This window comes from Oncorhynchus mykiss, chromosome 3 (genome assembly GCF_013265735.2).
Source record: "Oncorhynchus mykiss isolate Arlee chromosome 3, USDA_OmykA_1.1, whole genome shotgun sequence".
Classification (NCBI taxonomy): Eukaryota; Metazoa; Chordata; class Actinopteri; order Salmoniformes; family Salmonidae; genus Oncorhynchus; species Oncorhynchus mykiss.
Window position 1 is genome coordinate 26,389,285 of NC_048567.1, and position 50,592 is coordinate 26,439,876.

Sequence of the window (50,592 nt, forward strand, 5' to 3'; positions counted from 1 at the left end):
TTGAGTGTATGTAAACTTCTGACCCACTGGGAATGTGATGAAAGATATAAAAGCTGGAATAAATAATTCTCTCAACTATTATTCTGACATTTCATTCTTAAAATAAAGTGGTGATAATAACTCATCTAAGACAGGACATTTTTACTGGGATTAAATGTCAGGAATTGTGAAAAAATGAGTTTAAATGTATTTGGCTAAGGTGTATGTAAACATCCGACTTCAATGCTTCAACATTGAAATGCCATCTAGTGTTCCATAGAACAATTTGGGGTAGGCCTACATATTTGTAGGTGGTCGACATGCGCTGCCACCCAAGTTATGATTAAAACTAAATTACTATGTGTAAGTAGCCTGCCACAGGACATGGATTTACATCAATGAAACAAGAACTTGAAAATGGCCCCAGGACATAAAATAATTGCAGGGGAACATCAATAAAGTATGCAAAAAAAGAATACTGGGTAATAGTCCATTTTAAAAGTGGTAAATTAGGTCTCTAAAGTAAGAATCAACATACAATAATGGGAAATTTGGGTTAACATGTTTTATTAAAATGAAAGCATGAGCAATGACAGATTTTTGCAAAATATGTGATGCATATTAAAAGGTTTATCAAATGAATAGCAATACAACATATATTACATCATATACATCTTATCGAAAACGTTTATACATATGTTATCATACTTCAGAGGACATGTGATATCATATTATATATGTACACATATTTACATTGTGTTGTGTATTTGTGGTGCTTTTGTGTTGGGAATCCCTTTTCATGCAGAGCTTATTTTATTACATTATATTGGCTGTAAAACTGTTTGTATAATGGAGTTATGAGCAGGTTTACATTGTCATACAAGAACTTAAATGATGCGAGTTATCTTAAAGTTCCAGACAGTTCTATTGGTCATGATGACCCCATTTAGGTTAATTTCATCTTATTAGCTAATGACTCAATGGTGCCCATTGGTCCTCAGATGTAGCAAGCAACCAATGCCATTTGCTTTTACAAAGTCACTTTCAGTGGTCCTCCTCACAACAAGCCAGTCCCAATAAAGAGATAATCCAAGACCACAGTCACAGAGGCATTCTGCAGTCCTGCCTTAGGGCTCTGCTTCATGCCAATTCTCATTTAGCTTGATCTTCCCTAGCCTCCTTTTGGCTTTGGCTTTGTGTTTGTGGAGAAGCTGGGGCCGAGACAAGGCAGGCTCCTCAAACTTCATATGGCTCGACTCGTTGTGTTGCCGGGAGTACCTCTTACACTTGCACGAGGTGACCACGGTGATTTTGTACGTTCTTGTGCTGCCGTCCTGGCACTGCAGCTGGATGCGTTGGGTGCGCGTCTTGTCGTTGACGCAGCGCCAGTCCTGACTGTTCCTCCGGCTCCAAAACTTTCTGCCGTAGCCGCCGCCAATCCAGTTGGGAAGCATCTGAGCGGGGAGGCACTCGCCAGCACATACTAGCTCCTTTATGGGGTTGATGCTTGTGCATTGGCCATCAGAGATGTACTTGGTGGACCTCAGCTCTCTACAGCCAACTTGGCTTCTCTGGTCTGTGAAAGAGAGAAACAGAAAAACGATGAGAATCAAACCACTTTGAAGATTAAAAATGTCCTTTTGTGGCCACAAACAATTTGGTTTCACTTTGAATCCTACTGCAGATAACATAAAGGGTTTTCTATCAGAAAACCTTCCAAACACAGCCATCTATTTGGTTCATTTGGAGGTTTTTGGCACAGACTGTAAGCCTATACTGGTTACTGGCTTGTAGGGAGGAAATGGTGCATTGCACTTGCATGAGAGGAAGGGCTTTAGTGTTCTGAGCTATGTCAATGGAGCTGGCTTTCTTGTAGGATTATCAGCGGGCAACTGGTAGGACTATCAGCACTGTTCTGCTCCAGGCTACAGTTCCTCACTCTCCCTGTAATCCAAGCCAGGGCCCCATTCACAGACTGCCATACACCTCTGTGACAATGTGCCCCCTTCTCTATGACAGAGTTTGATGAATGAAGAGAGGAGAGGCTCCCTTTCTCTCCTTCATGCTCGGGGTCCTGAGAGAGCTCAAGTCAAACAGCGCCACAATCACAGACTTCCTGTGTATAGGAACACACCTCCATTCAGTGGCGCTGACACACGATCACTCCCCAAACGCTAGCCTGGCTGCCCTGGGTGACTCATCTCTGCTGCCCTGCTTGGACGCCTGCCAGGAGTGTGTGTGTATTGAAGATCATTGTGCCAAGCTTTGCCTGGTCTCACTCAGTGGGGGCATCTGATACTGTCTCCGGAGAGTGTCACTACTTAGCTACTGACCAGAGCTTATCATATGTCATTTTAGCAGTTACATTAAGAATGTAGTATATTCATTTCAAATATAATTTAGAGAACACCATCTCAACAACCTAATTGTAGAACCCTCTATAAACCTGCTTGCGCTGGAAAAAATATGTCTATGCACTTGTCTTGAGAAAAAAAAAAAGAAAGTCAATCAGTTAAAAACAAAGCACAATTTCTCAATGTTTTGAGAAAGAATACTGAACAATACTCACCAACTCTATCGTTCCCAGCAGTATTTCCCGCGCCTCTCCCGCCGTTTCTTGCCCGATTTAAAGAGACATTGCTCCGGGCATCCTGCACAGGAGTATCCACGTGCGAGTATAGGATCTCCGTAGCATCATTATTGAACGCCTGGCAACTCCTCACAAGAATAGAAAACAAGAATACAAGGTGGCACGACTTGCATGCGCTCAAGTGCATATTTGCTTCTGGGGATTTAGGGAATAAGCAGATCCCGTGTCAGGTAAATTGATTCTGTGCCTCTGATGTCTGCGGCAGAGATACTACGTTCTGAGCTTGTTTTATATAGGCCTGCCCGAGTCTAGTTTTGGCAACCGCTCAGGTGCACATCATGGGATCTCTTGACTGAAGGCTGGGCGTAACTGGATAACCACGCCCATGTGTCTGTGCGCTAGAGAGCCAGTGCGTCTAAAACATCTGGAGTGATCCTGTCCCTGTCTCTCCAATTGATGGGATTTGGTGCTATTGCGTAATTTATGCTTCTTAAGATCGCAATCTATTCATCACATTTTTAATCTATTCAAAATAATAGAAGAACCCTCCACTTTTGGTCTCTGCAGTAATGTGTTCTTCTTCTGTTAAATGTTTTTTATATATATTTATATATATATTCCCTCATTTAATCATCTTCCATGTTCTGACATGCAATCTCACCTATTCTTCTTAATTCAAAAATGAAAGCTGATACGGTCTGTGTAATTTGCTTTCGGTCTCTGTCATTCTCTTCCTCTCGACCTCTCAATCCCTTGTCATTTTTATACCTAATGATTGGAGTGCCTAGACTAACTGGAGTCTTTGTGTGTGCGCAACTCATGGCAAGGAGAGATATAATTACTTCTGTGGGAGCATTCACTTCAGCCTTGTCTTCCAGATTTGAAAAGAAGTGTCACACATAGACACTAATTGTTGCTTATGTGAATGAAATCTGATACACTTTTGTTCAGTGTCATTATCATATGAACCTTAAATATAGGGCCCTCCTTCCTCCTGTGCAGAATACCACAAAGCATTGAAAACAAAGCAGATGACTGTATCTTGTGATATAATATCTGCCTGAATACATGTAAAGGTGAAGCCATAATAAATTGTTTGTACTATTGTTGATTTTGTAACTAACGACCTTGTCTCTTTTTTACTTTAATGCAAGGCATATTTCACTAAAAAGTTATTTCACCTACCTCACTTCCGCCACAAAATAAAGACAATCAAACCATTTTATCCCAGGAGACTAGTAATACATGGATGGCTTTCCCGTCTACAGTCCTTTAGGTGATGGGGTGAATGGTGCAGAAGTTCATACGATATACCACTGTCATGTTTCTCCTATCTAAAGGAGCAGAAAGCTGAGACAGCACCGTCTGTAGGTGTCCAGACCATGGAGACGTTGACATATAGGAGCAGATCAGGTGACAGAATCCTGTGGGAAGTAAAAGGACAGGTACACAATCCCACACACATTCCTGCACGCACAAATATGCACACACACACAGTGAGTTATTAACATATCGACAAGCAACATGACAGGAGTGTGTATTGGCAGGAAGGGACCCTCATGTGGTAATATGAGGGGGGGGGGGGGGGGGGGACTAGAGAGGGACAACATGGGAACAAAGCCAAGAGAAAAAGTTCATGGGTGTGTAGAATTCACTATGAATCCCCAAGGAAGCCCACTGTATAAATGCAGACAATGGATTTGTGTCTTATCCTAGAGAGAGCTGTTCCCTGTTTGCCTTTAGCCACCAGATTCAAGGTACTGATTTCATTTTACCAATTGTATACTATAATTGATATGAATTATTATGTCAAAATTGTGAAATGTCCCAGTTTACTGTGAAGTATAGAATTGTGAACTTGGGCTACAATTCAGTAATAGGCCCACGATAATGTAATGAAATAAGTGCATGCAATTCAGGGAAACCTTTGTCACCCTGCAGTCAATACACTAGGTAGAGATAGTATGCCATCTACTGACCAGTCGTTGCCATTGTTGAAGGAACTCAATTGCAGCACGAGTAATAATGTCATATCATGAACGTTAAAATAATAATAATAATAAATAAAACAATATCATGATTGTTATCATTTAGCCTCACATTACACCCCCACCCCCCCCAAAAAAAAAACATTTCAGAAACCTGTGCAATCTGAAGATGAGGCAAGAGAACAGAATTCTTTATTATGATAAAGAATATAAAACAGGGGTTTCCTGGCTCCAGGTAGATCTAGTAGGGTGGTTGGTATGGTTTGTCTTTCATGGGTGATAGACATGTCTGAATCACTATACTTCATTTATTTTACCTAAAAGATTGATCAAGTATTTTGAAGCTGTAATGATATTTAGAATTTCACTGCATTCCTACAGGGGCTTCATGATGCTCTCCAGAAGTATGGAATCATGAGGGACATTGATGTCTGTCAACTTTACCTTGCCAAAAAGTAGTCTTGTCATAACTTCTATGGAATCTATAACTTAAGTATTTCAAATGAGGCCCTATTCCTTGCAAGGCTGTGGACGTGATGTGACCTGTAAAAAATAATTTGTTGGAAAATACCAATCATATCAGTATATGCCAGTATTATGTTATATAAAATGCACAGAATGCAAATGAACAAACTTTTATTATAGAGGACTTGTCAATATTCCAGACTTTTCAAGATTCTCCATGCTGAGATACTTAACAAGGTACTGTAGCCAACATCACAAACAGATAATGATACTGCATACAGTTATTTTAAATGTGGGAATGTGTGACAATCAAACACTAGGCATGTCATATCAGAATAGCCAAGAAAGGAAAAATATAATTTTCCCATTTCCAATTCATAATGTTCTGTAAATGTTTCAAATGACCGAACTCTCCTACCATTCCCTCAACTGTTGCATGACAGAAAATTACCTCCAAAATAAAAAAATAACATATATTTCAGGTAAATATTGCCATCTTTATTTTCCTAAGCATATGCTATAACATTGCATTGCATGTTCTGTGTGAGTTTGTCTTGATATGGATCTGTGTTTTCCATCCTCAAGTGCACACATGCCTGTCCTGTTTATAGACTGTTCCCAGATCTGTTTGTGCTCTTGCCAAGTCCATTGCTGTCATTGTCAAGCCAGTCCTTACTGTATGTTTTCCATTCCTAGACACCCTGGGACACCTGACCTTTCATTGGGTTCTTCTTCTGCACAAACACCAAATGAAGAGGCTGGAGGACTGCGTGGCTGAGCTGAGGAACTTGCAGCATCTCCACACTGTCAGTGGGTGAATAGGGATTCCACTGATACTGTACAGTCTAAGGCCCTCACATTTGACATGGTTATGTGAGGAACAACAGATATGACCAGTGGAGGCTGGTGGGTGGAGGAAAAGAAGACAGACTCATTTTAATGGTTGGAATGGAACAAATGGAACGGAGTCAAACGTGGTTTCCATATGTTTGATACCGTTCCATTAATTCCATTCCAGCCATTACAACGAGCCCATCCTCCAATAGCTCCCCCCCACCAGCCTCCTTTAGATTTGACACAGTATTGTAAATTAAAACTTGTTTGACAATTGCTTTTGCAGCTTTTTTCCCCTGAATCGCTACTCACAACAGACCGGATATCGTCAATATGTGGTCCATAACTTGCCTTCAGTGAAGCTATTGGATAGAAGAGGTATGTCAACAAATATTGAAATCACATTCCAAAAATGGGAAAATAGGCAACTAACTCGTTACAAACTGTTACAATACATTGCTGTGTCAAGTCTGGGATCCTTGTTGAACCTAAAGTGATTCCCGGTTGACAGAGATGAAGCAGGAGGAGAGGAACAGTTCATTACAGCCGTTTAGTATAGAACACCATTGTGTCCCCCAGTTGGCAGCTGGGCAGAGACTCCTGCCAGTAGAGAGACTGGCATCTATGGGGAGGGATGACACCTTGCTCAAGGTAAAATACTGTACTGTACCAAAAGAGAAGAGCATTTGCCTTATATTGCAATTCACCAGCTTTTTTAATTTATTGAATTCAAAAATTGAGAAAATATGCAATCAATTTGATAATTTTCATCCGACTTGCAGTTCACTATGGATCAAGACAACATTTAAAGTAAGTCACAAATAAGGGATATGGGTGATTATCTCTTGATACAAATTCTGCAATGTTACAATTGAATGTATGACTCCTAAAGTATTGAACGTTCTTAATGTCTATTTATATGCGCTTCTCTGTGATGCTTATCTCTGCCCAGGAGCCCATTCGGTGAGATAGCATATCCCAGTGTGCACAGAGCCATGCAGAAATCCATCATGCAGTTCTCCACTGTGGACTGGAAGGAAATTTCCACTGCTGGGGGAATGGAACCATCCAGGGGCCAACATCCTCACTGTCATGTTCAGATAACTACACCAGAAACAATAGGGGTGAATCTCAATTGTATTTAACCGATTCTTCATGTCCTCTCTACTTGGCTTCTTCTCAAAATGCATTGGAGGAGAAGATCCCAGGGGAGGAACCTCAGATCTTCTCCAATATGCTTTGAGAAGAGGAGGATGTGAGGAAATACAATTGAAATTCTCGCCTGGAGGTCATACCACTGTGGTGTCATGCTGTATGAGCCTGTAGAGGGAGCTCTAGCTGAATTATAACAGTCAATAGAATCACAGTTTTCTCATTACCACTACACAACAAACAGACACCCCAGTTCAATGTTACACAGTACAGGATGAACTGGAGGAAGAACTGTCTGAGTCTGAGTCTGAATCCTCACTGGTCTACGTTAAGCACAGTTCCCATGTGAGTGGAGTCTAGTCTTAGCCTGATCCCAGATCTGTTTGTGCTATCATGTCAAAGCGGTGTCATACGAAACATTGTTTGGCATGACAAGGAGTGGCAAGGTTTGGCATGACTGATACAAACAGGCTGACACTCAGATGAGTAATCTGTCATACAATCAAAAGCACAGAGACAGTAGTGGTGTTTATTCTGTTGTATTGCAATCACAGTCATTTGACATCTTCGAAAGATCAGTATTCAACAACAAAAAAAAGCCACATTGTTAGAGGGATTTGCCAAATTGCTTTTTCAGGAGGTTACAGTCACTTAATTATTTTGTTCTTGGCCAATTCAAGCCACTTTACTGTATGTTTGGAAACAATGTCCTTTATCTATTAACTAGGGAAATTAAGGACATGAACAAACAGAAAAGCAATTAAACCTACGACTACTTCTTTACATAACACTCCCTGAAGCACTTCGCATTATTCTTGAAAAAAAAACATTAGTGTACAATTTAACATTGGACATGAATGATGAAAAAAAACATGGAATAATAAAAAATAAAAAAAAAGCATAGACACTCGTGACCCTAACCCTTATTCCATCGTGTGCAATAGTGTTGCGTTGCTTTGGTGGAAAACAATGTCAGATCATCAATAAATAAGGGATCCTTTCCCATGGGTTCAGGCCTTAAGCTTGTGTGAAGCTCCTGCGTACTTCATCCCCAGGTTAACTGTTGGGCCTTACATGGCAGGCCTCCCTTAGACCTTCTAGGACAACAGTGTAGACCTGTAGTAGGGGAGACAGCAGGGTGTATAGGCATTGTGCACCTGTGTTGGACGTCCCTTACAGACCTCCTTCAGTTCTCTGTGGCTGGAGTGGTGGAGACAGGGCTGGGGGGAGGGGGGTCTGCTTGGTTGTCAGAGGTTGACGGGGAAGTTGGAGAGTCTTCATTGGGTCCTACTGAGAGGTCCTGCATGGAGCCTGTCGCCGACTCTACCGCCTGGCTCTGCTCTGAGAAACACAAGTGGCCCACTGTTAACATGATGCCTTGTAACACGGCGCAATGGAAAGACGATTTAACCTAACTACCACTTTTGAAGCTGGAGCATCCTATTCAAAACCAAGCATTGTTTTGTAACCAATGTATAGTAGGTGTTTCATGTCATCCTTGGTCACTTAAAATTACAATGAGACATATACAAATTAAACAAGAGGTGACATGAAAATGTACGGCTGAAGAATATTTCTCCAATACCTTTCCTCTGTCGCTCCATCAGCTTGGCTGACTCTGCCTCGTGCTTTTCTCTCTGCTCCTGAAGCTGCTTGCAGACCTTCTTATGGGTGAACCAGTGCATTTTCTGGCAGGCTGGGGCACAGTAAATCACCTATGGGAATACAAAAACGTTGCATGTGTTGGGTAAGAAGAGAGGCCCATGCATCGGATGCAAGGATACCTAATGACAGATTGACCATTGCTATTGCAGTTCTATGAATGATGACAATGGATATATGAATATAGCATTTGACTGTATTGATATGAGTTACTGTAGAAAAGCGCATTGTGCCTACCATTTTACAGATGGAGCATCTCTTCTCTGCTCCCTTCTCCCCACAGGTGGTACAGAACTCTGCATCCATGAAGCCCACCTGTCCTGTTATAGCCTGGGTCAAAACTGAGATGGCTGTAGGATCGTTACCCTGACCAGGACAGAAAGGGGAAATGGTAGAGAAAATTCTAAATATACACAAGATATACAGTACAAACAATTGAAAATGACACTAATGGTCAAAGATTAAGCCTAGTCATGAACTAAAAAGCTATTTTAAAGGAAATTCCTGATTGAGCATACTTTTTAGTCCATGACTAAGCTTAATCATTGTCTGGGAAACCGGGCCTAACAGTATAAACGTTGAAACGGTTATTAAGCCCATAACATGAAACTATTACAAGTTACATTATTACAACTTCACTCAAACTGACGTTGCAAAATGAGTCTATATTAAATACACAGACAGACATCACGAGAGAGAGCATGACTGTAAAAGCACTTTGTGACAAATATTGATGGGAAAAGAGGCTTCATAAATCAATTGAATTGATGACTGATTGACTCACGATCTCCACGGGAGCGATACTTCGTACCAGCTGCTGCAGCAGCGTGGCGTCGCGGTGGGGGAACTTGCGGATGCACTCTCTGATGAACTTCTCCTGGAACAGCGGGAAGCCGTCACTGTCCCGGCCCTTCAACAAGCTGCATGGGGACAGCAATGACATCTGGGGTTGTATGCATTGCAATACAGTATACATAACAATCAAAAACAGATTTAGTGTGTCAAGAGTATTTCTACACATCATCAGTGCAGCCAGATATATGCATTTCATAGCAATTTCTTCCTTATCTTACCGACTTTTTGCATTGACATCCTCTGTGAGTCCAGTTTAATAAAAAATATCTATAAATAGTAATAATAGTGTCCGGGTAACCAGCCCCATATGTATTTACATGTTCATATGTGTATACTCTACGCATGTCTGGGAAACCAGCCCATACAGTCCAACCCCCTCGCCCACCTCTTGATGAGTCCTTCCAGCTTGTCATCACGCTCCTTGAGGAAGGAGGCACACTTCTGCAGCACACAGCTAATGTAGTGCATCTTCATTGCCAGCACCTCGTTCATGTCCTGCTGCTTCACACACTTCTCACAGATCAGCTCCATCACCCGCCGGCACTTCTCCAGGGCCTCCACCTCGGCCAGCACCGGGTTCTCCTTCACCAGAAGCACCATCTGAGAGAGGCAGACAGAGAAGGGGGGGTTCTCATACACTATAAAGGGTGACATAACAGCTCCCTATGTAGGATGGATTGCCAAAGGTCACATAACCCATTATTCCCCAAAAAGCTATGCTTTATAAAAAGGTGACATAACGCATGGATAAGGTTATATTGGTGGTGGTCTGTCTTTGTGTTTTGCCTTTTACAGTTCACCAACAGACTTGTCTTTAGTCGGAAAAGGTCTGCTTACTTTTTTCCCGCCTGATATCCTTGCTGGTCTGAGTGGTCTGGTGTACACATTGCTTTGATGCATCACTTAATATCTCACTCCAAACCCACTATTCCATATTGTGGCCCAGAGACAGCGGTGGTGGTATTTACCTTGACGGGGTTGAGGTTGGTGCTCATGATGATCTTGTGGAGGGGCCCTGCCAGTTTGGGGGGCAGCTTGGGCTCCTTCTCCAGCCCCTGGCGTTTGGTGTAATACTCCAGCTTGGCCCGCGAGAAGAAGTTGTTGATCACCGTCACACAGTCGTGCTGCCCTGGGGAGAGGAGAGGAGATACACCTGGGTGAGAAACAAGCTCCGATGTCTCATTGTGACAGGGGTTGCATTCATAAGGCTCCAAACAGAATGTGCCCTAATGAACACGATCAGAATAAAGGGGGGCAATGCCAATATGGAGTCATTCAAGTTTATTCTACGTCACAGACATCACATCCACTTCCTGTTATGTGTGATATCCTTACTGTACTTACCGACAAACGCAGCCATCTGAGATGCTGTTCGCCCGACGGAGTTGACCACATCTGTCTCCGCTCCTGCATCTAACATCATCCAGGTGATATCAGTCTTACCTAGATGGCAAGGTGGGGAGAAGAGAGTTACCGCACACAGTAAAATTAATGAATTCACCATGGGGCAGGCACCCTGATCTACACAGGGATATCCTTTCTCAGCAATATGAACAGTGAGAAAATATGCCTACCTGATAGCCCGGCGAACATCAGTGCCGTGTATCCATGCTCGTGTTCATTACAGTTCACATCTGCCCCATGTTGCAGTAGCAGCTTGCACATGTCCGCCTTGCCCTTGTATGCAGCGTGCATGAGGGGTGTCATCCCATTCTGAGAAGGACAAACAGAACTGTCAGTAGTGTATGTTGTAGATATGCATCATTTAAGTAGCCTATTATAGACAAATGATGCCGAATTAAATCCACATAAAAATATTTCCCATTGTACAGCATTGTAGAATGCACAATACAGGACAATGAGATTGCGGGAAAATAGCTTTGCTAAATAAATTTGCTAAACTGTGGAGTGCCTGGAATGGACTGCCTGCCTCTTGAGGAGCAGACATAGGCAATGTTATGAAACAAAAAGAGACATGCTGTCTGTGGTTTCCTTACTGTCCAGTTTGCAGACAAATTATGAAGAGCATAAATCAATCAAAAACTAATGTTACAATATAATATCGTTGAAAAATCAAACCTCATCCAAACAGTTGACTCTGACATCCTTGCAGCCCAATAATCTTGAGGCTTCTTGAACATTTCCTGAAAAAAGCATCAACGGTCAATCATTACTTGTACAAGCATGCTATAATTTCAAGGGATTGTATTGCATTGAAAGTTATGAACACTGCCACAAGTTAACCAAGGCTTGAAACAACCAACAGTTATCTTGTCTAGAAAACTGTTTTCATAAATTTTATGAACTGGCTAGCTAGCTAACATAACGTCTAGTAGTACTGTACAATACTAACGTTAGCAGATTAGAGATTTTTATAACTATCTGTACTAGCTTGGCTAGCTAGCTACAGTAGTTAGCAAGTTTCTTTCCAATGCAACTTGCTGAATTGAGCTATCAAGTTAGCCATATAGTCACCATCATTAGAAACATAATTTAACCCATTACATAACGCACTAGTTAAATGTGAAATCGCACAGCAATCTCAGATATCTTATCTAGACTACAGTAGCAAGCGTACTGTCTAGCTAGCTAGCTAGCATTAGCATTAAAGTAAAGAGGATTTACCTGCAGCAATAACTACGAATAATTCCCTCTCCGTGGGAGATAGATCTCCCTTCTTCGGAGCTGACATATTGGCTAGAATTGTGTGTTTAAAAAAATCAGTCAATGACATAAGACAAATATGGATAATTATGAGTGAAACTAAATTATAGACTATCACGTTGTTTGGTTTTCATTCTGAAGCTTGCTAGCTGGCTGTTGGGGTTAAACTGGTGGTTTCAGACTGTACCACGTGTTTAGTACAAGGGTGGGCATTGAAATTCATATGAATTCATTCAACTTTTTCTCTTCCATTGAAGACATTAACACAGAACGTAAATAATATGCATAGATATTATTGCAGTATACAACATTTCAACACCGTAATAATTTATCATAATACGAACCGCTTTCAAAGCCCATTCTCCTCCCCCTTTTCAACATTTGTTAGCAGTTCCACAGAAGTTTAGAAAGTTAATTATTGATATGTTGAAGCGTTTAGACGTACCGTATTTTATACATTGTTCCTCTAGCGGTCAGTGTTCTTCATTATGTTTTAGTGTGGTATAATTCATCACATTTGTTCTTAAGCACGAGCACACTTTCATAACTTGTATAACAAATATTAAGGTGTTTTATTGAAAAGCAATAGTGTTGTTTATCAATTTCCAAATTAGAGGATAAAGGTTAAAGATACTCTGGTGTCGTTATATGCTCCCATTGTTTCAAAAGTATTTTTACCTCATCAAAAATAGCATTTTTTTACTGCAGTAATTTTGAAGCGTAACTGCAGTACACTACAGTTATTCTGTAATTACTGCTCCAAAATACCACAGTTGACTGCAGTTACTGCACTTTTACTGCAGTTTCAAAATTGCAATCTTTTTTTGTAGGGGTTTACCCTTTTTTTGTAGGGGTTTACCCTACAAAAAGATTGCAGTTTTGAAACTGCAGTAAAATGCAGTAACTGCAGTCCACTGTGGTATTTTGGAGCCGTAATTACATAATAACTGTAGTGTACTGCAGTTGAACTGCAGTTATACTGCACTCTAACTGCAGTTACACTGCAAAATTACTGTAGTAAAAAAATATATATATTTTTGGACATATTATTTGCAGCTTACTGCACTCTGATTGCAATCTTTTTTTGTAAGGGAATATTTTATGTGAAATGTCTTACAGTGCAGCCTAGTCCTAGTAAACCTCCAGAGTGGCGCAGTGGTCAAAAGGGCACAGCGTCTCGGTGCTAGAGGTGTCACTACATACCCTGGTTCGATTCCAGGCTGTATCACAACCGGTCGTGATTGTGAGTCCCATAGGGCAGCGCACAATTGGCCCAGCGTCGTTCGGGTTTGACCAGGTTAGACTGTCATTGTAAATAAGAATTTGTTCTTAACTGACTTTCCTAGTTAAGTAAATGATAAATAAATAAACATACACAGTATCTGGTGATTTAAAATAACACTTGGGTAATTACTTGCTCAGCCATCACACATTTTTTTAGCAGCATTTGCATATGTGAAGTCATCATTTCAAGACGACCAATCCGGTAAATTGAAAACCTATTTCCCTGGACTTGTCCCTCCTTGGAATCCTACACACCTTAAAAACGCCACGTTTTTCATTCAATGATAAGACTTCTTACTTTTCCAACTCAGACACATTTGAGTCTGATAATTGCTTTGTTCGAGATGGTTTGCGGAGGATTTGTTTGCACGAAGAATTCCCTATGCGCTCTGAACATACTTTATGTTGTAAGTACCACGCAAAGATGTTTCCATATGGGTACGAATTGTTTTTCGATGATAGGCTATTAATGAAAGTGCAAAAGCCAACATGATTCTAGTCAAGAATGATATAGCCAGGGCAAGAAGGCTATCATGCAAATTAAGTCGTTGTGATACCTATCAAAATGATAGTAGGCTACATTCCAAACAGTTGACACAATGTCTCTCAGTTAATGCAAAGTCTAAATTATTGGTTCCCAACCAGGCGTACTAGGACCTCTGGGGTATTTAAGAAGCCTCATGATACCATAAGCCTACTTGTAATCCCATAAATACATTTTACTTCAGGGTTACTCGGGGCAGAGCAAATTTATGTTGGTGGTACAGTAACTGAAAAGGGTTGGGAACCACTTGTCTAAACCATATCTGTATAGAGTGATAAATTATCGTCATACAATTGCAATTAATGTATAATATAATCAAAATACTCAATGTGATACTTTCCCAATGTCTTAATAAATATTGTATGTATCAAATGTGTGTTTTTATTTCATCTTAACATCTGTCTAAAGACTTTAATTAATCAACCTGAAGGTTGTAGCCTAAATATGAGATGGTGTTGACTTTGCCCACATCAAAGAAATCAGCATGAAGTGTCCTTTTAAGTGCTTTTCCGTTCCTAGTGGACTTCTGTCATCACTTTGTATTGTGCTTGGTCTTCAGATGGTGAGCTTGCTGCTGATTGGAGTAGCTGCTTGGGGGAAATGGTTTGGCCTGGTCTCCAGTATTCGGGTGGTGGCTGGAGTCATTGGCGTGGGCATCTTCCTGTTATTTGTGGCCTTCGTGGGCCTCTGTGGAGCCCTAATGCACCACCAGGTCCTGCTGTTCTTTGTATCCTTCAATCAGGACTAGGGTGACGTTGCCCCTAGACACTGAACTTGGGTCATGTTTTTTTTGCATTTTTCCCAACTAATGGTTAAGATTAAGATTGGGAAGCTGATCCTAGATCCACTCACTTTTCATCACCTTCATGTGGTGGTGTGTGGTTGTAATGTGTTTTCTTCATGTCCCCTATCATTACATGGTTAAGTGAATACAAACTACAACACCTACTGAAACAGAGGACTGTTGTATACTAGAGGATCTTAGTTGCAATGTGTACCCAGACTACTCTTAATAACTACTATTTTCTCACTTTATGAACAATTCTTTCAAATACAGTCTCGCGTTGCCTAGTTTGTTTCCAGAGGGTTGTCACATGTGAGCTTCCTTAATTGGCCTCAGTACATGATTATTCTGTTCCTGGTGTTCATGGTGCAGCTGTCAGTGTCTGCCGCATGTCTGGCTATCAATAAAGAGCAGCAGGTACGTGACAATATATTATGTGTATAGTGTGATTCATGACCACTTAATCTGTAGAACACCTTAAATAAATACTGGAAAACATTCATACTTTCCTTCTGTGTCCTGTATTAGATATTTAACAAATGGATAAGGCACAACATACATGGAAAGTGTGAATAATTTCCAGTTGATCGCAAAGAAGCACTCTGATTGACGACATACTGAATGAGGTTCTGGTCACAGAATTCAAATCTCCCTGCACCGCTTCATCCATTTCCCCCACTGTAGAAAGAACTCCTAGAGGTGGGCTGGAACAAGTCTGAGGCCACTCAGAAGGATGTGGAGAAAACTCTAAACTGCTGTGGCTTCTTCCATCCAGACTATAATGGCACCTGTGACGCGGTAAAGACTCTGGCTTGTTATCAGTGTAAACCAGCAACATGTTTGTCAGATAGTGATGGACATATGACTTAAATGATGTCCTGTCTACTTGCTTCCTCACACTACAGGACTGTTTCTCCAGCCCATTATCCTGCGACCCTTGTGCTCCAATCATCCAAAGTCATGCTGAGGAGGTTTTACGCTTTGTGGGTGGGATTGGATGCTTCTTCAGCTTCACAGAGGTTAGCAACCTGCTGTAGCCTCATAGCAATGCACCGGCAATGGGTAGAACTTGCTGTGTAACATAGGAATCCCACAGCCTTTTACTATGTAAATTGGAACTGAAAACATAACTCTGTAGTGGGGACTTTTACTGTCTGCATTTTTATATTATGTCATCGACACTCTATATTTTAGACTTTTGATTTTGACTTTTTGGCTTCAGAAATGATTTCAACAATTCCAAATCTATTGATATCTACACTGAGTGTACAAAACATTAGGAACACCTCCCCTTTCCATAACAGACTGACCAGGTGAAAGCTATGATCCCTTATTGATGTCACTTGTTAAATCCACTTCAGTGTAGATGACCGGGAGGAGACGAGTTAAAGAAGGATTTTCAAGCCTTGAGACATGGACTGCCATTTAGGGAGTGAATGGTCAAGACAAAAATATTTAAGTGCCTTTCAATGGGGTATGGTGGTAGGTGCCAGGCTCACCAGTTTGAGTGTGTCAAGAACTGCGACGCTGCTGGGGTTTTCATACTCAACACTTTCCCATGGGTATCAAGAATGGTCCGACAGGACATCCAGCCAACTTGACACTACGTTTGGACACATTGGAGTCCAACATGGGCCAGCATCCCTGTGGAACACATCTCACCTTGTAAAGTCCATTCCCCAATGAATTGAGGCTTTTGAGGGCAAAAGTGGGTGCAACTCAATATTAGGAAGGTGTTCTAATGTTTTGTACACTCACTATGTATTGTGCTTTAGTATTCATTTAATCACATTCATTTTTTCCCCATCTAATTTCAGATCCTGGGAGTGTGGCTAACACACAGATACAGAAATCAGAAGGATTCCCATCCAAACTCTGGTGCATTTCTATAACTAGCCTGTTCATAAACTCAACTTTGCACTGTCATGCATTTGTATTTAGAACCTGTGACTCATCTACGACTGTTTCCTATTCAGATATTGCCATTGCTGTGATAATATAACTATGCGTTGATTTATCTAACACTATTGACTTTTTTTTTGACAAAGTTAGTGAAAACAATTCCAATCAATTTGAATCTTGAGTGATGGACACTGAAATTGAGAGCAGTTACTTTAAGGTTAAATTTGACTGAGGTCACTGATTGGAGTCGTGATCAAATGTCATAAACCTACTGTGCAAACCTTATACAAACAGAGCACAGGCAGAGCGTAATGTTTCCTGGTAAGCTGTCTGTGGATTCCCAGTTTCAAACCCGGCTTTCTTTGGGTACCTACACAGTGCCGTCTTTGTTGCGTGTATGGGGGGGGTGGTATTAGATGTCATACGGATGCCAACAGATTCGGCTTCTTTTTCAGATTCAACTCTACTGAAGTTTAGATGGAGTTGATCACTTCACAGGGCATGTACCAGTACAAACATTAAGCTTTTTTTTTTTTGTCTGTGTTTCTAAACGGTTAGGCCGTATCATCCTATTCATTTGAAATCTGGACGCGTCAAGCGTTACACAAACTGATTTTGTATCAGTTCATATTACAACCCATTTCTAAACATCTACTTTAGGCTATTATCACTCGCATTGACAATGTCACAACCAAAAAAAATACAATTATCAAAAGGAGATTCAGGAAGAAAATAATTGACTGAGGTGATTTCTTCACTGGAAATGGGGTAGTGTGACTTCAATGCTTCATCCAACTCACACTAGTTTAACTGTTCTCCAGTGAACATTGGGGTTTGCATAGAAACTTGCCTTGCCTCATTTGGCCAAACCCCTCTGAGATCTACTTTAGATACAGAGCACAGTGAGTTGCAATGCAGTCTTATGACCTACTAAGAAAATGTAACTTAGTGCTGTTAGTCACGCCTAGGCTACATTCCTGCCATCCAAACAGGATAGGAACCAGGAACTGACTGTGTAGTCCCTTTCATTCTTCTATAGGCTGCCCAACCTGTTCATGAAGGCATCACCATACGTAAATCAATCTTAACACAATGTTAAAGCAAAGCTAAACAAACGGGCTCTTTTATATTTGTATGATCAACTTAGCACATGTGAGCTGTTCTGTGATAGTGTTGCTAGTGTATAGTGCCACTAGCTGGCAGTGGTAACATATTTCACCATGCGAATGATCGTTGTCAATCCCTTAGACCAGTAGGTCACCAACCGGTCGATCTTCAAACATTTCTGTAGAAAAGCGAAAGATAAAGGCTTGCGTTCCCTTTGTGTTGCGCTGTTGGCGGCATGCGCACTTGATTCAGAAACCATGTTCACCGAGAGGCAACGTGTTCCAATTTTGAACCATTTAATTTGTCTGAAAAAAACAAACTCCACCTGACCGGGCGATCTGGGGCTAAATCGAGTGCGCCTACTGTGCTGGCCAATCGGATAGCTCAAATCACCGTGCTTACAGGCTTCCAAGACCTCGGCCGCGACAGTTGAATACTATCCGACGTAAGATTTCATAACGTTCAAACCATGACTACAGAGATTGTCAAAGAATACAGCAAAGAGCTGCTGTTTTATGACTGAATTAATGTAACATTTTTGATTCAGCACTGTCAATCTTTATTCAACACTTGCAAAACAAAACGCGCTTATCCAAGCTTTCACTCCCGCTGTATTTATTAGGTCTATTTTTAATATTGAACTTTCTCCGGTCAAAGGAACAGCACGAGTTCGATGTGGTGCGACTGCGTTTCGCCATCAGGTGTAAGACTGTGTCCCCTCTCGGGTCAGTGTCACCGGAGGAAAGGAAGGAGATGGCAGGGACAGTGAGGCGCACCAGCTGCTGTGCTCTCCCTCAGCTGAGACTAATGCCATGTTCAAAACAACTTAAATCTCCGACTTCAGTGCGTCCAAGACAATTGGGAAATCAGGGGAAGAACACTAGATCCGACTGGGAAAGATCGTTTAGAACGATCATCCAACTCGAAACCCCCAAATAAAGCACCATTACAATTAGCCCAGTAAAATATAAAAGCAAGTTATTTTAATTTATGCTCAGCTGTACCTTCTAGTTGCTACACCAATCTATTGGTGATCTATTTTGTATTCAAAACTCAAATGAAATATTATCTGGTCTGAGAACAATATTGTCAGGGGAGTGTCGTTTGGCTGGGCTAGGCAGTCAATTGTTTTTAACTGACTTGCCTAGTTAAAATAAGGTTAAATATAGCCAATATGCTGTGATGCACTAGGCCTACTGCACAAACCTCATTCTTACAGAACTGTTTTTATTAAGGTAATCTAAAGTCTGGTGGCTCTGCTTGCTTTTTGATTGCAAAGGTTGGTGACCACTGCTCTAGACAACTGAAAGGCTGGTACTAGTTTTTCCACAAGCACCATTAAACACCAAGTTATTTATTCAGCACACATTTTCATCCCATGAAAGCATACTCTTGAAATAAGCCACTTTTATTTTCAGGGAAGCTAATGAAAAACACAACAGGTAAGATATATAGGCAGGATAATATTAACATGATAACACTAAACAAAACAGCATTGCAGATATAAGGTCTGTAAGTCATCCATAAAATAAGGACAAACTTGTCAAATCAGGAGTGTTCCATCACCAGGAGGGCGGGAAAAAAAATAGGCACTGGAAAAATCAGTCAGTCAGTAATTTAGTCAAAAGGACTGGTACAACAACAAAAAATTGGTAGGCACCTGATTTTCCTAGGTTCTGGCCTTTTTCTAGGGAGTTTTTCCCTAGCCACCATGCTTCTACACCTGCATTGCTTGCTGTTTGGGGTTTTAGGCTGGGTTTCTGTACAGCACTGAGATATCAGCTGATGTAAGAAGGGCTTTATAAATAAATTAGATTTAGGCTTAACTGCATTCAGTTGTGATACTGAGCAATCCAAAACAATGGTGAGGATGTGTACAGGTTGGTTATGTGTAAAATTTCATCAGGTTGCAAAACAAGTTGTGGTTAGGTTATGAGTCTGATGAAAAAGCTCTGTGTGTGTTGGGGAACTGCTGAGAGCTGAAGTCTGGGTCCTCTCTCACTCGTTTCTTTATGTCTTTCTTCACCTGATACAGAGGACAAAGGTGGCAATTACAAAAAAGGGTCGTTCAACATATAAATTGCATCATCGTTCAATATTGAAAATCACAACCAGTGGTGCAAAATGCTTTAGTTTGCTTTACAATTTATAGTTAACTTTTACTTCACTACATTCCTAAAGAAAATGTACTTTTTGCTCCATACATTTTCCCTGATACCCAAAAGTACTCGTTAGATTTTGAATGCTTAGCAGGACAGACATTGTCCAATTCGCACACTTATCAAGAGAACATCCCTGTTCATCTATTGCCTCTGATCTGGTGGACTCACTAAACACATGCTTTGTTCGTAAATTATGTCTGGGTGTCGGAGTGCCCCTGGCTATCCACAAATGAAGAACAAACAGTGCCATCTGGTTTGCCAAATTTACTTTTGATACTTGAGTAGTATTTTACTGGGTGACATTCACTTTTACTTGAGTCATTTTCTATTAAGGTAACTTGACTGGAAAATGGGTACTTTTTCCACAACGGCATATGTGGCAGCTCCCTAATGACCATTTACAATCGTGTCAATGTGTGACATCTGTAATATTAGGAGAAGCCATGGACTGATGGAACAGCTTGTTTTTCTGTCAGTGAGTGTTAGTGGAGGACTGTACCTGCTCTGCATATGCCTCCTGGAGCTCAGGGCTGTCAAGCTCCTCCTGCAGGTGGTCTGGGGAAGTGACTGGCCTGACTTCGGCCGTCCTTGCCGCCCTGCTCACTGCGTCAGAGAGGGAGAGAAGAGCGCCGTCCCCCTGTCCTGTCTGAAAACACACACCCTGGTCATACGCCAATCCAACTTAGTACAAGAATAAGCCCTCGCACTCAGATGTTGAACATAGCATGCTGATACTACAATGTGATCAGAGTTTACGTTAGCCCTGATACAGCAAGGCTCCCATGTTTTAGCCATGGAGGGTCAACTACAGCTAGGAATCAGTCTGCCAACAAAGCTTGCAGGATGCCTCCTATAAACGGAAGACTAGTGAGATCAGGGCTTGTCTTTTGTACATAAGTTAGTTTCATGCATAGGCAATCTATTTACCTTCCTGCGTTTGGCAGGCATCCCATGTAAATAGGCGTCAGACATGGGAGGCTGGGCCTTCATCTTCCTCTGGGTGATCAGGTCATGTCTGATGATCGGTACCCACTCCTATCACACAGAGACAGACATGATCAGAATGACAGACAGTTAAACTCACTATTGAGAACCATATAACTGCACATTGGATTTTAAGACTTGAATGGGTTTGGATGCAGATCCGATTAGGCGATTACACTTCCATTGTTGGATCATTTTCTTTCTCCCAAGAATCTGAACTACAAGTCAACGAAAGGTTTGCAAAAAATTCAGTATAAATTCAACTAGAAGCTTGTATGTAAAACGAAGAAAACGTCATGTGGAAGACAGAGATTGGCAAAGCAACTAAAGTGGACGAGAGGAGAATTGGACAAGTAGTTGGAGAGAGCTGAACAGTGATCTTACAGCAGGGACGGCAGCAGCCCAGGCCTCGGTCTCTCTACCAGGCTCCTCCCTCCCGCTGGCTTCAGCTGCTGCCATGGCGCCACCCAATGGCGCAGCCCCTCCGGTGGCTCCAGTTTCCCTAGGCTCTGCCCTAGTCTCCTGTGACGACGCCATGGCTTCCTCAGCTGTGGTGGCCGGGGCTGGGGAGTGAGTGTCCTCCATCTAAGGTGGGATAGAGAAAAGAGAGTTATGGTGAGGAACTAAAAGAGACAACACACCAAGGTATATTGAGGACAACAAAATTAATCTTACAAATACATTTTGAAACACTCACCTCTATGATCTGGGCACGTTGAGGCTCCTGTGCATTAGAAGCCTCCCCCTTGGAAAGAAACCATTTAACATATATTGCTTGAGTGGAATCTGGTAATGGAATCTATGACAATTATCGTAACGGACACTTGATTAGAAAATGATGGTATCCATGTGCATTGTTACATAGTAGTCCAGTAAATGAGCCTTCTAGAACACTAACAGTGTGCTTAAAAAAACAAACATTATGACCTGTTTGAGAGATGGTGTGTGTGTGTGTAATTACCTGCTGTGTGTGGACGGCATAATGCAGTATCTGGTCCTCTGTGACGGGGATGTGCTCCAGGATGACCTGCAGCCTCATGGTCATCATACTGGTCAGCCAGTTCACCAGGCTGGGGTTCATGTCAGTCGACAACGTCCTCTGTAACGGGAGAGGGGGTCAATCACAACCTACTGACCAGATTTCAGTCTGGTCATATCCATTTAGCTATTTTTTTCTAATCTATAGAAAGAGTATTATAAATCATCTGACAGAGACAAATGGGAGGGAAGGAGAAGAGACATTGAGTTGTAGGTTGTATATCATGTCATAAGGAACATTGAGTGTGTGTGTGTGTACTGACTATGCGGTGGTTGATGACAGAAGTGAGGGCACTCTGCTCTCCTCTCAGACAGTACAGGTTGAGGGCCAGACACTCAAACAGCCCCTGGTTGCACATCTGCAGCAGCTGCGGCCCAAACGTGTTGTCTGCAGGAGGTGAAAACACAGCAATACGTGACAAAAGCACTGACATTCATAGGCCAGGTCTGATGAATTGCGCCAATTTGGCACAATAAAGACAATGTTACCTGTGCAGCGGAGTATGTGTGTGGCGATACGCGTTAACTGATGTCTGAAGAAGGACAGGTTGGTCTGAGTGACGTTGACACCCTCCAACACTGCCACTGAAGACTGAAGGACCAAGACAAAGAGAGAAATGTGAGGGATTGATTCACCTCTGACCAACTGGCCACAGGGAGAATTTAAAAAGTGACTGATATTGAGCAATTTGAAGACCACTGACTATAAAAGGGGGCAGCCCAAGTGAACTACTGTACTTACAAAGCTCTCGGTAATGTACTCCTCAAGTTCATTGATGAGACCATCAGCAGCAGCCTATGATCACAATGAAAGAACCGAGAAAAATAACCAACGCGGGAGAGATAATGAGACTCATCAAGTAGCTCATCTAGCCCCATATGCAGTGACACTAATGACAGGTGACCGTAATGGACGCATAACAGTAATGACAGGTGACAGTAACATCCCAGATAGAGACGGTTATATAGACGGTGGCCCACTCACAGCGACATTGTGGTCAGTGGGCTCGCTCCCGTTGAGGTAATGCTGGGTGAAGAACTGAGACAGCTGGGTCTGGATGCGACCCAGGGGCTGGTTCTGGCCATGGAGCAGCAAGACCAGGTCCACCATGGAGAAGTTCTGACACACTAGGGTCAGTAGATCTCCAAAGAAACCTGAAGGAATAGAGACAACTGTGTGGACATGGAACAAAAACATTGAGGAAGAGAGAGCACGGGAGAAAGAGAGAGCACGGGAGAAAGAGATTACACTTCCTAGACAAAAAGAGAGAGCAAGGTACAAGAAAAAGGGAAAGAGGGAAACTAGAAAAAAAGGGAAGAAAGAAAAAATAAAGCAAACAAGACAGGAACTCTTACCCATGGCGTCCCCTGTGCCGGGTGTGAAGATGTTGCTGGTCTCGGAGAGCCTCTGGATGAACTGGGCGATGCTCTCAGTGTTGCTCTGAGGAGAGCCCAGGGAGCCCATCATGGTAGACAGGACCCCCTGTACAATCCCAGTGAACAACTCCGGATTCAGGGCCTCTCCCTGGGCTCCGGCACCGTCCCCCGTGGGAGGGTTAGGGGTGGTCCCGGGTGGAGGGGTGCCAGAGGCAAAGGGCTGTTGGGCACCATTGGGGGGTGGTGGGAAGACTGGTCCGGAGGCCTGAGATAGAGTGAGATGATGGACAGGGAGAAAATGAAATGTATCATATGAAAGATATGTAGTTAAGAAACCATTATGGTATTTTGGTACACGTCAGTTAACTGGAGGATGATGTCATCTTGGTTTCAACCATTCGGTTCTAACAGGCACTATGGCTATGTGTCCTAATCCACAAAATACACTTGGAACAAACTCCGATCCAGACACTGACCTGCATGAAGTCAGACACTCCCTGGACGAAGGCAGGCACTCCAGGCATGGTCACAGTGATGGAGGGTCCCATGGCCCCAGGAACTGTCCCCGCTGTCCCCAGGAGAGAGCCCAGGAGCTGGGCCAGGTCAGGGGGAGCTCCCTGGGGCATGGTGGGGATGGCTCCGGACTGGCCTGGGGGAACAGTGGTGCTAGGAGCAGGAGCAGGGGTGGGGATAGGGCCAGAGGAGGAAGAAGAAGAGTTGGAGGAGGATGAGGAGAAGGTATGAGAAGCTGAGGAGAAGGTATGAGAGGCAGAGGTGGTGGCTGTTTGACCAGCTGGGGGGGAAAGGAAGAGAGGAAATAAATTACAATGGGCTTATAGTACACTTAACACAGAGGATTCACTTTTAGTGTGATGGTTAACTAAGCAAAACCACCCACCCAAAAAAAGGAGTCTAGAGAGGTGGGGTGTATATGGTATTTCTAAGACAGCATACCCATCTGTCCAGGCATTAGGAGTTGTCCCACCAGTCCACTGATCATCTGATTGAGGGCAGCAGGAGGGAAGGGCTGTGGGGGAGAGGTCATAGGTCAACAGTTTCTATAAGCATATAATACAAACGTGGCTATGCCATTAAGACTTTCAGAGCACTACAGCATAAGACAATTGGTACTGTCGATGGAAAATGCCCACAATGACTAGCAAAACATGAAAGTCTCCGACTGAAATTCCAAGTCTGACAACTCCTTGTCAAAACTTGACTGAACTCTACAAGTCATTAACCTCAGTCCTGCACCAAACCCCCTATCACAAACATGCTCACCTGTCCTGGTTGCTGACCCATCATGGGGGGCACGCTAGCTCTAAGGTTGATGGTGGCCCCCCGCGTGCCAAAGGCGGGTGGAGGGACCCTGGGGGCAAAGGTGGGCCGAGTAAACACCACCCTGGCCTGGGGTGCCCCAGAAGGCGGGGGGGGGGCCGTGGGGGTGGTGGCAGGGGTGTTAGGGCCAGTGGTGGTGGTGGTGGTGGGGGTGTTAGGGCCAGTGGTGGTGGTGGGAGAGGTAGCGGTGGAGCCTGGGGGGGTAGGCTGGAGGGGTTGGCCAGGGATGGTGCCCCCGGTGGCAGCAGCCACAGCCTCTGTGTACTGGGCGATCTGCTGCATGATGGACTGCATGAAGTCTGGGTTCATCTGAACACCGGGAGGCATTTGGAAGCCTGGGGAGAAAGGATAAGAAAAGGTTTCTTTGTGCCTTGAATATTGGATTAAGGTATATTGGGCTTTCCTCTAGTCCCCAGTTTTTCGGAGATACAACCACAGGTACTAAACCATTATCATGAAGTGTTACCAACACTCACCTGGCTGCCCCATTCCTGCAGCGTTGGGCTGTCCAGCTGCCTGAGGAACACCAGAGTCTGTAAACACACGAACACAATGTTTGAACTGTAAACAGTGTGTAGAAACAAATGGACTTCGGTTTAACAAGCACATAAAAGAAAAACACCCTTCCAAAATTGAACGAGACCTATCGATTTGAGCAGTACAGGGACCTGTACGGTACTTTCTCTCAGAAAACACCATTTGGCAATAGGGAATAAATGCAACGGTAGAGCTATTCACTTCCAATGGGCCATTTGTGGACGAGAAACGGATGGACATGTTGTGGTAAAGCATTCAATCAGTGGCGGGTAGGGGACAACACACCGTCCGTGTTCATCTGCATCATGACCACCGGCATTGTCTGGTGGCTGATCCTGATGACCCGGGGGCCGGGCTGTCCCTGTCCAGCCTGCTGATTGGACGGAGGAGGCTGTGAAGGGGAGGTCTGTCCCTGACCTGGCTGGTCCGATTGGCCGGCGGCCTGACTGGGCTGGGCCTGTTCCTCTGTAGCTGGTCTGCCATTGGACGCCATCGTGACCGTGGCTCCCAGGTTCATCTGCAGATGAGTTTCAAAATGTAATTGACATACTGTGTTCCATTGGCAAACGATATCAAATGAAGTTTACACGAACCAATGTAACTAAATACACTACCGGTCAAAAGTTTTAGAACACCTACTCATTCAAGGGTTTTTCTTTTGACTATTTTCTACATTGTAGAATAATCGTGAAGACATCAAAATGATGAAATAACATATGGAATCATGAAATAACAAAAAAAAAAGTGTTCAAATCTAAATATTTTTTATATTTGAGATTCTTCAAACAGCCAACCTTTGCCTTGACAGTTTCATGAGGTCGTCACCTGGAATGCATTTCAATTAACAGGTGTCCCACAAATGAACTTTTAAGAAGGCACACCTGTTAATTGAGAGAATGCCAAGTGTGCAAAGCTGCCATCAAAGCAAAGGGTGGCTCCTTTGAAGAATCTCAAATACAAAATATTTTTTGATTTGTTTAACACTTTTATGGTTACTACATAATTCCATGTGTTATTTCATAGTTTTGATGTCTTCACTATTATTCTGCAATGTAGAAAATAGTAAAAATAAAGTAAAAATAAAGAAAAACCCTTGAATGAGTAGGTGTGTCCAAACTTTTGACTGGTAGTGTACGTAAGACAGAAATAATGTAATAGGTCTAAGTGTCTGCTAGGTGGCAACAAAACAAGTTTGACAATGGGATACAACACCGACTAACATGTAGCGGGATGTGATGGTGCACGGCTCCAGGCATGGACACTGGGGAGGTGTAGTGAGACATTGGCCGGATCACGTGTAGGTGGCGTGGGGTGGGGCTCAGCAGGTTGCAGCGCAGGTCACTAAGGGCAACCAGGGCATTGCCCAGGAGACGGAGGGCCTCGCCCACCAGGTTGAGAATCCGCTGGTCCTCCTCTCTTTCCTGTGTGTGACAAGAAGAGGGCTTAAGACATTTTCTGAGAACGTGTGTTTTGATATTTTATTCAGGTAGTCTTGTGGGGAAAGTGACAAGTATTGTAAGAGTCCGACTGCAATTCAAGGCAATACAGCAAACACGCATGACGTTTGTGTGAATTGTACCTAACCACAAAGCACTAAGTTATGAGGAATGCAGCGGTGAAAAGCTTACGGCGTTGGCGTATTCTGCGGTGGTAGCAGACTCTAGGATAGTGTGTGTTCTCTGGACGAATGGCTGAAGTCTCTCCTCCACCCTCCTCAGCTCTGAAAGCATCTCCACCAGCTCTGCTGGGCTGGGGTGACTGTCAAGGGGAGAAGTTGTCCTTATTTACATGCATCACAGGTTAATTTACTTTACCAGGTAGGCCAGTTGAGAACAAGTTCTCATTTACAACTGCGACCTGGCTTAGATAATGCGACAAAAACAACAGAGTTACACATGGGATAAACAAACGTACAGTCAATAACACAACAGAAAAAATCTATATAGACTGTGTGCAAATGTAGTAGGATTAGGGAGGTAAAGGCAATAAATAGGCCATAGTGGCGAAATAATTACAATTTAGCAATTATACACTGGAGTGATAGATGTGCAGATGATGATGTGCAAGTAGAGATACTGTAGTGCAAAAATAAATAACAGATTGGCTGTGTACAGGTGCAGTGATCTGCTCTGACAGCTGATGCTTAAAGTTAGTGAGGGAGATATAAGTCTCCAGTTTCAGTGATTTTTGCAATTCGTTCCAGTCATTGGCAGCAGAGAACTGGAAGGAAGGAAAGGCGGCCAAAGGAAGAGTTGGCTTTGGGGGTGACCAGTGAAATATACTTACTTACTGAAAACATGGCATGGTGATAGCAAACTGGATGTAGTCTGAGTAGAGTGTTGGAGGCTATTTTGTAAATGACATCGCTGAAGTCGAGGATTGGTAGGATAGTCAGTTTTACAAGGGTATGTTTAGCAGCATGAGTTAAGGAGGCTGTTGCAAAATAGGAAGACAATTCTAGATTTAATTTTGGATTGGGAGGTGCTTAGTGTGAGTCTGGAATGAGAGTTTACAGTCTAACCAGACACCTAGGTATTTGTCCACATATCCTAAGTCAGAACTGTCCAGAGTAGTGATGCTAGTCGGGCGGGCGGGTGCGGAATGCGATCGGTTGAAGAGCATGCATTTAGTTTTACTAGCATTTAAGAGCAGTTGGAGGCCACGGAAGGAGTGTTGTATGGTATTGAAGCTCGCCATGTGGTTTGTTAACACAGTGTCCAAAGAAGGGCCAGAAGTATACAGAATGGTGTCATCTGCAACCACAATGTCTAAAGTCAACTTTCATTGTGTTGATGTCAATGGCAGATTCTGTGTGAAACATTTTGCGTGCATGTCTCAAGTTCCGGATTAAGCCCTATTCTTCTTATTTCACATTAAATGCCCAAAACAAGTTTGATACATTTGTAATTCATCCAGCATCCTTTTTATTCACTATAGAGCAAAAAAAAAAAAACACATGCAGGACAGCGATAGTAAGCAATAACGTCTTACTTGGGTCCAGCTTGGGCGGCTCCCTCTGTTTGAGTGGAGGAAGAGAAGGATGGAGGGGTAGTAGATGGAGGTGGAGACGTGTCCATGGGCTGGGTGGAGGGAGAGGTAGTGGAGGAGGAAGAGGGAGGAGGTGCTGCAGCAGCAGAATCTGGTTGGGCTGAGGTGCCGCTTGGTTGACCCTGAGATTGAGCGACAAGGTAGCAGGTAAGGGGAGGATGTTGCGCAGTCATCTTAATTGAATGACTTCGAACTCAAATAGACCTGCTTTCTGAGACTCCCTAGAATATTTTCAAATAACATTTTGTCCAAATACTTATGTTTCACGTTTGAGCCAGTTTATTAACTAAAAACTAGGTCTATACTGTGGATATTCCTAGTTGTTATAATCTTTATAACTTAAAACCTCACCTCCATCCTCTCGATGAGAGCATTGGTGTCCCTCAGCAAGTTCTCAGCCAATAGCAGTCTCAGCCTGGGCTCACTCTGAACCGATTGGTCCATATCAATGTGCACATTCATGGAACCATTGCTCTGTGACAGCAAGAGTATTAGTTGACAGCTACTCAACATGTTAATTCACAGCATTTTGTATATACAGTTGAAGTCGGAAGTTTACATACACTTAGGTTGGAGTCATTAAAACTCGTTTTTTCAACCACTCCACAAATTTCTTGTTAACAAACTATAGTTTTGGCAAGTCAGTTAGGACATCTAGTTTGTGCGTGAATCAAGTAATCTTTTCAACAATTGTTTACAGACAGATTATTTCACTTACCATTCACTGTATCACAATTCCAGTGGGTCAGAAGTTTATATACACTAAGTTGACTGTGCCTTTAAACAGCTTGGAAATTCCAGAAAATGAATAACAGGCTTTAGAAGCTTCTGATAGGCTAATTGACATCATTTGAGTCAATTGGAGGTGTACCTGTGGGTGTACTTCAAGGCCTACCTTCAAACTCATTGCCTCTTTGCTTGACATCATGGGAAAGTCAAAAGAAATCAGCCAAGACCTCAGAAAAAAAATGTGTAGACCTCCACAAGTCTGGTTCATCCTTGGGAGCAATTTCCAAACGCCTGAAGGTAGCACGTTCATCTGTACAAACAATAGTATGCAAGTATAAACACCATGGGACCACGCAGCCGTCATACCGCTCTGGAATGGAGACGCGTTCGATCTCCTAGAGATTAACGCACTTTGGTGCGAAAAGTGCAAATCAATCCCAGAACAACAGCAAAGGACCTTGTGAATATGCTGGAGGAAACAGGTAAAAAAGTATCTAAACCTATATCTATATACACAGTAAAACGAGTCATATATCGACATAACCTGAAAGGCTGCTCAGCAAGGAAGAAGCCACTGCTTCAAAACCGGCATAAAAAAGCCAGACTATGGTTTGCAACTGCACATGGGGACAAAGATCGTACTTTTTGGAGAAATGTCCTCTGGTCTGATGAAACAAAAATAGAACTGTTTGGCAATAATGACCATCATTATGTTTGGAGGAAAAGGGGGGAGGCTTGCAAGCCGAAGAACACCATCCCAACCGTGAAGCATGGGGGTGGCAGCATCATGATGTGAGGGTGCTTTGCTGCAAGAGGGACTAGTGCACATAATAGATGGCATCATGAGGAAGGAACAATATGTGGATATATTGAAGCAACATCAAGACATCGGTCAGGAAGTTAAAGCTTGGTCGCAAATGGGTCTTCCAAATGGACAACGATCCAAAGCATACTTCCAAAGTTGTGGCAAAATGGCTTAAGGACAACAAAGTCAAGGTATTGAAGTGGCCATCACAAAGTCCTGACCTCAATCCTATAGAAAATTTGTGGGCAGAACTGAAAAAGCACGTGCGAGCAAGGAGGCCTACAAACCTGACTCAGTTAAACCAGCTCTGTCAGGAGGAATGGGCCAAAATTCACCCAACTTATTGTGGGAAGCTTGTGGAAGGCTACCTGAAATGTTTCACGTTAAACAATTTAAAGGCAATGCTACCAAATACTAATTGAGTGTATGTAAACTTCTGACCCACTGGGAATGTGATGAAAGAAATAAAAGCTGAAATAAATAATTCTCTCTACTATTATTCTGACATTGTACTTTCTTAAAATAAAGTGGTGATCCTAACTGACATAAGACTGGGAATTTTTACTAGGATTTAAGTGTCAGGAATTGTGAAAAACTGAGTTTAAATGTATTTGGCTAAGGTGTATGTAAACTTCCGACTTCCACTGTATAGAAATAGATAGTATGCATCCTCATGTATGGATTTTATCTATGTTATAAATCATATATTTGATTTCTTACCCCGGTGCTGGTGCTGACTCTGGCATTCCTTGCATTCTCTCCCAAGCCTGACATCATTTGCTGGACTGACATCTAAGAAGAGTGTAGTAGACGGTATAGGCTAGATATCAGTACTGATCCACACCAGGCGCTCAGGATATCATTATAAACCATGGAACAATGACAGATTTGATCCAAAACACACAAAAGCTGCACCTGGATCTGCTGAGGGTCCATGACGTTAACCGGGAGGTTGAAGGTCCCCAGCATGACATAGCTGTTGGCGTTGCGGTCCTGTGGGGGCACTTGGGACGTTCCCTGGGAGGTGGTAGAGGAGGGCGTCGCTCCGGCCTCCGCTACCCCTGACCCCGAGCCTGGCTGGGAGGGCTGAGGGGGGGCCCGCTCCACCAGGTGGATGACTTTTCCACCGACGTCTGAGACACAGAGGAAAAAGAGAACAAGGTATATCATCTCTATTCATGTGCTCCATCAATCTTATCAGTTGATGTGCATAGCAGCCAAACAGCAATTACATGATGGGTTCGCAAGAGTTCTGATGGTGTGCAGTTGTATAATAGGCTTACATCTGTGCATTACTGGCCTTGTAAGTCATGGAATAAGTGAATAAGAGAGTTATTCTATATATCACATTTAGACAATGTGCTTCTACATCTGCATTGCTTGCAGTTTGGGGTTTTAGGCTGGGTTTCTGTACAGTACTTTGTGACATCGGCTGATGTAAAAAAAAAAGCAGGCTTTATAAATAAATTTGATTGAGACAAAGATGTCTGGCTGTTTGCTGCGTTTCTGTTCTGTGTTGACAGATGCTTTGCTGCAGCTGTGTGCTGCTCCAGATCAAACTGTCGGGACTAATTTCATGTTTATTAGCATGTGGCCGTTTTGTATTGATTCCAGACCGCTCCACAGACAGCATTACTCACTGTACTCTGTCAGTGTCCTCTCATCCTGCAGGACTCGGCCCTGGTAGATCAGCCTCTGTTTGTCCACAGGAATCCCAACTGAAGTGGCAATGTGCTCCTTGAACTCTTTCACTGTCAACTAAGAAAAAGACACTGGTGTGAAGATTAGGCCTATATCCAGTACATGTAAGGCTACTGTGAAAGTGCTCCATTGGAAATGAGAACGTACCTGGCCGCCTACAGTGTAACTTCGGCTCTGGGAGTCCAAAGTTTTGACAGTCACCTCTATATCAGCACCCGGTTCCTCCATGGTTACGTTCACCCTGTGTGTAAAGTGACAGGGGCAATAGAATAGAGTATCATATCAATGCTGTCATGAATATCATTATGTAAGGGATAATCAATGAGGGGCTACGCGCTAGCAGAGTGGAACTAATCTTCCACAGAGTTGCAATATTTTCCTGAGAACACAGAGCCCTGAGTTGATTACCTCTTTTATACCATGGTTATAACAAAGCTGCGACCTAACCAAATTCACATAGAAAAGTGAGTTATAGATCTGTCGTTCTCATTGAAAGCAAGTATATGCAGTAAATATGTTCTATGTACGCTAGTTCTATGCTTCCGTTCTTAAGTATTTTTTGTTCATCTTTTACTTTCGTTTTACTACACCAGCTTCAAACAGCTGAAAATACAATATGTTTGGTTATGGAAAATATATTTCACAGAAATGTAGATGATACAATGATTCTCGAAACTGTTTTGTCATTAAACTTAAATTAGGCAAACTATTAGAATGTTAGCTAACAGGAAATGGCACAGTTATTTCTGCATAGTGCACCTTTAACACTTTTGCCACATCCACTGAAGTAGCAAGCAAGTTAACTATAGTGCTGTTATAGTTGCCTTGGTAACGAAACAAACAGAGTTACTAGTTAAGCTAACCAAGCCATCAGTCCTAGCTTGCTATTAGGAAAATCGATTTCAATGTTTTCAATTCGACTTTTGCTATCAAAAAGCAGCTCAAACGTATAAAATGGCCATTGAATTCTACCATGCTGATGTACCGTGCGTTATAAGAAGATAATGTACGGTCTAAAATGCTCTTGAAGCCAATCAGAAACGAGGATTCAACAATATCCATGGTATAATGTGGCTAATATAATTTAAATTGGGTCGTTACCTAGCTAACTTTAACGTTAGCTAGCTACTACCTAAACAAAGATACTGTGTGGTCTAACGTTAACGCTCATGGAAGCTGCCATAGCTATCTAGCTAAACTAGCTGACTGGCTAACATCCATGCCTTGAAGCAAACATGGTCAAACAAAACCTTTTCATGTCAGCGTTCACTTGATGGAAATCCATATTAATTGTAGATGGAACCTCTACAAAAGTGATGGTCCAATCAATTTCACACGAATATTGACAAAAAAACGACAAGTAAGTTAGCTAGGTAGCTCACAGCTGCGTTAGCTTTTAGCAAGCAGTTTGCGAGCTAGCCCTGAGCTAACGTTCCCATTAGCTGTATGAAGTTAGCTAGCTAGTTACTTACTAACTTACTCGATAGCTCCTACCTGTGAAGTTAAATCTTCCGATTACACCCGAATATTTGCCAATTATTCACCGATTATTCAGTGTTGAATGTAAAGCTAGCTATTTCCTCATATGATGATAGCAACTGCGGTTCAAGTAACGTGACATATGATTAGCTACCAGAACAGCTGTGACGTTTCAAACATACAGTAACAAATGGGATGTGCTCATGAAGTCAGTCCAACATGTTTTGCTTATATCTGTTAAATGGATCTGCTAGACAGCTAGATCATATCTCCAGTGCAGTTATAGTAGCAGTAAGGTGAGGATGTTTTTGTTAAAACCAGGCCTGTAGGAAATTAGGGGAGCCAAGAGGTTCAAGACCACATTAGCAAAGTGAGACATGATTTCCTTTCTTTAAAAGTCATCCCACCAAAGTGAACAGGGATTCCAGTTCCAACAAAGGCCTGAGACCGCTGGGATTATCAATTCACAGTTATGTAGTGATTGAGAGAGGAAGAAGACCCCAAGTGGGGCTTGAACCAGCAACCCTATGTTCATATTACTGGAAGGTGACAGTATGATAAAAGGGAAACAAAGTGCTCCTTTTTTCCTTTCTCGAAACGTGTTTGTTGTTTGATAACTGCAAGATAAATTGCGGTTGAAAAGCAGAAACATACTATGCAAACAAAAATATAATCTGCTGATAAATAAATGTTGTCTGGATTTGCATGTTTTGAAGCTGGTACACTTGTAGGAGAAAAGTCTATTGCTGTGTGCATGTCAATAATCCTGGCGTCTTTATCTCCTTTCCTACATTTTTATTTTACTAATTGAACAGAAACTCTAATCAAGAGACTAACCACTAGAGTATTTTCTAGTATGTAAGATGATGGATGACTACCAGGAACTAGTTTAGAGGGAGAGCTGAAATTGGGACTTGAACAGTGGCTCCTACAGCACAGGTAAGCATCTAATAGATACTGCCACACAAGCCAGCTCTGTGCAGAACCATACATTTAAAAACATTCTTGTGCATCCAGAGATCAGAGCTGCAAACATGGCGTGCCACAAAAAGCCTGGGCGTCTGGGCAGCGGCAGTACAATTTACAGAGGGTCAAGACCTGGGGTGTATTCATTAAACATACTGTTTCAAAAAGTTTTGCAACAAAAAACGTTTTGAAACGAAAACTAGAGTTTCTATTGGACAAATTCTGGTAGTTCCCGTTTCGTTTGCTTCCGTTGGATTCTTGAACTGTAAACGGTTTCATTTACAAGACGTAATGAACACACCCCTGCTGCTCAGGGCAATCGAAAAAGAGATTAATGAAGTCCCTTTGGAAGTTGGACTGAAATGCACCCTTTATTTTTCCTCTGAATTTGGTAGCCTAGCCAGGAACCCAACCTGATGTAACGGTTCATGGAATCCAGTCTACTTGGAGAGTGAACTGATCAGAAGATAGATATAGCCTAAACAAAACAAGCTGGATAGACTATGGTGAACTACCTTGGTGGGTCGATGACTGGTACCCACTCCTCCTGTTCTTCTTCCTCGGTCTCGTCGGTGTCGTAATCTCTTCTCCTCGGTGGCGATGTATCGCCGACCATTGGTTCGAACAAGTATGGCTGGATTGGCCCACTACGCACGTAATCTGCAAATTCTTCCCAGGATGACGAATCTCCATCATCTGTGTAGCTGCCAGTGTCTGTTAAATCTTCATCCGCCGAGACATCAAAGTTTATTAAATTGCGGTCATTGTCTGCCATGTTCCCACGTGCGAATTCAGCAAGCCAGCTAACTTTATGATGATTTGAATTTAAGTGGAAACTGCTAGATATCTAGCTTTACATAGTTATGAAGAAAACTAAAGATACATTTTGCAGATAGCCACCTCTTCAGACTCATAAACTAGTTTACATTTACAAATAATTTGACATTATTCAGAAAGGCAGGCGGAAAACACACACCTGAAAAGGAGTACAGTGCATCTCTACTCAAAAGTTTCAGGTCTTCCTCGGGTTGTATCCTTTCACCTGCACTAAAGTGTCTGGTTGACAACAACACCAAAACGTTGTCAGGGGAGGGCACACTTCCGCGCTGTCTGGGAGGCGGGAACTGTAGTAGATGCTAACAGCCAATGAAATCAAACAACCCACCCGAATTAGACAACAATTGAACAACGGGACGGGAGCCACGAATCTGCGCAGGTGCTGGTTTGAGGAGGTTCGATTAATCTCGCGCGTACACCCGTATAGGCATGTTTTACACTGGCGGAATGTTGAGGCATTCGAGTTGGGGGCGTGAGCCAGGTGCCCTGCTCTGTCTGATGGAGAAGTCAGCTCAAAACAGAAGTGACGTAATAAGCACGTGTAGTAATTATTTCTATCTGTTTTCCCAAACGCTAAATCTGCATTCCTAATGAAAACGTATTTTGTGTAACATATATGTTGTATATTTCTGGATGATGCACCATGTCTTGCAATATAAACTGTTTACTCTAAACTGAAACAGTTTTGATTGGACAAATTTGGGTAGGTCCCTATTCCATTTGGTTCTTAAACAGTAAACCGTTTCTGTTGATGTAATGAATACAGCCCATGTGTAATCTAGTTGGTATGTTTGTTTGCACTGCTTTGGTTCAGTGGAGGCTCCTCAGAGGAGAAAGGGGAGGACCACCAAGCACAACGTGGATTCAGTGTGTAAATCAGAAAGATGTGTCAGCATCGAGTAATTATCTTTGGCCCCCTCCCAGTTAGTGGGTGATAAAAATCCACAAAATGGCAGCGGAAGAAATGGCAGCAGTTTTACAGCGCCCAACCAATTGTGCCATTATGTGGTTTAGTAGGAAAGCTGCCGTTACAGTCAATATTACTCACCAACGTGCAATCATTGGACAATAAATTAGACGAGGTACAATCACGAATATCCTACCAACGGGACATCAAAAACTGTAATATCCCATGTTTCACGGAATCGTGGCTGAATGATGACATGGATATTCAGCTAGCGGGATATACGTTGCACGGGCAGGATAGAACAGCACGACGAGGGGGGGGGGGGGGGGGTCTGTGCATATTTGTAAACAACAGCTGGTGCACAAAATCTAAGGAAGTCTCTAGATTTTGCTCGCCTGAAGTAGAGTATATTGTGATAAATTGCAGGCCACAGTACTTGCCTAGAGAGTTTTTAGCTATACTTTTTGTGACTGTTTATATACCACCACAAACAGATGCTGGCACTAAGACCGCACTCAGTCAGCTGTATAAGGAAATAAGCAAATAGGAAACCACTCACCCAGAGGCGGCGCTCCTAGTGGCCGGAGACTTTAATGCAGGGAAACTTAAATAAGTTCTACCAAATTTCCATCAACATGTTAAATGTGCAACGAGAGGGAAGAAAATTCTAGATCACCTGTACTCCACACACAGAGACGCGTACAAAGCTCTCCCTCGCCCTCCATTTGGTAAATCCGATCACAACTCTAACCTCCTGATTCCTGCCTACAAGCAGAAATTAAAGTAGGAAGCACCATGAACTCGATCTATAAAAAAGTGGTCGAATGAAGCAGATGCTAAATTACAAGATTGTTTTGCTATCAAACACTGGAACATGTTCCGGAATACTTCCGATGACATTGAAGAATACACCACATCAGTCACTGGCTTTATCAATAAGTGCATCGAGGACGTCGTCCCCACAGTGACTGTACATACATACCCCAACCAGAAGCCATGAATTACAGGAAACATTCGCACTGAGCTAAAGGGTAGAACTGCAGCTTTCAAGGTGCGGGACTCTAACCCGGAAGCTTACAAGAAATCCCGCTATGCCCTGCAAGGAACCATCAAACAGGCAAAGCGTAAATACAGGGCTAAGATTGAATCATACTACACCGGCTCTGATGCTCGTCGGATGTGGTAGGGCTTGCAAACTATTACAGACTACAAAGGGAAGCACAGCCGCGAGCTGCCCAGTGACACGAGACTACCAGACGAGCTAAATCACTTCTATGCTCGCTTCGAGGCAAGCAACACTGAGGCATGCATGAGAGCATCAGCTGTTCCGGATGACTGTGTGATCACGCACTCCGTAGCCGACGTGAGTAAGACCTTTAAACAGGTCAACATACACAAGGCTGCGGGGCCAGACGGATTACCAGGATGTGTGCTCCGGGCATGTGCTGACCAACTGGCAGGTGTCTTCACAGACATTTTCAACATGTCCCTGATTGAGTCTGTAATACCAACATGTTTCAAGCAGACCACCATAGTCCCTGTGCCCAAGAACACAAAGGCAACCTGCCTAACTTACTACAGACCCGTAGCACTCACGTCCGTAGCCATGAAGTGCTTTGAAAGGCTGGTAATGGCTCACATCAACAACATTATCCCAGAAACCCTAGACCCACTCCAATTTGCATACCGCCCAAACAGATCCACAGATGATGCAATCTCTTTTGTACTCCACACTGCCCTTTCCCACCTGGACAAAAGGAACACCTATGTGAGAACGCTATTCATTGACTACAGCTCAGCGTTCAACACCATAGTTCCCTCAAAGCTCATCACTAAGCTAAGGACCCTGGGACTAAACACCTCCCTCTGCAACTGGACCCTGGACTTCCTGACGGGCCGACCCCAGGTGGTGAGGGTAGGTAGCAACACATCTGCCATGCTGATCCTCAACACTGAAGCTCCCCAGGGGTGCGTGCTCAGTCCCCTCCTGTACTCCCTGTTCACCCACGACTGCATGGCCAGGCACGACTCCAACACCATCATTAAGTTTGCAGACGACACAACAGTGGTAGGCCTGATCACCGACAACAACGAGACAGCCTATAGGGAGGAATGCAGAGACGTGGCTGGGTGGTGCCAGAATAACAACCTATCCCTCAACGTAACCAAGACTAAGGAGATGATTGTGGACTACAGGAAAAGGAGCACCGAGCACACCCCCATTCTCATCGACGGGGCTGTAGTGGAGCAGGTTGAGAGCTTCAAGTTCCTTGGTGTCCACATCAACAACAAACTAGAATGGTCCAAACACACCAAGACAGTCGTGAAGAGGGCACGACAAAGCCTATTCCCCCTCAGGAAACTAAAGATTTGGCATGGGTCCTGAGATCCTCTAAAGGTTCTACAGCTGCAACATCGAGAGCATCCTGACCGGTTGCATCACTGCCTGGTACAACAATTGCTCGGCCTCCGACCGCAAGGCACTTCAGAGGGTAGTGCGTACGGCCCAGTACATCACTGGGGCAAAGCTGCCTGCCATCCAGGACCTCTACACCATGTGGTGTCAGAGGAAGGCCCTAAAAATTGTCAAATACCCCAGCCACCCCAGTCATAGACTGTTCTCTCTACTACCACATGGCAAGCGGTACAGGAGTGCCAAGTCTAGGACAAAAAGGCTTCTGAACAGTTTTTACCCCCAAGCCATAAGACTCCTGAACAGGTAACCAAATGGTTACCCGGACTATTTGCATTATGTAACCCCTCTTTTACGCTGCTGCTACTCTCTGTTTATCATATATGCATAGTCACTTTAACTATACATTCATGTACATACTACCTCAATTGGCCCGACCAACCAGTACTACCGCACATTGGCTAACCGGGCTATCTGCATTGTGTCCCACCACCCGCCAACCCCTCTTTTTACGCTACTGCTACTCTCTGTTCGTCATATATGCATAGTCACTTTAACCATACCTACATGTACATACTACCTCAATAAGCCTGACTAACCGGTGTCTGTATATAGCCCTGCTACTGTTATTTTCAAATGTCTTTTTACTGTTGTTTTATTTCTTTACTTACCTACACACACACACCTTTTTTTTGCACTATTGGTTAGAGCCTGTAAGTAACCATTTCACTGTTTAATTTGCGCACGTGACAAATAAACTTTGATTTGATTTGATGAGCTCTACAGCAGAGTCTCTCAACTCAATCACTGGTTGAAAAGTGTTTTCTGCCCCTCCCAAAATATAGAATTTGTAGATAATTGGCCCTCTTTCCTGGACTAACCCACAAACAGGACCAAGCCTGGCCTGCTGAGGAGTGACTGACTCCATCCTAGCTGGAGGGGTGCTCTCATCTTATCTATGAACATAGACAGGGCTCTAACTCCTCTAGCTCCACAATGAGATAGCCAGCCAGCCAGCCTGCCAGCTTAGTGGAGTCTGCCATTAGCACAGTCAGTGTAGTCAGTTCAGCTATACCCATTGAGCTATACCCGTGTCTGTGCCTCGATCTAGGTTGGGAAAAACTAAACATGGCAGTGTTCGCTCTAGCAATCTCACTGGAATAAAGACCTCCATTCCTGTCATTATTAAAAGAGATTGTGATATCTCACATCTCAAAATACGGCTACTTAATGTTACATCCCTCACTTCCAAGGCAGTTATAATTAATGAACTAGTTAATCACGGGTCATAATCTTGATGTGATTGGCTTGACTGAATCATGGCTTAAGCCTGATGAATTGACTGTGTTAAATGAGGCCTCTCCTCCTGGTTACACTAGTGACCATATCCCCCGCGCATCCCGCAAAGGAGAAGGTGTTGCTAACATTTACGATAGCAAATTTCAACAACAAAAAAAAAGGATGCATTTTAGTCTTTTGAGCTTCTAGTAATGAAATCTATGCAGCCTACCCAATCACTTTTTTATAGCTACTGTTTACAGGCCTCCTGGGCCGTATACAGCGTTCCTCACTCAGTTCCCTGAATTCCTATCGGACCTTGTAGTCATGGCAGATAATATTCTAATTTCTGGACTTTAATATTCACAAGGAAAAGTCCACAGACCCACTCTAAAAGGCATTCGGAGCCATCATCGCCTCAGTGGGTTTTGTCCAACATGTCTCCGGACCTACTCACTGCCACAGTCATACTCTGGACCTAGTTTTGTCCTGTGGAATAAATATTGTGGATCTTCAAGTTTTTCCTCGTTATCCTGGACTATCAGACCACCATTTTATTACGCTTGCAATCGCAACAAACAATCTGCTCAGACCCCAACCAAGGATCATCAAAAGCTGTGCTATAAATTCTCGGACAACCCAAAGATTTCTAGATGCCCTTCCAGACTCCCTCCACATACCCAAGGACATCAGAAGACAAAAATCAATTAACCACCTAACTGAGGTACTAAATTTAACCTTGCGTAATACCCTAGATGCAGTCGCACCCCTAAAATCAAAAAGCATTTGTCATAAGAAACTAGCTCCCTGGTGTACAGAAAATACCCGAGCCCTGAAGCAACGGAAATGGCGCTACACCGATCTGGAAGTTTTCCAATTAGCATGGAAATACCGTACCGTGCAGTATCAAAGAGCCCTCACTGCTGCTCGATCATCCTATTTTTCCAACTTACAGTGCCTTGCGAAAGTATTCGGCCCCCTTGAACTTTGCGACCTTTTGCCACATTTCAGGCTTCAAACATAAAGATATAAAACTGTATTTTTTGTGAAGAATCAACAACAAGTGGGACACAATCATGAAGTGGAACAACATTTATTGGATATTTCAAACTTTTTTAACAAATCAAAAACTGAAAAATTGGGCGTGCAAAATTATTCAGCCCCCTTAAGTTAATACTTTGTAGCGCCACCTTTTGCTGCGATTACAGCTGTAAGTCGCTTGGGGTATGTCTCTATCAGTTTTGCACATCGAGAGACTGACATTTTTTCCCATTCCTCCTTGCAAAACAGCTCGAGCTCAGTGAGGTTGGATGGAGAGCATTTGTGAACAGCAGTTTTCAGTTCTTTCCACAGATTCTCGATTGGATTCAGGTCTGGACTTTGACTTGGCCATTCTAACACCTGGATATGTTTATGTTTGAACCATTCCATTGTAGATGTTGCTTTATGTTTTGGATCATTGTTTTGTTGGAAGACAAATCTCCGTCCCAGTCTCAGGTCTTTTGCAGACTCCATCAGGTTTTCTTCCAGAATGGTCCTGTATTTGGCTCCATCCATCTTCCCATCAATTTTAACCATCTTCCCTGTCCCTGCTGAAGAAAAGCAGGCCCAAACCATGATGCTGCCACCACCATGTTTGACAGTGGGGATGGTGTGTTCAGCTGTGTTGCTTTTACGCCAAACATAACGTTTTGCATTGTTGCCAAAAAGTTCAATTTTGGTTTCATCTGACCAGAGCACCTTCTTTAACATGTTTGGTGTGTCTCCCAGGTGGCTTGTGGCAAACTTTAAACAACACTTTTTATGGATATCTTTAAGAAATGGCTTTCTTCTTGCCACTCTTCCATAAAGGACAGATTTGTGCAATATACGACTGATTGTTGTCCTATGGACAGAGTCCCCCACCTCAGCTGTAGAACTCTGCAGTTCATCCAGAGTGATCATGGGCCTCTTGGCTGCATCTCTGATCTGGTCTTCTCCTTGTATGAGCTGAAAGTTTAGAGGAACGGCCAGGTCTTGGTAGATTTGCAGTGGTCTGATACTCCTTCCATTTCAATATTATCGCTTGCACAGTGCTCCTTGGGATGTTTAAAGCTTGGGAAATCTTTTTGTATCCAAATCCGGCTTTAAACTTCTTCACAACAGTATCTCGGACCTGCCTGGTGTGTTCCTTGTTCTTCATGATGCTCTCTGCGCTTTTAACGGACCTCTGAGACTATCACAGTGCAGGTGCATTTATACGGAGACTTGATTACACACAGGTGGATTGTATTTATCATCATTAGTCATTTAGGTCAACATTGGATCATTCAGAGATCCTCACTGAACTTATGGAGAGAGTTTGCTGCACTGAAAGTAAAGGGGCTGAATAATTTTGCGCGCCCAATTTTTCAGTTTTTGATTTGTTAAAAAAGTTTGAAATATCCAATAAATGTCGTTCCACTTCATGATTGTGTCCCACTTGTTGTTGATTCTTCACAAAAAAATACAGTTTTATATCTTTATGTTTGAAGCCTGAAATGTGGCAAAAGGTCTCAAAGTTCAAGGGGGCCGAATACTTTCGCAAGGCACTGTAATTGAGGAGAATAAGAACAATCCAAAATGTATTTTTGATACTGTCGCTAAGCGAACTAAAAAGCAGCATTCCCCAATAGCGGAAGGCTTTCACTTCAGCAGTGATAAATTCATGAACTTCTTTAATGAAAAGATCATGATCATTAGAAAGCAAAGCACTGGCTGACTCATCTTTAAATCTGTGTATTTCTCCAAAGCTCAGTTGTCCTGAGTCTGCACAACACTGCCAGGACCTAGGATCAAGGGAGACATTCCAGTTTTTTAATACTATATCTCTTGACACATTGATGAAAATAGTCATGGCTTCTAAACCTTTAAGCTGCATACTGGACCCTATTCCAACTAAACTATTGAAAGAGCTGCTTTCTGTGCTTGGCCCTCCTATGTTGACCATAATAAATGCCTCCCTATCCACCGGATGTGGATCAAACTCACTAAAAGTGGCAGTAATAAAGCCTCTCTTGAAAAAGTCAAACCTTGACCCAGAGAATATAAAAAACTATCGGCCTATATCGAATCTCCCATTCCCGTCAATTTTTTTTTGAAAAAGCAGTTACACAGCAACTAACTGCATTCCTGAAGACAAACAATGAATACGAAACACTTAGGTCTGGTTTTAGACCCCATCATAGCATTGAGACTGCACTTGTAAAGGTGGTAAATTACCTTTTAATGGTGTCAGACCAAGGCTCTGCATCTGTCCTTTTGCTCCTAGACCTTAGTGCTGCTTTTGATACCATCGATCTCCACATTCTTTTGGAGAGATTGGAAACCCAAATTGGTCTACACGGACAAGTTCTGGCCTGGTTTAGAGCTTAACTGTCGGAAAGATGTCAGTTTGTCTCTGTGGATGGTTTGTCCTCTGACAAATCAACTGTACATTTCAGTGTTCCTCAAGGTTCCGTTTTAGGATCACTATTGTTTTCAATATATATTTTACCTCTTGGTGATGTCATTCGGAAACATAATGTTAACTTTCACTGCTATGCGGACGATACACAGCTGTACATGGTGAAACATGGTGAAGCCCCAAAATTGCACTCCCTGGAAGCCTGTGTTTCAGACATAAGGAAGTGGATGGCGGCAAATGTTTTACTTTTAAACTCGACCAAAACAGAGATGCTTGTTCTAGATCCCAAGAAACAAAGAGATCTGCTGTTGAATCTGACAATTAATCTTGATAGTTGTCTCAAATAAAACTCTGCGTTACTCTGGACCCTGATCTCTCTTTTGACGAACATATCAAGACTGTTTCAAGGACAGCTTTTTTCCATCTATGCAACATTGCAAAAATCAGAAACTGTCCAAAAATGATGCTTGTATCCATGCTTTTGTTACTTCTAGATTAGACTACTGCAGTGCCCTACTTTCCAGCTACCCAGATAAAGCACTAAATAAACTTCAGTTTAGAATCTTGACTAGAACCATAAAATCTGATCATATTACTCCAGTGCCAGCCTCTCAACACTGGCTTCCTGTAAAGGCTAGGGCTGATTTCAAGGTTTTACTGCTAACCTACAAAGCATTATGTGGGCTTGCTCCCATCTATCTTTCCGATTTTGTCCTGCCGTACATACCTACACGTACGCTACGGTCACAAGACGCAGGCCTCCTGATTGTCCCTAGAATTTCTAAGCAAACAGCTGGATGCAGGGCTTTCTCCTATAGAGCTCAATTTTTATGGAATGGTCTGTTTAACCATGTGAGAGATGCAAACTCGGTCTCGACCTTTAAGTCTTTATTGAAGACCCATCTCTTCAGTAGGTCCTATGATTGAGTGAAGTCTGGCCCAGGGGTGTGAAGGTGAACGTGCTTCTACATCTGCATTTCATCGGCTGATGTAAAAAGGGATTTAGAAATAAATCAGATTGATTAACCATCCTCCTCAGTGAATTTCACAAAAATAAAAATAGTGAAACATTTAAAAAGTTATCATTTTTAGAGAACTATACTAAATATATTCACATCACCAAATAATTGATTAAAACATACTGTTTTGCAATGAAGGTCTACAGTAGCCTCAACAACTCTCTGTAGGGTAGCACCATGGTGTAGCTGGAGGACAGCTAGCTTCCGTCCTCCTCTGGGTACATTGACTTCAATACAAAACATAAGAGGCTCATGGTTCTCACCCCCTTCCATAGACTTACAAAGTAATCATGACAGGTTGGAGGACGTCCTCCAGAAGCTATCAGAGCTCTTGCAACGTGAACTGACATGTTGTCCACCCAATCAAAGGGTTAGAGAATGAATCTAGTACTGAAAGCATTAGCTACAGCTAGCTATCAATGCAGTGCATAAAGTGTGGTGAGTAGTTGACTCAAAGAGAAAGACAATAGTTGAACAGCTTTGAACAAAATAATTTATTCAAAGATGAAGGAGAAGCAAGAGAGAGAGAAATGCAGCTAGCTAGTTTAGCCTACTCAACACCCAGCTCAAACAGAGAGAGATGCTATGTTTGCTAGCTGGCTATGACTATCCAACACTGAAACTCCTCCAAGTCAAGGTAAGATTCTGGTTTTACTAATTTATTGCCACCGGGGCCTGCCGGTGTAACTGCTTGCTGACTGTACACTGTACTGCATGATTGTAGTGAGTTGACTAACACGTTAGTTCTATTAGCTATGTTGACTATGACATTACTTTAGGCCAATAAAAGGGATCACCACCACACAAACTCAACCAGATCTGCAAACATTCTAGCCCTAGATTGTCCATCAGGGGGCGTTAGATACATATTTCCCTTTATAGTCTGATTCCCACATGCAAATACACCTTGCCTTTTCATAACACATTATTTATGACAGAAAAGTGTTGTTTTTTTGTTTAAAATATACGAATTATTTTACATTAATGGCTATAAATCGATCTCTGAATGTGCTACTGTGATGAAATCGCTGTCTCCTACTGCGCTAGGACGTTGGTTGCATGTAACTATTGCAGGTAACTATTGCAGGCAACTATTGCAGGCATGTGCTTTGTCTGTGGCTCGGTTGCTGTGATGTGGTGTTCAGCTAGGAGTTGATGGACAGTCCGAAAAACGAATGAAATGGTAGGTGGTTTCAGATATCACATCCTACGTCACACAGGCTCAAAAATACTACAGTGTCGGTGGGAACCAGGGCTGTCGCTCAATGCAAGCCGTTTACATCTACGGTATCCACAGAACGATTTATAAGCGAAAATGTCGGTCGGTACCAGAACCATGCAGGACCCCTGACCATCTAACAGGTTTTAAAAGCACAGCAAAGTTCAAATGAGAAGACAATGTCAGAAATGTTGTTTATTTCTACAACAGATTGTGTTATCACTGTGCTTCGTCTAATAGCAGAACCAAGTGACCTTAGATTATATTAAAAAGAGATGGAGCAAGTGATCAATTCCGTTCGAGATGTTAAGCTGATTATTACAGCAATTGTGAATGCTATTTTATGCATGCTATCTTGAACATGAACGCCTTATATGATTAACCTGCATAAGAAGACATTTATAGTTACAGTAACCTCAATGTGGCCATGGATGTTACTCATTTTAAGGTTGAATGTTACATTAGTTTGTAAGATAGCCTTAACTTTAGGCTATTTACTGTATTACAAAAGCAATATTGAATTGTGTTTGGTTGACAATGCAACCAATTGTCAACATATAAAGGAGATGTATCTACTGGTTGGATAGTTCCATTTGAGCCACTGGCTTAATCCAGTTCTTTAACCTTTATTTGGAGACGTGAATCTAACATACGGTGCATTCGGAAAGTATTCAGACCCCTTGACTTTCCCACATTTTGTTACCTTACAGCCTTTTTCTAAAAGTGATTAAATTGATGACGAAAAAAGCCCATCTACACACAATACCCCATAATGACGAAGCAAGAACTGATTTTGAGACATTTTTGCAAATGTATTTAAAAAAACAACAACCCTGAAATATCACTTAAGTATTCAGACCCTTTGTTGAAGCACTTTGGTAGTGATTACAGCCTTGAGTCTTCTAGGGTATGACGCTACAAGCTTGTCACACCTGTATTTGGGCAATTTCTCCCATTCTCTGTAGATCCTCTCAAGCTCTGTCAGGTTGGATAGGGAGCGTCGCTACACAGCTATTTTCATCTCTCTCCAGAGATGTTCGATCGGGTTCAAGTCCGGGCTCTGGCTGGGCCACTCAAGGACATTCAGAGACTTGTCCCTAAGTGTCACGCCCTGACCTGAGATATCTCTGTTTTCTTTATATTTTGATTAGGTCAGGGTGTGACTAGGGTGGGTACGCTAGTTTTGTATTGTCTAGAGTTTTTGTATGTCTAGGGTTTTGTAATTCTATGTTGGCCTGATATGGTTCCCAATCAGAGACAGCTGTTTATCGTTGTCTCTGATTGGGGATCATATTTAGGTAGCCATTTTCCTTTGGTGTTTGTGGGATCTTGTTCTATGTTTAGTTGCCTGTCTGCACTATTCGCATAGCTTCACGTTTAGTTTGTGCTTGTTTGTTTTGTTTTGCTGAGGTCCTGAGCACTCTGGAGCAGGTTTTCATCAAGGATCTCTCTGTACTTTGCTCCGTTCATCTTTCCCTCGATCCTGACTATGATATGACAAAGCCTACGATAGTCAGTAGTTATGGGTAAGGTGGGGTCCTACTACAGAAACAAGGTGGATAGTTAAAGCCAGTAGCTTATTGCTCCAGGAGTCTCACATATGCAGAGAAGCCCCATGCACAGATAGAAAAGGAGTGACTCACAGCAGTCTGGGCTTATGAGAAGTTTACCAGATATCTGTATGGCCTAGATACATTCACACTGCAGAGTGATCACAAACCTCTTAATAAACTGTAAAGACCTTGACTTAGTGCCTTTTGAGGTGTCAGAGACTGTTGATGCGCATGATGCGTTATAACCCTACAGCCAAGTATGTGCCGGGGGAACTGCTTGTTATAACATACACCCTTTCCAGACATCCCCAGGCAGCTGTTACAGGAGATATTGCAGAGCAGACCAGTGAAATCGAGGCCTATGAGGATGCAGTTCATACACCACGGCTTATCTCACCCACCAAGCTTGATGTCGTCAAGAAGCAGACACAACAAGATGCAGAGCTGCAGATGGTGAAACACGATGTGACAACAGGATGGCCTAAGTATGCAGCCAAAGTATAACAGGTATAAAATCAGAAGCCCTTCCAGAACTCCAGCACGGAGTGAACGTCGACGTGAAGCTGGGCGACGAACAAGGCTGGACAAAGACGGCTTCAGTGCTTCAACGATGTGACACACCCAGGTCATACTTGGTCCAGACAGATACGGGAGTGCTGCGCAGGAATCCACACCACCTGAAACCCTTCCACAGTGCTTCAGAGACCTGTCAAAACGGTGGAGAGGAACACCCAGAGTTTGACACAGAGTTGCACTTACCTATTCCAGATGCCGACCCACCTCCTGTCACAGAACCACAGACTCCGGTACACATGACTTCTCGTGGTACAGTTGTCAAACCACCAGACGGACAGCATGTGCAGTAATTAACACACAGCCTGCATTATGCGATAGGAGAACCCCACTGCAGCTATGAAGGTGACTGGCAGTCCACCCAGCTCACCTTAGAGTAGAATATAGTTAGTGTTGAAGAAACGACGACTGTTTTAACGAATGTAAAAGACAGAAAATGGGTCGATGTTTCACGAGTTGTTGAACTGTAAAGACAGAAAAGTTTGTTACAGAGTGATGAACTATAAATAGTATGTGATGTTTTGACATTTTAGAAACACGTGTCTTAAAAGAAGAAGAAAGGGTGATGTGTTGTATTGGAACTATTTTATTATAGCGCATGGCACAGGTATATTCATGGCGTCATATAAAAGGTGATTGGGCAAGTCGGTCCGCGTGCATCCGTCGTAACAAGTCCAGTGAAGTCTCCTGTGTTATGTTACGTATTGTTTCATTAGTCAACCAAAGGGACATTCACCTCCAGATTCTTCACATAAAGCATAACACTACAGTGACCATGATAACATAATCCGGTGGTTGAAATTTCACCCTCAGAACAACCGTTGACGTTGATTACTTTTTTTCAAATCCAATGTATTTTCCACACAGATTCCATGTCACGATGCATAGACAAATTACATTGAAACAACGTTTATTCAACCAGTTTGTGCCCAGTGGGTAGTTGTGTGACATTGTTAGTATGTATAGAGAGAGAGAGAATGACATAATGTCAGGCGTATTCCATTTAAGAGACAAAGAACCCCTGAAAAGTTGATCCGACTGCAGCAAATGGAAGCAATGTTCTCTTTGTTCTCCTCATCAAAACGTTATCTTCCAGACACGAGTCAAATGAATATGCACAATACCGTTGTTCAAAAATCAGAAAACAAGGACATCCTATTCAGGTCTACCTACTGCATGAAACACTCAAAAAGTTGAGTATGTGTATGGTAGTGTGCCAGGAGTTTTTCCTGTTCAGGCTCACATAGTCAGGAACACTCCTGGCCCTAATGCATAGCACAGGGATAATTCATTACGTTGACACCGCTTGGTAGATACTCTAGCGCTGTGATACTGTCTTGCAAAACAAGATAACCTCAATAACCTGTGGGATGTGCATAACCAGTGTAGACTGCAGAAATGACAGTCATATTGAAACCCATCCACCAACATGTGGGCTGATGGAGGGTGAGGAGAATAGGGGGTGTACAAGCAGGCCTATTTCCTAAAATTGGGTAAATGCTCAAACACTTCTTACTTTAAAGGCCACCCACACAAAAAGACTTATAGGCAATAATGTTGACATTTATCGGTCCCGCTTCATGGACTATGGAACAACACCTTTTGGTTTGTGGGCCTTTGGACTTATGTGGGATGGTGGAAAGTTGTGCTAACAAACAAGTGGTTAATGATTACCACAATCCTAAAATGTTCGAAGCTCAATCCGGACACAGAAATATCAAGCCCAGAAAGAGAGATCAATTGCCAGGTTTCTTTTAGGCCACAAGTTGATTAAGGTGGTTCAGGTATGTTAGAGGCCAAGGAAGTGTATTCGTTCTTGCTCTTTGTGAATGGGTGGTTGTGTCAGCTCTTCTCCCCTTGCTCCCAACCAGTCCTCCTATCTACAAGCAGTCTCAATACCCAACAGGTAAGAGAGATATGCAGATGTAATATCTGTGTTTTTACCACTATTATGACCTGTCAATTAGGTTATTATACACAAGCCCTGATATATCATGAACCCTTCATGATGATTCTCAAATTATTATTGCATTTTGGTCTTTTAATACATTTACAAAAAATATGTGTGACCCATAATGAATCGTTTTATTTATTTTATTTCAACTGTATTTATACAGGGAGTCAATATTGAGTTAAAAAAATACAGGGAGTCACTTTTACAAGTGAGCCCCACAAACAACATACACAATGCAGTTTGCTGTACAGACATCCCACCATATGTGATTTTGTTTGACAGAATGGTGTAATTAGAGTCCTACAGCATACAGTATATGGTTGTACCTTACAGAAAATCGACATTCATGTGTTTCTTCCGAAATGGCTTGATATGGACAGCACCTCAACAAATGGTTTCACAGTTTCAGTTTCAGATTATTTCGCATGGGCCTTTCACTTGTCATCTTACGCTTTCCCCACCCACTTTTTTCCTAACAGTGGTGGTCGTTTTTTTGTCAGTAATGTCTTAAAATAGATGTTTTCTTTCATTTAATTCTCCCCCTCTCTTTTTCTCCTTTCACAAATCTCTCTCTCTCTCTCCCTCAGTATCTTGGCAAATGGTACTTCATTGCAGCGGCTGGTGTGAAGGAGTCGGATGTGCAGATGTTCAGACAGATGGACAGCACTGTGTTTTACCTGAATGAGACCTCTAAAAATGCACTACTGTTGACCGGAGCCATGCGCGTGTAAGAGACCAGGGATAGCTGATAGCTGACACAATCATACTGGCAGAGAAGCCCACTTGGGTTATGTCCCAATTATCTCTCCTTCTTCCTGAAGTGTGCATGGGCTAGAGGGAGTTTCTTATAACAGTATTGAGAAACGGAAGAAGAGAGAGATTATTTGGAACACATCCATGGTCTGTTTCTGACCCAAATTTGACCCAGTCGTACACAGTTCAACAGGCTTAATTACATCCTATATGGCGTTGCAATGTTTGTGGCCTATTCTACACTGATTAACAATTTGAAAGTATAGGAGAATGTCAATGTTGTTTACACAATCACGGTAGAAGCTGTCTGTGTGATAATGCACTTTTTTTTTCAATTTTAGGGGTGTTCATTGCATTATGAAAAACTGGACCTACACTATTCAGTCTGGCAAAGATGATTTGACATCAGAAGGTAACTTACAACTACTCCCACTAACTGCTCACCATTATAATATCAGGGGAGGGTAGCATTTTTTGGGTGGGGTATGATAGTTAAGCCTCTAACTTTCTCACTCATTATCCGTAATCATGGTAGCATTCACATGAATGCAGAAATGTTTGGCAACATATTCTATTCTTATTTACAATAAAAGTGAGTCCAAAATGACACTACATTATTTACCATTCATTTAAATTTGGCACAAAAGGATCTGAAACGCATCCAACACAAACAGCAAATGCGTACAAC

General features: G+C 42.6%; 5 protein-coding genes across 12 annotated transcripts in view; 2 read left to right on the forward strand and 3 right to left on the reverse strand.

Annotated features, from left to right (window-relative positions):
- Positions 1–526: 526 nt before the first annotated feature.
- On the reverse strand, positions 527–2,898 carry LOC110516015 (sclerostin domain-containing protein 1-like). Its single transcript, XM_021594671.2, has 2 exons — positions 2,549–2,898; positions 527–1,555 (listed from the first exon to the last, which is right to left on the reverse strand). The coding sequence occupies exons 1-2, from the start codon at positions 2,754–2,756 to the stop codon at positions 1,107–1,109; spliced, it is 657 nt and encodes a 218-aa protein (XP_021450346.1). The 5' UTR covers positions 2,757–2,898; the 3' UTR covers positions 527–1,106.
- Positions 2,899–7,531: 4,633 nt separating this feature from the next.
- LOC110516029 (ankyrin repeat and MYND domain-containing protein 2) lies at positions 7,532–12,613 on the reverse strand. Of its 2 annotated transcripts, none has more exons than XM_036973486.1 (10): positions 12,534–12,613; positions 11,605–11,669; positions 11,100–11,238; positions 10,870–10,968; positions 10,494–10,654; positions 9,911–10,125; positions 9,455–9,590; positions 8,908–9,036; positions 8,594–8,723; positions 7,532–8,349 (listed from the first exon to the last, which is right to left on the reverse strand). In XM_036973486.1, the coding sequence occupies exons 1-10, from the start codon at positions 12,568–12,570 to the stop codon at positions 8,195–8,197; spliced, it is 1,266 nt and encodes a 421-aa protein (XP_036829381.1). In that variant the 5' UTR covers positions 12,571–12,613; the 3' UTR covers positions 7,532–8,194. The 2 variants fall into 2 exon arrangements, with proteins under 2 accessions (XP_036829381.1, XP_021450353.2); XM_021594678.2 differs by lacking the exon at positions 12,534–12,613 and adding an exon at positions 12,151–12,383.
- Positions 12,614–13,711: 1,098 nt separating this feature from the next.
- Positions 13,712–17,127, forward strand: LOC110516043 (tetraspanin-13). Of its 2 annotated transcripts, none has more exons than XM_036973529.1 (6): positions 13,712–13,877; positions 14,577–14,744; positions 15,138–15,218; positions 15,486–15,599; positions 15,707–15,820; positions 16,619–17,127. In XM_036973529.1, exons 1-6 carry the CDS (start codon positions 13,755–13,757, stop codon positions 16,691–16,693), a joined length of 675 nt encoding a protein of 224 aa, XP_036829424.1. In that variant the 5' UTR covers positions 13,712–13,754; the 3' UTR covers positions 16,694–17,127. The 2 variants fall into 2 exon arrangements, with proteins under 2 accessions (XP_036829424.1, XP_021450357.1); XM_021594682.2 differs by having other exon boundaries at positions 13,713–13,880.
- A 2,072-nt stretch (positions 17,128–19,199) lies between these two features.
- LOC110503977 (large proline-rich protein BAG6) lies at positions 19,200–35,081 on the reverse strand. Of its 6 annotated transcripts, XM_036973513.1 has the most exons (26): positions 34,951–35,081; positions 34,490–34,697; positions 31,677–31,770; positions 31,469–31,586; positions 30,744–30,961; positions 30,549–30,620; positions 28,646–28,768; positions 28,238–28,416; positions 26,875–27,004; positions 26,467–26,667; positions 25,532–25,763; positions 25,186–25,242; positions 24,653–25,044; positions 24,326–24,398; positions 23,848–24,164; positions 23,351–23,636; positions 22,980–23,149; positions 22,737–22,790; positions 22,484–22,586; positions 22,258–22,382; positions 21,918–22,055; positions 21,654–21,701; positions 21,341–21,541; positions 20,900–21,007; positions 20,472–20,618; positions 19,200–19,836 (listed from the first exon to the last, which is right to left on the reverse strand). In XM_036973513.1, the coding sequence occupies exons 2-26, from the start codon at positions 34,588–34,590 to the stop codon at positions 19,741–19,743; spliced, it is 3,783 nt and encodes a 1,260-aa protein (XP_036829408.1). In that variant the 5' UTR covers positions 34,591–34,697; positions 34,951–35,081; the 3' UTR covers positions 19,200–19,740. The 6 variants fall into 6 exon arrangements, with proteins under 6 accessions (XP_036829408.1, XP_036829400.1, XP_036829391.1 ...); XM_036973505.1 differs by having other exon boundaries at positions 25,664–25,763; positions 34,490–35,039; XM_036973496.1 differs by having other exon boundaries at positions 34,490–35,039.
- A 13,787-nt stretch (positions 35,082–48,868) lies between these two features.
- Positions 48,869–50,592, forward strand: part of apom (apolipoprotein M) — a 7,938-nt gene continuing 6,214 nt past the window's right edge. The window contains exons 1-3 of the mRNA XM_021594686.2: positions 48,869–49,103; positions 49,739–49,878; positions 50,246–50,316. Of these exons, the coding sequence (XP_021450361.1) occupies positions 48,984–49,103; positions 49,739–49,878; positions 50,246–50,316 (331 nt within the window). The 5' untranslated portion in view covers positions 48,869–48,983. The remainder of the gene's footprint in view (positions 49,104–49,738; positions 49,879–50,245; positions 50,317–50,592) is intronic.

Bases quoted from the DNA above. Each gene is read 5' to 3' on its own strand.
- LOC110516015 (XM_021594671.2), bottom strand. From the start codon at position 2,756: ATGCACTTGAGCGCATGCAAGTCGTGCCACCTTGTATTCTTGTTTTCT. The intron at 1,556-2,548 runs GTGAGTATTGTT...TCTCTTTCACAG, and splicing joins TGCTGGGAACGATAGAGTTG to ACCAGAGAAGCCAAGTTGGC.
- LOC110516029 (XM_021594678.2), bottom strand. From the start codon at position 12,259: ATGTCATTGACTGATTTTTTTAAACACACAATTCTAGCCAATATGTCA. The intron at 9,591-9,910 runs GTGGGCGAGGGG...GTCCCCATGCAG, and splicing joins CTGGAAGGACTCATCAAGAG to CTTGTTGAAGGGCCGGGACA. The intron at 9,037-9,454 runs GTGAGTCAATCA...TGTCCTGGTCAG, and splicing joins GTATCGCTCCCGTGGAGATC to GGTAACGATCCTACAGCCAT.
- LOC110516043 (XM_021594682.2), top strand. From the start codon at position 13,755: ATGATAAGACTTCTTACTTTTCCAACTCAGACACATTTGAGTCTGATA. The intron at 13,881-14,576 runs GTAAGTACCACG...CTTGGTCTTCAG, and splicing joins CTCTGAACATACTTTATGTT to ATGGTGAGCTTGCTGCTGAT. The intron at 15,600-15,706 runs GTAAAGACTCTG...CTCACACTACAG, and splicing joins ATAATGGCACCTGTGACGCG to GACTGTTTCTCCAGCCCATT.
- LOC110503977 (XM_036973496.1), bottom strand. From the start codon at position 34,749: ATGGCAGACAATGACCGCAATTTAATAAACTTTGATGTCTCGGCGGAT. The intron at 31,771-34,489 runs GTAGTTCACCAT...CTTTACACACAG, and splicing joins CCAGTCATCGACCCACCAAG to GGTGAACGTAACCATGGAGG. The intron at 21,542-21,653 runs GTGAGTGTTTCA...ATCCCACCTTAG, and splicing joins AACGTGCCCAGATCATAGAG to ATGGAGGACACTCACTCCCC.